Raw genomic sequence first — 59,252 nt, 5'->3', positions numbered from 1 at the left:
CGTGAGCGCTACCGAGCGCACGCCGACCACAAACAAGGCATTTATTGCTATAACAACAATAACGCCAGCTAGCAACAAAATACACTGAGGAATCGAGGATGTCCGACTCACCAGCACGTTTACGAGCGAATGATCGCCCACGGTAGGGCAGCGGGAATATCTCCGAGGCCGGACGGGACGAGCTGAGGGGAACATGTTTCCACACGAGGTCGCCGCCGGCGGTATACATTTCGATCACTAAATGTACGGTATGCTTATATATACGGGAACGTAGACGCAGTTCCACCGCAGAACATAGTAACTTGAAGTTAGCAATGAACGCAGCACCGGAGGTCTTGGGGTTAGCAAGTAGAGCAGATGGGAACCTCCGTTAAAAATCTCCGTAGAACTTCTCTGCAGAATCTCCGCATGTGTTGAACAGGCAATTTGTTTCCGTTGGCAACCGTAAGTATTCCGCATTCTGAGTTGAAAATCTACACCAGGGCTTGGGGGCCACTTTGACTGTCTGAAGCGCGACCCCTACGAGGAGGTCGTGGTCTGCAGTGCGTAGAGGCGAAAGCGTTTTCCGCACCACTTTGACTGCCTCTGTGGCACTGGTGATGTCACCGCTGGATGACGTCACATATAATTAATGACCAGTTATCGAGTAATTACCAATTAATTACTAATTACTGATCAATGATTAACTGCTAATTAACTGCTAATTAATGACGCTCAAGCTTCGCCTTTAGGAGTGGAACGCGACAGCGTGTTGTAGCGCTGCCAGGGAGTCCACGGAACGCCACCACCCGTTCGGCGCGAAGCCTTGCCCTTTGAACGCATGCTTTTTGAGGAAAGGAAATGGCGCAGTACATATCTCGGTGGACACCTGAACCGCACCGTACAGGAAGGGTGGAAGCGGGAGTGAAATAAGATAGAGGGGCCGTAACGAAGAAAGTGAAAATTGTATTTGAGGAAAGGAAATTACGCAGTAACTGTCTCACATATCTCGGTGGACACCCGTCAAAAGCTAGACACCTCTGCTGACAGCCTTCTGTCGACAACGATGAGGGATTAAAGGCTTTCGCCTTAATATACCCTGCGCTTAAAAGAGCGCGCACTAGAGGACAGCTCACTCCCTTTGTGCCCCCATATAGGCTGATTTGTGTTTAAAGTAGGGGTGTGCGAATATCAAATTTTTCGAATACGAATCGAATACGAATACTTAGTTCCGAATATCGAATCGAATAGTGAAGGAAAGACGCATTTAACCACTTCAAAACATTTATTTGAGCATCCAAGAACATCACAGCTCAACTATCAATAAGTAAATGGACGCAAAAGTTGTGTGTGGCTGCACAGAAAGTATCGAAGTCTAGAACATTATTCTTAGAAGAGTGGAATTTTCAGAGAAAATGGCTAGTACACAGCACTGATTGAATCTAGCATGCCATCAGCGCAAAAGTGCGTTGCTGGGATGAACATTAAAGGTTGTTGTGAAGGAAAACCAGCTGCTCCACAAGGTCAGGCAGGAGTCGTTCCCTTCTAGCTGAAACGACTTCTCCAGAGACAGGTAATTCCCTCTCACTTGGCACTGAAGTGGCAGATATTGCGAGGTACTTCGTGCACAGCTTTGACTATATCAGCTTCGCAGGTATAGCCACAAAGAAGCTCACAAGCACAGTCAGCTACGGCATGTCCCAACATTACACATGGCTCTGGACATCGCCATGTTGTTATGTCTATGTCGATTGGACTTGCGCACCGAAATGTACGCCGGTGCTCGCAATAAAATATTCGCCTAAATACGAATATTCGCACGGGATCGAATAATCGAAACAACACGAATACTTAGATTTCGAATCGAATACGAATAGCAAAAATCTAATATTCGAATTATATTCGAAAATTTCGAATATTCGCACACCACTAGTTTAAAGTGTACTTTCCTCATCGTCTTTCCTCTTTCCGCCACCCTTTATGCGTCACGTCTTCATTGACGGAACGCGAAGGCGGTGTCAACGTCGGCTCAAAAAGCAGGCTCTGCATGGAGCACAACGTGCGACGCATTTTGTTTTGGTGCGGAAGCACTACCTCACTGTCAAAGCTGGAAAACCCGAGGTATGTGTGAAGCCTGAACCTTTGACCCTTGTCCTTGACCTTTGACCTTTGAGGCGGTGTTGAATCAAGGGCTGCCGTATACGTCCTACTCGGTTTAACTACGTTAAAACTCTACCATATTTTGGGGGGGGGGGGGGGGGCCTGGTATCGAAGTTCTGCCATTCTGCTCAACAGCTGATAGACTTGGATACAATGACAGTGCGGGAAGAACGAGTTCAGAGTTCGATGTCTAAAGTGCGAACGCTGTGTACGCGAGCTAGGGACCCCGGAACGTTTTTTTTTTGAGTGCGGTAAGGGGGAGGAGGTCAAGACTTCGTTTTTTTTTCAATGTTATGTTGTAATTCAATTTTTAAACATATATTTCCTTATTCTGTACCGTTCAAAAGGTATATGTATATAAGACATATTGACATGGGCAGCTTTATAAACGTGGATACGCTAAAAGTGCTCGACTGCATTAAAAAGGTTATCGCGTAGCACGTTTCAATTCTGGTAATCATGCTCATGAACAAGGGTCAGTCAATCAATGACTTCTCTTGGTCATTGATTGGTCTAGGTTACTGAAACGAGAGATTCCAAGACTGGCTAGGCCAACTAGCTCAACCACACTATTCTGTATACATTAATTCGTACTTATTCGTACAGTAATAACGTGCTGAATGGAAGAGTTTGCCAGAAATCTGAAATCTGAGTGCAAGCATTTGGAGACTGGGAGGGAGCACTGCCCCCTCTGGAGAAATCTGGAGTGAGGAGGGACGCGCACCCCCCGCCCTTTCCCCTCCCCCCCCCCCCACCTAACGGCCCCCACCCTGTTCCGGACTCCCTGGAACGAGCCATATGGCAGCCAAAAAATTCAGGGGGCGCTTTGGCTCTCAAGTGCTGCAAGACGAAAGCCTTTCCTGGCGCACTGTTTGGCATTGACTGCGAGACTGTGCTGTACTAGTGCTTTGACTACACACTTTGACTACACATTGCAACTACACACTTTGAGTGCCGACTTTGACTGCTCCTTTAGCACGCCTCCCTCTCTGCTTCGATGAGTTCGGTTGTATCCAAGGTTCTGTTAGCAGTAATAAGGTATGTAATGTGGTCACCCACGGACGCCTTACACCCCCTGTCGGAGCGGACGACTACTATTTTTTATTGCAGTCTTTATTGGCATCCGTGGGTGGCCTCATTACCTAGAATCCCCGCACTCTGACGTCTGTCGACAACGATGAGGCATTAAAGGCTTTCACCTTAATACTCATGGCGTTGTATACGTCGCAGTTTGGGCGAGTTAGCAACGCTGTAGCAGGTTACAGCTTAAGAAAACAGCAGTTGCTAACACAGTGCCACCGTCCGCGGCGTCGTTTACTCCGTTAGCTAGCCACAACATTAAACAAAGTAACTTTTTAACGTTTGAATTTATTAGACGAAGCCGGTATCAGAATTGTAGACCTTACTAATGTGAAGGCTTTTCTAGGCTGTGTTGGTGGTGCAGACGTGTCACCAAAACCTGTCCGCAGCAGTTGTGACGTTCTCAGAAGAGGTAGAATCAAAAGAGTGGATGTAATCGAAAGAGAATGATGTGAGGATCTGCGCAAATAAAAAAATTATCGATATGATGATTAGAGAAAAAAAATGTCGAAAAACCGTCGAAATAGCGCGGACGTCGATAAAGTGAGTGGGCGGGGAGTAAACGTGAATTTCAGTTGGCAACATCCATTTGTATTAAACATATACTGAAGACAGAAACAATTGTTTTCTCCGAGGTTGTTTTTTTTTTCCCCCAAATAATGGTAAGTCGACATTGTAATTTCTGTCCAGTTTCTCGCAAGTTGTTCTCAATTCGTGAGATATGCGAAAACTTGATCGTCACGAAAATTAATTCATTTACGTGATTACAATCTCAAAACAGTAACAAAGCTGTCAAACAATCCCGCTCCTATTGGTCGGCGCGGACTGGTGGACATATCGACCAATTGGAGCAGTGCTAATTGATCCGTTTGTGATAGGTTTACGATTTCATCGTTCCGTAGCCTGGATAGGAAGTTTTCCAGTGCGCTTCATTATTTCCTGCGTCTTCTTTGTGTGCAAAAGAACGGTGGGACAGTTGCGATAGCAGCAGTCGATTATTTTATGCTCGTACGTGTCCAGCCCTCCTATATTCACCGCCGAGCCGTGACTTGGCCAAGCCGTAGGCAATCTTGACACGGCTGTAGGGTTTTTTTGGATTCTGGCAGTCCCAGTACACGTCGAGCTCCACGTTGTATAGTGCCCAGCCGTCCGAGGCTTGTTCCATGTACTTGTTCATCTGCAGGCAAGGAAACGGGCGAAAATATCGTTACATCACGTTATGGGTCAAGGCGTATGGCACCTCAGGAGAGGCAAGTTCAGGTCAAGCCTCATCATCGCCATCAGCCCGACTACGCGCACCGCAGGACTAAGGCATATCGCTAGCTGCGCCCCACATTCTTAATCACATCCATCCATCTAACTTGGCACCGCGCTCCTGCCACGCTTGCCTTCTCTTGTAATCCACTCCGATTCTTTTAAGGACAAGCGGTTATCTTGCCTTCGCATTGCATGCGCCCTGCCCAAGCCCATTTCTTCCTCTTGATTTCGACTATAGGATGTCATTAAGCTGTGCTTGATCTCTGACCCACTCTGCCTTCTTCCGGTCTCTTAACGGTCTCTTAAGCCTAGTCTGTTAATTTTGATTTAAGATAAAGTGAGGCGTGAGGCGACGTGTGCGTGCGTGCGTGTGTGTGTGTGTGCGTGTTAGTGTGTGTGTGCACGTGCGTGTGTGTGTGCTAGTGTGTGTGTATGTGTGTTAGTGTGTGTGTGTGCGTGTGTTAGTGTGTGTGTGCGTGTGTTTGTGTGTGTGTGTGTGCGCTTGCGCGGAGCCATCGTTCTTGAGATAATTTTTCATTCACCCTAACAATTCCTTCATAGAAATGCAACCTCACTTCAATTAGTGTAACATAACTTTCAGGCCTTTAACCACCTTACCTGCCTTTCCGCCATTAGTCCTAAAAGCGCTTTCTCTCTAGGACTTCAGGGACCTGACGGCGTCTGGATGGATACTGAAACATTGTAGCGAAGTGCACTTAAGAGGAAATGTTAGTGCCAAAGATACTTCTCCGTGCCAAAGATACTTCATACTACAGCTCTGCAAAATATGCAGGCTCAAAACGATCCCAAATTAGGAAGAAAAAAATGGATCTTTATGGAGTCGCGTGGCAGAAAAACGAAGCGGGAAGCTTCGAAATGACGTTCCACTTCACGCGGTCGAAATAATTTCGAAACCGCTCTCTGATCGCTGCCATTTTAACATGTGAAAACTTGTTTCGCGCAACCAAAACTACAAGCGTTTTCACGCGACTCGATTTCCAGCGCCTCAATACGTACGCACAGACATAATGCCGTTTCATCTGTGTTCGTGGTTTCAAAAATAGTCTCTTCCTTGAGGGCTTTTTCCTTGGTTTTCTTTGGGCAACTGCAATAAGCTTCGTATATATCTATTCTATAGAATAGATATATACGAAGCTTATTGCAGTTGCCCAAAGAACAGTATATACAGCTGCACGGCGATGCTATATTTACTGGCTTTTGCATTATGGATTAAATTTAATTAGTTGATTTACTAATCATTACTAGCCAACTCGTTTTGTACGTCATATTCGAGAGCAAACTGGACTGTACAAATTCCACCGCTGGGAGCAACTGCCATCGCAGGGCGGTGGCGCATTGCGTAACCGCTGCGCCACTGCATAAGGAGTGGTATGAGGACTCCCAGGGATATTTGAGTGTAAAGTAGAGAAAGACCAATTCTGCATATATTTGTACGCCGTGTTTTAAAGATTGGTTGTTGAGGGAAGGAAATGGCGCAGTAACTGTCTCACATATCTCGGTGGACACCCGAACCGCGCCGTAAGGGAAGGGAGGAAGGTGGGAGAGAATCGCACTGTAGACGAAAGCTGCAAACATTGTCTCATTTTTTACCAATGCATTTTTCACTGAGGCCTGAGCATCGCCGCGCAAAGGGTCCCTTGAGTGATTCAGCTGTGTATATATTTAAATTAACTTATAAATATTTATTGGGCAATGGCTTGTAGCGAAGGGCCGAATTAAAATGCCAAAATTGCTAATAACTCGAACTCTAATTAGGGTAATCAAACTAACTGCATATAACTGTATGCGTATGAAAACAAATTTTAATACGAATTTTACCACAAATAAAAAAATAATTTACGTCCTGCTTCCACTCTTACTTGCCTCTTCACATTTAGCACACGCCCCGCCGCGGTGGCTCAGTGGTTACGGCGCTCGGCTGCTGACCCGAAAGACGCGGGTTCGATCCCGGCCGCGGCGGCTGAATTTCGATGGAGGCGAAATTCTAGAGGCCCGTGTGCTGTGCGATGTCAGTGCACGTTAAAGAACCCCAGATGGTCGAAATTTCCGGAGCCCTTCACTACGGCGTCCCTCATAGCCTGAGTTGCTTTGGGACGTTAAACCCCAATAAACCAATAAACATTTAGCACAAGTTGTACAGGCCATATTTTTGTCCTCTTCACGGCTGCAGTCCCTTTGAATGTGATGTAATATCACAACAAAAGAGAAGTGTCTGAGCTGAATAAGAGCTGTATTTCAGGACCAATTGCAACGGCTTCCGACGCATCGTATCGCGTGGCAAAACAGGTCGTTGCTAGAACTTCCTTAAAAACTTATTTTATTGGGAGAGATAAAAAGCTAGCTGTGCAGCTAATTTCTGCTTGTCTTAAAGGAGCAGGGTTGTTCGGAAAGAATTCCCCCGGATCACGTATGACAACGAAGTGTAACGTGGCATTTATGTGCTTTTTGCACGCGTTATTAGAAATCGGAATTTATAATTCCGTGCATTATCAAACCCACAGCTCCACTGATATCTTGATAAACATTGAGAAGGCACTGGCAGCAGTTATTTTTTGTCTCATTTGGAGACCAACCGGCGCTTGCATGCCGGTCGCGTAGGAGGGCTTAGAGAGTCTCGTTAAATCTCGTTAAGTCTCGTACGGTGCCCGGATGTTCTCGTTTCAGAGCCCGGATGAGTGGAATTCAGTGCCCGGATGACTGGAATTCAGTGCCCGGATGAGTAGATTTCAGTGCCCGGATGACTGGAATTCAGTGCCCGGATGAGTGGATTTCAGTGCCCGGATGATGGCTCTCGGTCTCGGCGTGACGTCACCACACTGCCGACAACGGGAGCTAAAAGCATTTCATGCTTAAAAATAAGCAGTATCGGTTCAGTCATGTCGAACCTCGTAATTTTGTGTATGGCGAAGTAAGAGATATGAAGTATGAATAGCGATTAGCCTTGGGAGCTTCCGTTGACTTACAAGGGTAGATGTGTGGGCTTGAAGATTGTCTGTCCGTGCTTCTTAAAACAGCTCCAAAAGATACCAACGCAGACGTCTGACCACGAGGGAAATAATTTAAGCTCAAAATTGCTTAGCTTTGGGTGACCTTTGCGTCAGCCCCACTTCTCTTGCTTTATCAGGAAAAGAACGGGCGCATATGGCAAAGCCCGCGATGCGCAATTAGCATTTTCCTTTTTTAAGGCGAAAGCCTTTAATGCCTCATCGTTGCCGACAGAAGGCAGTCAGCAGAAGCTTGTCAGCAGAGGTGTGCGTCAACGCAAGAATCAAGACACCATCAATATCCGCGTAGACAACTCACCCATCAAGGAAGTTCAGACCCTGAAGATACTGGGTCTGTACATAAATAGCGACGGCAACAACCTTCTTGCCCTCCAGAAACTACGGCTCGTGAGCGAGCAAGTCGCCAGGATGATCGCCAGGATAACGACGCGCAAATCAGGGATGCGAGAAGACGATACTCCGCGACTGGTGCAGGCTTTCGTTGTAAGCCGCGTCGTCTACGTAGCGCCCTACCTCCGCCTTAAGAAGCGTGACATAAAAAACCTCGACATCATAATCAGAACTGCCTACAAGAAGGCCCTGGGACTCCCTCTTGCGACATCGACGGACAGGCTCTTGCGACTGGGTGTGCACAACACGATCGATGAGCTGATAGAGGCACACCTTACGGCGCAGGTGGTACGGCTCTCCACAACTCGAACTGGCCGACAAGTCCTGAGTGATTTAAACATCAATTGCCCCCGACAGCTAGACACCAAAACCGACATCCCAGCCTCATGGAGAGGACAACTCAAGGCAGCTCCACTACCCAGGAATATGCACCCTGATTTTCACCAGTCAAGACGACAAGCACGAGCCGAAGCCATGAAAAGACACTACGGCGAGCGCGAGGGCGTGTTCTATGTCGATGCTGCGGGTCCCGAGCAGGGAATGACGGCCGTCGCGGTAGTGCACCAAAATACAACAGTCGACGGACTAGTACTGGCTAGCCAGGACATACTGGCTGCGGAAGAAGTGGCGATTGCTCTAGCTGCAACACACACTAGCTCAATATACATTCTCACAGATTCACAGACAGCGTATCGCAATTACCTCAGGGGCAGGGTCGCACCGCTAGCAGCTAAAATCCTGCAAGATAGCTACATCCGTGGCTACCAACCCACACACAAACACTTAATATGGGTACCAGCTCACCAGGGCATCCCAGGGAACGAGAGCGCACATGCCTCAGCCCGAGCATTTCTCCCCCGGGCACCCAGTGCGGATGCCGTGGAACCTCCTACCCCACTACTAACTTACAATGACATACTTCAGCACTTAAGATTATCCCGTCGGGTCTACCCTCCGCCGGCTAAGACACTAGATAAAGGGGAGGAACAACACCTCCGAAAGCTACAGACCAACACTTACAACAACCCACGAAGACTACACGCCATAGACCCGGAGTCATTTGACTCACAATGCAAATTCTGCGGGGAGAAGGCGGACCTGTACCATATGGTATGGGCCTGCCAACGAAATCAGGCGATCACTGTTAATAACCAGCCAACGCAGGAGGGGTGGGAGGCAGCTCTGTCCAGCTCGGACGGAAAGAGTCAAAAGCAACTCATCGAAAGAGCCCGGACAGCAGCCTACGCCAATGGGGTTCCGGACTGAGAGCTCCAACCACGGCTACAACCTCCTAAACCATTTCATTAAAATATTTTCACCACCAGCAGAGGTGTGACACTTTTGACCGGATGGATGGATGGAAACAACTTTATTACACCAAAAAAATCTTCCAGGGTGGTCCCCTACTGGTCCAGGAGTCCACGGGCTTGCGCTTCACGTAAAGCCCGATCCACTAGCCATTTCTGGCCACTGGGCTGAGCGGTCCGTAAAGCAGCCTCCCAGGAAGAATGAGTGGGATTGGGGATGGGGGGTACTGCCTTTGGGGAAGGACATTCCCAAAGGTAGTGGAAAAGTGTGGATCTGGGCACGCCACAGGTGGTACAATCAGGATGAAAGGTGGGGTGAAAGCATGAGAGACGGTGGGGGAAAATAAAACAGCCTGTGTGTAATTGTCGCCATGTGGCGCTGGATGAGGGCGACAAGGTACTGTGGGGTGGTGGCAGTGTCATGCGGCTGAGTTTGTAGAATGTTGTAATTTGATGATATGTATACAGGACCGATGTAGCCTTTTTCGCAGGGTTGGGTGCCTGATCATCCGGGGTCCGGGAGGAGAGTTCTCGGGCCAGCGCATGAACGCGCTCATTACCGGGGATCGAGGCATGCCCAGGGACCCACGAGAGAGTAACCGTTCGGTCGAGAGAGGTGACTGTGGCAAGAATACGATGTGTTGCCGGCGTCGCCACGCCCTATAAGTAGTGGCGGTACGCGGCCTGGGAATCTGTTGACCGGTGCCCATCGAGATATGTGAGACAGAGACAGTTACTGCGCAATTTCCCTTCCTCAAATACAATTTTCACTTTCTTCACTACGGCCCCTCTTTCTCTTTCTTCTTTCACTCCCACTTCCTTCCTGTACGGTGCGGTTCAGGTGTCCACCGAGATGACAGAGAATTACTGCGTCATTTCCTTTCCTCAAAAAAAAAAGCATGCGTTCAAAGGGCAACGCATCGCGCCGAACGGGTGGTGGCGTTCCGTGGACTCCCTGGCAGCGCTACAACACGCTGTCGCGTTCCACTCCTAAAGGCGAAGCTTAAGCGTCATTAATTAGCAGTTAATTATTATATAGTCATCAATCTGCAATTAGCTATTAATTAGTGATTTGGCATTTCCTAGTAATTAGTCATTAATAATATGTAAGGTCATCCAGTGGTGACGTCACCAGTGCCACACAGGTGGTGCGGAAACGCTTTCGCCTCTACGCACTTTACACAGTCATAAGTGCCCCCTGAATTTTTTCATTGCGCATTATATCAGTTTGCGACCTCTTGCGCATCAAGCCATGCGCATTTCAACATGCGTATTTATTTATTTATTTATTCAACATACCCCTAAAGGACATCCTTCGAGGGCATTACATAGTGGTTGGGGGGGGGGGGGGGGGGTATCAGTATAAAAAGCACGTATAAAGAACATCATTACCAAGCAAAGCAACAATTAACAGGCTAGGTATAACACGGGAAAATAACGTAGCCCCAGAGAGTATAAATAAAGAAGCAGGTGATAGATAGGTTTAAAGTAAACGATAATGCATAACGGAAATGAAAAGTACTACAGTGTACGCATTGGGCACGGAAAGAGCGGAAGTAATCAGATAAGTACAGCAGCTAGAAAAAAAAATGTAAATTTCAATAATAACCGTAGTTGCAAGTCAGCGCTGTGTGTGTTCCTTCCGTCTGCGTGCGTGTCCTTTGCGCTGTTTTAAGAAGCTCCCATTGACGACCATGTATTCTATACATCTCGTTTTTACGAGGTAAAATTTTCCTGCGACGGGATATAACGAACCTTAAGTGAACGTCAGGGGTCATTTCACTTCACTTTATCTCCTTAAAGACCCCACTTTGGGGGTATTACATAAGGGGTGGGAGTACAAATATAGATTGAATATGATTGCCTACATGATATTCATGAAGTGCATATTTAAATTGTTAACAAAACTTGATTTCACACCGAGTATGTCGATTTGTAACGGTGCAAAACAAGTGTCATACCCGTTTTACGCAGGGAATTGACTCTGTGTATAAAGAATCACGCGAAACATGCGCAAAATTTATCCCGCCTCGAGCGTTTCTCGAGCTGCTCATACCTCATACAGGATTCGTTATACATATCTCAAACAATTTGCATGATATTGTATGAAACCCTGCTTTCAATCAAGAGAAAGGAATGAGCTTGAACAGGGCATGTAATACGGAAGCAAAATACGAAATATATGAAATACGAAAGCAAAGCAAAACCTTCTCCCTCCCCGCTCTTCCCCCGTTTTTTTTTTTTTTCCAGTTTTGACTTCTTACAGACGCTAGCCCGCCCTTATGAAAATTTCTATAGACAGTCCATAGACTGTCTATAGACTTTAGTCTATGAAGTCTATAGACTGTCTATAGACAAATCCTTTAGACTGGTCTATAGACAGTCTATAGATTTATGGCCATACACTTTTAGTAGACTTTTGTCTATAGACAGTCTATAGACAAATGTCTACTGAAAGTCTATAGGTCTATAGGTAGTCTATAGACACAGGTCTATAGACAGTCTATAGACGATCTATAGACTTATGGTCATACATTTCCTATAGAGCTCTCTATAGACCGTCTATAGACACTTGTCTATAGACGGACTATAGACGACCTATAGACTTATGGCCATCGACTTCCTGTAGATTACTTTCTATAGACAGTCTACAGACAAAAGTCTACTGGTCCAGTAGACATATGTCTATAGACTGTCTATAGACATTCCATAGGTGTGTGGCCTGGCAGTGCTATAGACCTTTGTCTATAGACAGTCTATAGACCTCTGTCTACTAAACTATTAGTAGACCATTATCTATAGACTGCCTATAGACAGACAGTCTACAACCGTTGAAAAAGGTCACCAGACAAAGTTCACACATGAAACAATCAATATACTTACAAATTTACTTTATTTCCAAGCTATCCAGGCTGAGAATATGCAATACATGCACCATAAGAATGCACCACAGTAACATAAAAGTTGAAAGTAACAGTCCGGCTAGTTTCCTCAGAAGCATTCTTGTGGCCTGTTGTCTGCAGTAAATCATCCAGGCATGTTCACCTGTACAGCACAAAGGAAAAAAAATAATATAAGAGGAACTGAAAAAAAAATTCCCATTCCATCTCTACACATGTGCTTTATAAATGCAAGGCATATCCTGGCTATGCATTCTAGAAAGGCAATCTTGATCTTTTGGTTTGGTTTTATGGGGTTCAATGACCCAAGGCGACACAGGCTACGAGACGCTAAAGTGAAAGGCTGGGGAATAATTTCGGTCACCTGTGCAGAGTACACAGGCCTTTAGCATGTTGCCTCTATTAAAATGCGACCGCCTAGGCCGGAATCGAACCTGCATCTTTCAGGTCACCATACGAACATGATAGCCACTGAGCTATCACGCCGGCTCAATCATTTCAATAAATACACGACAGATTATAAGTGTCAGAAAACATTGTAACAAAGACCCCTAATCCCTGGAGCACTCTACTCTGAATCCAGTACTGATATTGATTTCTGTATGGCAATAATGTTAGAGCCAATACTGATCTCTTTATGGCAATCCTTTTACACTATTTGTAACAGAAGACTTCGAACAATTGTGCCACATATCTGCATTGACTCGCAAGGAGCTGTTAAGAATGCCACCTCCATAAAATACAGATTCAGTGCATCTTACAGAGGGATCCAAAAAGGAGAATATTGCAGCATTTATTCTTATCACCGCTATAGAAGAAGCGCTTCAGAATACCCTGCGTGAATTAAGCCTGGTACACCCGGCCAAATTTTTAACTGGCTCGGGTGTTGCATCGCTAAATGCACCTTGTAAAAAAGGTGCCTTTCGGCTACACTGCTGGCATATTCATGCTGTAATTTAACGAGTGAAATGTCATTTCGTGGTTCCTTTTTGTTCATATAATGTTTGAGTGCAGTACTTGCGTGTTTAGATCAACGTTATCAGAAACATTCGTCTGCCACTACGAACAGCTGAAAGAAGCGGCCTACGCAGCAATGGATATTGTCCATATGGCCTCATCCTATGGGTAAAGTACCACTCCTTTCATGGCGGACAAGCCGTTTACCCAGATTAGTGCAAATGCGCCACCATAACCATTGCTGCGTATTCCGCTTGTTTCGGCTCTTCGAAGCGGCAGACGATGAATATTTGATAACATTGATCTAAACATGCAAGTACTCCACTCAAACATTATATTAACAAAAAGAAACTATGAAATGCCATCTCACGCATCAAATTACAACATGAATATGCCAGCAGTGTAGCCAACAGGCACCGGTGAATTTAGCGATCCAACACCAAAGCCAGTTAAAGATTTGGCCGAGTGTATACGTAAGCCGATACTCAAACGAGCACAAGCATACAAAACCAGCAGGCAGAAGCAACCAGTTCACCACAGATTTGCGCCTATAACTTGAAGCACAGAGATGGAACAGCATACTCGTACATGTGCGCGCGCTCTTAGAAACAAGCGGGTTGCAGCGCTTCCATGCCGCGCTCATTATTCAGAAAACTAATACAGCACACAGAGGCTGCAGCTGCGCCGTTTCAAAAGCAGTCGCGAGGTTGAGACAGCAAATTACTGTCACGATAAAATACCGCTTGAAATTCACTTAGTTTTTCCTTCAAGTGCAGCTCCAACAGCGCAGTAAAGAGGTGTGTTTCTTGCATGGAGGCAGCCTAGCCCAACGCTGCTAGAAAAATCAGCGAAAGCATTGAACGTGCTCAAAGTAGGAAGTATTTCAATGAAACAATTAACGCCTTCAACAGGCGCAGCTATAATAACACGAGAGCTTAATTTAATTTTAGGCGCAAATAAGCGGCGAGTCACATCGGCGCTTTCGTAACGTAGCAGTCTGAAATCAGAAACACATACTTTGCCTCTCGCGCAAATGGTATTCTAGAAATCTGTGCACGCGTGAGCGGGATTCATGAACGAACCACTCGGAACGAAATGTAAGCCACCTCTTGTCGAGCCGACCTTTACCCAGCTTTCAAAATGAAGTGCCCGCAAGCCAGCGGCGGCGGCCAACGGCTCTGATGACAGACACGGACGAATCCATACGTGTGCAACGAAGGGGAGATGGGATGGCGCTCGTGGGTTCTTCGCGGTGTTTGAGCACGACGGCCATTCGCGCCGGCAACGAATTTTATTCACCCATCACACTATAAGCATTCCTCCAGCGCCGCTTGAATACAACTTTGACAAACGTCTCGCGCTCCAGTCTATAGCGTTACAAGACACCTTTGCTGAAACGTCGGCGTCCACGACGCGCACCGAGCGAGCGTCCATACGTAGCAAGCAATGCACACCTCAAAAAGAACAGCACTCCATGGTTCAGAGAGGCGATAACACAAAGATAAGAAAATAAATGTAATCCACCACTGAACGAGACTGTATGTAAGCACGTTTTCGGAGGTGCAAAGTGAATTGAGCTCACACGGCGCTAACTAACACACAGTTCCATTTCGGCCGTCATTCACAGGCTAAACGACATTTCTGGCCGCGCATCTACCTTGAAACACGAAAAATCTAGTAGACAGCTCGCGAGGAGCGGCTTATCATCAAGGGCATCGCACAGACTGCCTTTCCGCGCGTTAGTAAAGACAGCGGGACAGAGATAAGCGGCATTAGTCGAGAACCCGATGGCTTCCGCCTTAGAAACGAAGATAGGACGTTTGTAACTGCGCACATAATCTGTTCTGCACACACAGCTCTGCTTAGAGTGGTTTAGGAGACCAAGTTAATAAAATATAAACGTGTAGACTTACCGTAAGCGGACGATGAAGCTGGATTTTGAAGAAAACGTAATCCGCGAAAAACACACCAACGTCATTGATGCAGCCACGCACAGGGTTGTTTGCAGCCCGAATGATTTTCCGCCGTCTCGCGGTAAAATGGGTAAAACGTGAAACAGAAACCCATTTCACGGTCGTATCTTTATCGCTCGCACTCTTGCCGTGTGCAGCTTGATCTGATATCCAAGACCACAGAAGGCAATTGGTTTATAAGCTTAAATTCTTCGCTTACCCTCTAAAAATCTTATTGTTTTCGTGAAAACAGAACCGAAATCTAACTTCTTGTCGGTATACGCGCCGCATCTCCCACCGAATAGTATGTTGTACAATTCTCAAATAATAATTATAAGGTTGCATAGCATAACGTCTTTTTTGCATGTGTTCGTCTTTAGAAAACTGATATGCGCCACATCAGCGTGTCATCGGCTCCGAAGCAACAGGTGCAAGGGTAGGAACGAAAAAATACTGGCTTTGTGATTGTTGCGTCGCAGCACTTATTCACGTGAATACAAACTGCAAAGGTAGAAATGGCAGATGTTAATCGCACAGAAGACCAGGCTCTTTGAGATTAATCTAAAGTGTTTCTAAGGCATGGGCGCTTCCTTGAATTCTCACACCCGTATTTCCCCCTTTATTTTCAGTACGTTTAAAAGAGAAATGTAGAACCTTTGATGAAATGGTTCTGATTTCAGCGCGTTGGACAGTAACGATCGAAAGATGGAATGGAATTGTGTAGAGCGATTCCTTTAAGGGACAGCGTATTCGTTCGATGTAGTACAGTTTGCGGGCTTACTTCAAGAACGGCTGCCTTTCCTCGGCTTACTTGTTAGCATTAATATCTAACTGTATTGACAATATATGTGACGGTATAACGAAAAGGAGCTTGTCAATGCTCCTGAAAGCAATATACAGGAGGGTGTTGTAATGGCCTCACGCAATACTTTTTAATTCCCGTAATAGCGAAGGTGGTGGTCGACTCCCGACATAGTTGCGGTCACTAGATGCAGGTCCCCTCAACATGCAGTGCAAAAATGAATTGACATTGTTCTGGACTTAGTCGAAAGTCAGTGTATCGAACATTGTTACATAAAATTACGATTGTTATAGACTGGTCTATAGGCAGTAGACTATCTATAGTGGACAGTCTATAGACGAAAGGAAATTGAGGTAGTTGTAGACTGTAGTCTATAAAGAGTCTATAGACCGTCTATAGACAAAGGAAATTGAAGCAGCTATAGACCTTGGTCTATAGAGAGTCTATAGACCGTCTATAGACGAAAGGATATTGTGGCAGCTATAGACCTTAGTCTATAGACCGTCTATAGACGAAAGAAAATTGAAGCAGTTATAGACTTTAGTCTATAGAGAGTCTATAGACAAAAGAAAATTGAGGCAGCTATAGACCTTAGTCTATAGCGAGTCTATAGACCGTCTATAGACGAAAGGAAACTGAAGCAGTTATAGACTTTAGTCTATAGACAGTCTATAGACAAAAGGAAATTGAGGCAGCTATAGACCTTAGTCTATAGCGAGTCTATAGACCGTCTATAGACGAAAGGAAATTGAAGCAATTATAGACTTTAGTCTATAGACAGTCTATAGACAAAAGGAAATTGAGGCGGCTATAGACTTTAGGCTATAGCGAGTCTATACACCGTCTATAGACGAAAGGAAATGGAGGTAGTTATAGACTTCAGTCTATAGCGAGTCTATAGACCGTCTATAGACAAAAGGAAATTGAGCCAGCTATAGACTTTAGTCTATAAAGTGTCTATAGACAGTCTATAGACAAAAGGAAATTTGAGCCAGCTATAGACTTTAGTCTATAAAGTGTCTATAGACAGTCTATAGACAAAGGGAAATTGAGGCAGCTATAGACCTTAGTCTATAGAGAGTCTATAGACAGTCTATAGACGAAAGGAAAATGAGGCAGCTATAGACCTTAGTCTATAGAGGGTCTATAGACAGTCTATAGACGAAAGGAAATTGAGGCGGCTATAGACCTTAGTCTATAGATAGTCTATAGACCGTCTATAGACAAAAGGAAATTGAAGCAGCTATAGACTTTAGTCCATAGATTTTCTATAGACTGTCTATAGACAAAAGGAAAAGTCTATAGGATGGCTATAGAGTCTATAAAAAGTCTATAGAAAGTCTATAGACCATTTTTATAAGGGCGCGCTGCATCCTCTCCCGACGAGAACGTGTTCCAACCTCTTTTGTTGCGAAAGCAACACTACGCGAGTCGCCGAGCCATTTCGCGGAGCAGAGGCAAGGCCATACTGCGCATGCGCGAGGAGCAGTGACGTCACACGGCGCACAGCTGGCGCGCCGCCGCCGTCGCTGCGCAAGTGACTCAGAGGTGCCGCCGCCGCGCTCACCAGTTGCGCATGCGCAGTAGCGGCGCATAGCTAGCGTGCCAGGGCCGCCGCCGCTGCCGCGCGCTCTCCATCGCCTCTCTCTCTCTCCTCGTTGCTTTCGCAATCCTCCAGGTTTAACCACAGCTAAACCATTGCCAATTTTTTTACTTCATTCCTGCCCTTAGATCCGCCCCTGCTTGTCGGTCTATTATACGAAGCGCGATCCCTCATCAGCCGTGAACTGATGAGCGATTCTAGTTGAGACAAACGGCTTCTCCGACCCACCTTCCGACATCGCTAGTGAGCCGCCCCTTTAAAGGAGTCCCTGTCACAGCGCTTCCACCTTTAGGTTACCTGCCGCCGCGGTGGCTCAGTGGCTATGGTGCTCGGCTGCTGACCCAAAAGACGCGGGTTCGATCCCCGCCGCGGCGGCTGGAATTTCTTTGGAGGAGAAATTCTAGAGGCCCGTGTACTGTGCGATGTCAGTGCACGTTAAAGAACCCCAGGTGGTCGAAATTTCCGGAGCCCTCCACTACGGCGTCTCTCATAGCCTTAGTCGCTTTGGGACGTTAAACCCCATAAACCAAACCAAACCTTTAGGTTACCTTTTCACGGAGCGACTGGTCGTTTTCGTAGGCGTAAACGTGGAGGCCCGATTTTTCGGCGGCGATCGCCGACATGCCGTCTATGGTGTTCTTCACCACGACGTCTTTGGTCATGCACAACATCTGCATGTCGACCATGAAGGACTGAAGGCAGCGGTCGCGTATCTTGAGGACCTTCTCATTGGTTTCTGGCAGGAACACCATCACGCCCATCGTCGAGGCAAATAGGATGCGGAAGCGGTCGCCGAATGCCCGGATTCGCCGGGTGGCGTACTCCGCTATCGGCTGCCCTCGGCGGAATGAGGAGAGAGCGCAGTTGTAAGGATGAGTCCGCATAACAAGCGGTACACGTCTTTGCTCCGTCGCTTCAAAGGACATTGCAACCGTTAGGCAGAAGACGGCCCCAAAGAGACAAATTCAAAAAACGTTAGAGATCACTGCGCCACCCGCATTGGAGAAATTCGTAAGCATGACGTCACACCAAGATGCCCCCTTAACACTTCCACACTTTTCAGGTCAACTGAGAACTCGTGACCGGAAGTTGAGACCCTCAAACCAGAAATCGATCACTTATTTATTTGTGACGCTGAGTGTGCCGCGCGGCATAAAACGTGGTGTTAGTGACGAGCGGTAGAATACGTTACAAAAACGCACGAAGCCCGGTTGCGTGTAAAAAGTCACATAAGCTTCGGGCGTAAATGTTTTTCGTTATCCACACGTGCAAAGTAGAGTCATTGTTGGCAGAGAGGCCTGCCTCTTGAAGAACTCGAGCGCGCACCAGTGAAGTTGCTGGACGTGTCCACAGTAGGTGGTGGACATTGGTGTCGGAAGCGGGTGCTTCGCAGTGAGGGCATTTTTGCGGCGCAGGAATCTTGTCACTTTGCCACTGGTTAAAAACTGCAGGCGTAAGGGCCACTCCGACACGCAGCCGCCTCAGAGAGACCTCCTCCACCCGTGATAGGTTGAGGGGAATGGGGTAGGTACACGGGGGAATAAGAGCACGTGTACGCTGCCTGAGGGAGGCTGAAGATGTTAGATGTGTCAGGAGTGGATCACTTATCGATAGATACCCTATCGATACCACAATTAATTGTCTTACTTAATCAAGTTCCATCAGTTGCCCATCTGAGTTTGCAAACTTAGCGGCGCGCTTCGTTTTCAAATTTGGCGCCACGCGTTGGCTCCGCCCACACTTCCGGCGTTTTAAAATTTGGCGCCTTTTTAACTAATTAACCCACCTCAACCCCCCGATTTACCGCATGAGATTTTTTGTTGCTCTATCCGATGGTACCTTTCTTTTTCGCATAAACCCATTCGCTCTGAGGTAATCGTGCGGACAAACTCGTGATGACAAGAAACATAGGCATACAATGCCTCTTGCTTTCGCTCACGATAATACGTATGAAAGAACCCAACAGTCACAGTCTCTGAAACCTACGACACCACAGAGGAATGTAATTCTGAAAAATCTTACGTGACGGCTGTAATACGCCGTTTGACCGTGACCAGAAGCTCTGACATTTTAACAGCATTTTTTTTACGAATAGGGAGACGGTCGCCACCGCCATTCGACACCGGAGAGAAGGAGACACTTCTCTCTGCGCACAGAAAAGCGAAACCTCTGTCGACGCTGACGGGAACTACACGCGTGAGGTAATACAGGCGAACCCGGATATATCGAACACCAAGGGGATGGTGAAATAGTTTCGATATATGAAACTATATATCTGTAATGTGATATATAAAAATGGCAACGGATAAGCTTGTTTGCAAAGCTAGAAGTAAGAGCATACATTGCACCCACGCTAGTGATGCGCTTCTTGCAACGACATGCTGGCTGCAGCACCTACCTAAGCTGCTTCACAACGAGTCCATTGTGGGCGGTGCTTTGGAACTAGCCGCTGTCTATCATTAGATGTCTGATCCTGTTGCCATTACACCATAAGTAGAAGAATCGCTCATTAAAATTAAGGTACAGCTTGTTTCCGCAACGCCTTCGTCAACGAAGCGAGGGAAGCGCACCATGCGAGAGATGCCACTAAGCTTTAGTTAGGTTGGCTTCACCGCATGACAGAGACGCAGCGAGGGAAGCGCCCTTTCAACCGAGCAGTCTCGGCGCGAGAAGTGTGATCGAGGAACGCCGTTAGGAGAAACGCCACTACTTGCAGACGCGGTGTGCCGCTCGATGTGTCGGACGAGCGACGGAATCGCAGTTCGATATACTGCGCGACATTCCTATAGGCTATTCAAGGGCACAATCAGTGTGTTCGATGTAGGGAATAATTCGAAATATCTGAGTTTGACATATCCGGGCTCGACTGTATTAGACCGCTTAGTACGACGATAGCTGTGTAGAGTGCCGCACATGCGCCCCTATCACTCTTTCAGCAAACCAAGCAGTAAGCCAATGCGAACAAGTCAAGGAAGATTAGTTTCGTTTTATGGGGTTTTTCGTCACAAAGCGACTCAGGCTATGGGGTGCGCCGTAGTGAAGCACTGCGGAAATTCAGACCACCTGTGGTTCTTTTGCGTGCATTGACATCGCACAGTACGCAAGCCTCTAGAACTTCGCCTCCATCGAAATGCGACCGCCGCGGCCGGGATCGAACCCGCGTCTCTCGGATCAGCAGCCGAGCACCATAACCGCTGAGCTACCGCGGCGGCTAAGTCAAGGAAGAGAAGCGAAGGATGAAGAATAGAAATCGAGGAAGGAGAAGAAGAAGAAGAAAGAAAAGGGGTAGAAGAGAGAAGCGAAGCCAAGAGAGGAGAAAAAGAAAGCAACAAAGAGGTTTAAGGAAAGGGGAAGGGGGAGCGGGAGAATGGACATCACGGTTCTTGTCGAACATTTTAACTAGTTTAGCAAGTAATTCTTTCTCTTCGTAAAACGAACCGCAGTCAGCTGTCTTCTGAAGGCAGCTCTAGATGATTCGAATAAATTGTTTGCCTAAAAGGGCAAACAAAATAGTAAACAAAATTTTCATCAGAAACACTTTTCTGCCTCAGCCATGTGCATGGGAACCGTATCAGTGCAAGAAGATGTTTTCCCTTTGAGCACTACGTTTCAGAAAACAAAAACCGCTGGAGGGGGTTTGTCAAACCTCCACCACATAAAGTGTCCACCAAAGAATATTGCTTGGACGTAACGAAAACATTCCGCTTTTGAAAAATTAGGCCTGGATATGGGACTTCTAAAGGATATCTGCCGCCGCTGTAGCTAACTGGTTATGATGCTCGGCTGCTGACCCGAAAGACGCGGGTTCGACCCCGGCCGCGGTGGTCAATTTCGATGGAAGTGAAATTCTAGAGGCCACTAGCTCGAGTCGCTTTGGGAAGTTTACCTCCATGAACGAAACCAATCTAAAGGATATCTACGACCAGGGACTCCGGAACTTTCTTTTTTTGAGTGGAAGGGCAGAATATTGAGTTTGTTCAGCTATATTTATTTATTTATTGCAGGTCTGATTGAAATATTTATTGAATTTTATTAACTGTCTTTGTATTTTTAAATTCAAATGGCAACTTTGTAAAGTTTACCGACTGCACTGAAAAAGCTTGCGCATAATGTTTCAATTCTGCAAATCACGCTCAGTCGATGACTCCTTTTGAGACATGTTTGGTTTAGGTTACTCAAATTGAATGCTTTACGACTAGCTACGAAGCCAACTAGCTCAGCTGCGCCGAGCTTTGCATTAATAACGTCCTAAAACTGAAATGTTTATCAGTCAGATCTGAGTGCAAGGAGCCGGAGATTGTGGGGCGCGGCCCCCTCCTGAGAAATGTTAAAAGGGTGGGGTGCTCCCCCTGTTCCGGAGTCCCTGTCTATAATTTGCTTTTATTGCGTAAGCAATACTGCGCCAGGTTTCGAGCCGTCGCGTAGCTCCCGGCGGTGGCGAGGTCAAACAGATGGAGCGCCGTTGCCATAGCAACCGTTTCAGCCGCGCTCCACCAGGCGGCAGGATCGTCGCTGCGCCGCCGCCGCTGCCGCGCGCCTAGTTGCACGCTCTCGACGCATGTGTCGGAATGTGGAGAGAGAAAGCGGGAGGGAAACGGGGAATAAATACGTGCGTTCGCCTCGGACAAAACAGTTGCTGCTTGCTGACGCAACTAGCCCGGATTAACCAGAGTTAAACCTCAGCTAATTTTTGTGGAATTATTCTAAAATTCGACTTACGTTGTGAGAAACGATTAGCCACTCACCAGCGTCGGCTGGGTGGTGTTCTGCAATTCGTCAATACTTTCGCTGGCTATCGGGAACACGTTGCATCCTATCCTGCCGCTGTGTGCTATGAACGCCTCCATGATGACGGTGTCGACCCCTCTGCAGATAAGAGCAGAGACACGTCACTCTCACCTGGCTGCCCCGTCATGCGCCTTCTGTAAGCGAGACTTGGGCTCTCTAACCTAGGAGGCGCGATGCAGAACTAATCCTGTAATCTTGTAGCCTGAATGTAACTCCTCACCCCCTTCCTGAAGGCGCCTTTCGATTAAGCGGGACTCTGCACCAATCTAATGTTCAACAGCCTCGCAAGGGAACAACAGTTTAAAATTGGTAGCGAGGTGCTGGAAGTGGCCTACTTAGGGCAGGTAGTGGCCGCTTATCCGGATCATGAGAGGGAAATAACTAGAAGAACAAGAATGTAGTGGAGCGCATATGGCAGGTTGCCTCATGTCATGAGTGGCAGTTTACCAATATCCCTCAAGAAATAAGTATACAACAGCTTTATCCTACCGGTACTCACCTACGGGACAGAAACGTGGAGGCTAACGAAAAGGGTTCAGCTTGAGTTAAACGCAGCGAGCAATAGTAAGAGAAATGAAAGGTGTAACATCATGAGACTTGAAACGGGAAGAGTGGGTGAGGGAACAAACGCGTGTTAATGACATCTATAGTCGAACTCAGTATTAAGAAATGGGCTTGGGCAGGGCATGTAATACGAATTCAAGATAACCATTGGTCCTAAAGGGTAACGGAGTGGATTCCAAGAGAAGGCAAGCGTAGAAGGGGGAGCCAGAAAGTTAGGGGGGCAGACGAGATTAAGAGGATTCTGGTGTGGGCTAGTTGGTTCATGCTTAATAAACAGATTCACAACAGCGCTACGGAACGAGGACAGAAGGAACACGAAAAACACAGGACAGCGCCCGTCCTGTGTTTTTCGTGTTCCTTCTGTCCTCGTTCCGTAGCGCTGTTGTGAATCTGTTTATTGAGATTAAGAAGTTTGCGGGGATACAGTGGCCGCAGCTGGCAAAGGACCGGGTTAATTGTAGAGACATGGGAGAGTCATTTGCGCTGTAGTGGGCATAGTCAGGCTGATGATGACGATGAATATCTGCCTGTATAGTTCACGTACGAATGGGCCTCCAGAACAACGGTTGAACCGTATGTTCAAAGGTCCGTTGCTAAAACCCCAGACATCATCATCATCACCACCACCGTGGCAACATGGTGGTGGTGATGAGGCGCCAACGCGCTTCCGAGACAGCGGTTCCGTGCCGCCATCTCGGAGGCTGCCCCTGCCCTCTCCCGCTTGCGCTGTTTGACGCTTGGTGTCGTTGGAGTTGTCTCGACTCGCTAAAATCGAGTTCATGTAAACACGCAGTCGTCGAGCTGGGCTGACCTTGCTCAACTCGACCCCTGACTCGACCCGCCGCTGTCGGGTTTATGTACACGCCGCTACAGTGACAGGCAAAAAACAGGAAGCGACTACAGAGACGGCATCGTAAACAAAATAACACGGTGCAGCACGCATGCATTCACTGCATTTCCTATACACTTCCCCCTGTTCTCCCCTGCTGGCAGCTACCTGCAAATGAGACTGATTTGCGCGTACACCATTTTGATGACTTCTTCGATGAGCTTGTTGGCGACGACGCGAGACGCGGGAGAGACTCCGAGGAAAGTCATGGCGGCCTCCTTGTCTTTCGTGACCTCTTTCAGGACCTGGGAGCGAAGGGGAGGATTATTAAGAGGAACGCGACGATCTTGAGGCGTGCATTCGCTGATACTAGAACGACTTTCACCTTCGCAAACGTTTAGGGGAACATCTAGGGAATTTGACCAACACAGTTCCCGCTTCGAGTTATTGATCAATTCGCTCTCGCCCTACCATAAGCTTGCCGTCCCGGTTAGCTCAATTGGTAGAGCGACTGCTCCGCTGAAGCGGTGGTCCCGGGTTCGAACCTCCGACCAGGACGACTTCTTCTTTAACTGCGAAGTTTCTGAGGAAGCTGCATGGCTTTCCTTTTGCAGCCGTATGGCAGCGCTCGGGTGGATGTCAATGAGTAATTACTCCCTTATTAAGAAACGTTTCGGACTACTTTTTCGTCGTGGAGGAATTCTGCGCGCGGAGGCTGAATGTGGGCGGAGCTTCACGGCAGACTTGAGTTGTATCCGACTATAGCGACTCGGCCTGCTGCAGTGCTGTGCTGTTTTGATTGGCTCCCGTCTTGGAGGGATGTGCATCGTGTTCAATTGGCCACCGCCCTGAGGGAGGCGCTGGACCTTAGCAGTTTTAAAGGTGCAGTGAAGAGGAATCTGAACTCGTCTTTTTGTCACGGGAACTCGATCTACACGTTCCCAGCATTCTTAGAAATTTCGATTTATTGCCCTGTGTGGCCGATTTCCCTAATTAAATGGAATTAACGTCCGGCTCCCGCCTTTTTTTTTTTATTCTCCCCGTACGGTGGGCGGAGTCGACCAACGTGTGGAGTGCCTTTCACCCAGTGCCGTGGCGGCTTGCCGCTCTGCCATCGGCGGAGTAATACGTAGTAATCCGTAGTAGCAAATAGTCCGCGCGTATTTTTACTTCTGCGGGCTTATTTTGCAGCTATATTATCTGCGAATGAAACTATTTATTCACGGAAACCTAAAAAACAAAATAAAGAGAAAGCAAAGCCTCCACGGAGCTGGCTGAAAGGCACTCCACTCGTTGGTCGACTCCGCCCACTGTACGGGGAGAATTCAAAAATAAAGGCGGGAGCCGGACGTTAATGCGATTTAATTAGGGAAATCGGCCACAGAGGGAAATAAGTTGCAGTTTCTAAGAATGCTAGGAACGTGTAGATCGAGTTCCCGCGGCAAAAAGACAAGTTCAGAATCCTCTTCAGGGCACCTTTAATTGCGACAGGATTTCTGTCAGCAAATGTCAAAACAAAGTTTGAATGCAAAAGGTTAGCAGCAGACAGGAACAGATAGCACCATAGTTACAGTATGGTACAGCTTTGAAGTCCCATATAGAAAAAAAATTAGGAGGACGTGTTTGAAATATATGTGCATTTTAAAAAAGTGAATTACTTTGATTGCGTGCACAGTTAATACATGAGAGGTGGACAAAATGGCAAAGGAAAGTGAATGACTGTAAATCAGCCAGGTTAATTAAAATTAGTTTTCAAAAACCGTGTGACCAAAGGCACCACAAGCACATACTTATGCTGTGCACAGTAGTGCGAAAGGACGCTCTGGGCCCTGGGAAAGGGGCATATCCAGCCTCTCCTCGAGCCCTGCTTTTTCTCTCTTGCCTTCGTATGAATGCGACGTTTTTCTAATCCTCGACCCGTCTGTGCTTTGGTGACAACCGCCCGATGTCCGCCGAAGCAGCAGAGGTAATCGGTCCTATATTGGAAACATATTGGCAAATGCCGTTCCCACAACCCACGTGCTTAAGCCTGACGTCCGACTCGGCCCCCTGCTACCTTTGGGTCCGCTACCGGAGAAGACGCAACGCATCAGGGATCACAACGCAGACATTTCCACAGCCCTGAGTATTTTGGCTGCGCGGGTGATTATATTATCGCCGCTGTATGCTGCAACCGCTACTCATTACTCCTACAGGCTGCCAGAGCGGGCGGGATGTAGAATCTCGCGTGACAAATGTCTCGCCGAGTGACGGCCGACGTGTTTCGGAAGTTCTGATAAACTGATATGGTTACTGTACTGATGGTTATCGAAAAACTGGAGAACACACTTCCGCCTTTGACATGATAGCGGTGAAAGGATTAGTGTCCATATATGCGGAATTGGATCCATAGCGCACAAAATTGAAGGGGCACAACACAAGCGCTAAACTTCCACTGAACGATCTTTATTTGGCGCGGACAACCTTATAAAGATCACGTAAGGTGAATGGTACGGCAAAACAGCGCTGACGGACGGGACGGAAGAAGACGAGACAGACACATGCGCTGAACTAACAACCAAAATGTTTATTGCGAAAAGGGGGGGGGGGGGGCAATATAGCATAGAAGGGAAGAAAATGCGGTGCAAACAAGACAAGGCATACATTCGGGATATCATCACTGATTAAGAAAAGCGATTTCCTGTAGGAATAGAGCCACCGATGGTTGTCTTACACATGAGTTGCCTAATGCGTGAAATGTGAAAGGCCTGCGATATCAGGCGCGAGGTGTGATCTCTATACTTGGCGATGATAGTGGTTTGGTTCAGAAACGCCTCACATTCGTCGCAATCTGTGGAATGAATGACCATGTTATTTCGGCTTGACTTGTTTTCAATGTCTTTCGCGTGTTCGTGTAGCCGTTCGTTGACGCACTGTCCGGCCTCCCCGATGTAAAAACGGCCGCATGATCGTGGGACCTTGTAAACCACACCACGGCAAGAGTTGACAAATATGTTTCTGTGTTTCTTCTACGTTTCTGTTTCTTCTGTCAACGAACGGCTACGCGAACACGCGAAAGACATTGAAAACAAGTCACGCCGAAATAACATGGTCATTCATTCCGCAGATTGCGACGAATGTGAGGCGTTTCTGAACCAAACCACTATCATCGCCAAGTATAGAGATAACACCTAGCGCCTGATATCGGAGGCCTTTCACATTTACGCATTAGGCAACTCATGTTTAAGCCAACCATCGGTGGCTCTATTCCCACAGGAGATCGCTTTTCTTAATCAGTGATGATATCCCGAATGTATGCCATGTCATGTTTTCACCGCATTTTCTTCCCTTCTATGCTTTATATTGACCCCCTCTTTCGCAATAAACGTTTTGGTTGTTAGTTCAGCGCATGTGTCTGCCTCTTCTTCTTCCGTCCCGTCCGTCAGCGCTGTTTTGCCAAACCATTCAACATGGACCAAGCAGCCCGACTCAGCCCTCTCCTTGGATCACGTAAGGTGCAGGTATAGATGACTAACAATGATTATCTTGTCAAGATTATCTGTACGGCATCAGAAACCCTTTGTAAATTGCACCGATAACGTTGTATACAGGTTGCCGCTTTCATGTGGCAAGTTGTATATTTGACAGACAGGCCGGTGCCTGAATAAGCGACTCAGCGAGCACTACAGAAACGTTAGAGATGAGAGGCCAGGTAATTCGGCTTGTCACTGCCGTGCTCACAAGTGCGCGCCTAAGTTCGAGGAGTGTTCAGTGTTAGGAAAAAATAGTGATAAAAAAACGAGGGAGATAATTGTAGCTGCGGCGATGGAAAGAGGGAGTGGAAAATTGCGTAAGTGATCCTTCGGTGTCATTACCAAGGAAAGACTTGGCTTTCTTAGATTCAAGGCAGCGGGCGATAGTGTGAAACGTGCTCACTGATTGGTGGCTTGCATTGTGTTTTTTCTCACGAACTTGACAAGATAATCGTTGTTAGTCATCTATACCTGCAACTTACGTGCGGGTATAGATGATAAGATTGTCCGCGCCAAGTAAAGGCCGTTCAGTGGAAGTTTAGCGCTTTTGTTGCGTCCCTTCAATTTTGTGCGCTATGGATCCTCATGTTGACTACCTACTAGCCCGAACCCTGACCCTTCATCGGTGGGGCTTGTGGGAACTAGGTTGCTACCTCTAGTGACCAGTCATTTGACTGCCACCTGATACGGTGTGCAGTTTGCTCACAATCCGGTACGCAGGTTGTGATGACACCAAAAGTTCACCGTGGCCTTTGCGGTCCACCTCCCGCCTAGGGGGTTCACCTAAGGTTGCTTCTTTGCGGACTCTTTCGCGGAGTTTTCTCTCATGGCCAACGACACTGACGACTTAACAGCTCACCAATTACCATGAGTCATTTGTTTGGGACGTCCACCACCCCTGACATCGCTACTCCACGAAGGTTATCTTTATACTTCAAAAAGCCGGAGGATTTCAAGTGGCACAGGGTTTAGTCCTCGGGAAGTGTCTGCGTTGTCACAACTACCAATCCCTGCCACACGGCAAATTTAATGTCATTCCCATCGAATGACGTTCGTTCAAAATGACATTAGTTTGCTGCCACACGAGAAAATATAATTCCATTCGATGAAAACGACATTAGGTACCGAATGAGTTTACAGAACTCATTAGCCAGCGATCTCCGAGCTAATGTGTTCCCTCGACACCAGAGACTTGGTGAGAATATACACCGAAAAACACGATTACAAAAATGTCACAAGCACTGTAATATTTCCGCGTCTGTATGATTATGCGGTCGTTCATTTATGCATATAAAAATGCCAAATAGAATTGGAAAAAAATAAAACTCACTCTCGCTACCAGCCTTGCGTGGTTAACATTCACATGGCGACCCCCAGCTCTCCCGCTTTGGACCGAATATTGCGTCGCCGCTGCATTTTTCGACGCGATAGCTTGCTCTAAACGGTTGTATTCGCTTTTATTTTGTGCATTCTCATCCCTCCGTAACAATATAGGTTTGAAATATTAGTCGCTTTTGAGATAAATTTCAGAATTTCTTGATGCTAGGCTTAACTATGTACGGCGTACACTGTCGTCATAGCAACGACCCCGAGCGAAGTAATTCTCCAACTTTGCACTAGAATCTACATTTTCATTTCATCCAATTGATTTACATTTAAAAAAAACAAAGCCTTCGAATGCATTCATTACTGCCGTCAATAAAAGAGAAAAACGTTTCTTCGGCACTCAGTTCATTCATTGAAAGTGTACCCCTCCCCCTGTCCTTTCTACTGTCCCCTCACCACTTTTCTTTCACTTCTACACTCTGCCTGCTATCCTTTATTTCGCTGCCCCAGCTCAGGTGCTTCCTGTCGCGATAGCAGATGCCGGGGCAGCAAATATTCTTTTATCTTCCGTATCAAATGCACAACAAATAACCACTTACTACTACTACTACATTACTCAGTTCAGGAGGTTTGACTTCCTGTCATCTAGATGGCGCCACAGTATGTTATGCTTCTCGCGCGCTACGCTAGTCACTCCCAACCACCGTGCTCCCAACTAACGGGCGGCAGTGCGCGCAAGGTGCGCCCGTAGCATGCGCAAAGCTTTTGTGGACGCACAGCTAATACTGTCTAATTTCACCACAGAGAGCATTTCACAAAATGACGTCCGCCATTTGCCTGCCGGCGCTGGCTGAGGTTTGGCTTGGACTCGTGGTGGATAGCAGTGATCGACACGTTATTGAAATGAGGATGAAGATTTTAAAATCGGTTTCCATTAGCAAAGCAATACTTTTTGAAACGTATTGAAGCATACATCGAAATTTTTGTATGCTGTACTCTCTTTTCATCGCAATCGCCATCATTTGCAAATGACATTAGTTTTTGCCGTGTAGCAGCGCGCAGAAAAAATGACATTAAGTCGAACAAATGTCATTCGATGAGAAGGACATTAAATTTGTCGTGTGGCAGGGGTATAATATATGCAAAGAGATCACCAACACAGTTAGTCTCCGTGCGGACTAACCGTTCGTCACGAGCTAGTAAACTGTGCGCTGCAGTTAGCTCCATGTCACCAGGTTTAGCTCACACTCTACAGAGAATTCCGTTTTTATGTGCGGGAATTTAAAAAATTCCTGTGAGCAAACTACTGGCCTAATCGAGGGCAAACTTCGCTCACGGGGTAGCATATTATGGTCTACGTTATTTGAGATGTAATTAAACGTCGGTACTTGCCTGCATTTCCTGAAATTAAGAAGAAACTGCTGTCAACTGCGAGAAAAGCTGTCGCAGACGAGAGCTATACGCGAGCCGAACAGCTGGTTTGACAGGGCACGCAATCTGCCGCAATCTACATGCAGATGGCGCCACCTTTTAATGCTCGTTGGCGTCGTTGGCATTTGAGGCGATTTTGAGGCAGTCGAAGAGGACAAAGACCATGGAGTTTTTTCCTTCCTCCATGAAAAAGACGAATGATTGGTTTGGTTTGTCGGGGTTTAACGTCCCAAAGCAACTACAGGCCATGAGAGACGCCGTAGTTAAGGGCTCCGGAAATTTCGACCACCTGGGGGGAGCGGTGCAACCAAAAAGGCTGTATGTATCGATCACAAAAGTCCGGCTACAACAATGGTAGGAGATGACGCGAGGGTGAAAGCGGAGTTCTGGTCCTATGTCTACACCATGAAGTTCTTTCCTTCCATGGACTGCACCAACACAACCGTTGTCTCGGCGTGTTGCGGTGCACCTGTTTGCGACTTTTAGTTGTGTGTGTTTCGTTTTATTTATTTTATTGTCTATTTTACTTACTACGGCTATAATAGGACACAAATGTGCCTGCTCGCTTCAAAAGGCTATGCTGGGGCCCGATTCTCGATATTCACATTCGCCTGTCGGCGCCATATTGCCTCTCTGATTGGCTGTCAGAAGTGTCAATCGCCGTCAATGGGCGTGTCAATCAGGGTCGGTTACACGAACACTTTTCGCGGTGACGTCGATTTGACGTGGCATTGAAAATGCATTTTCGTAGCGCTATTCTTGGTGCTCGGCTGGTGATATGTGATTGTGAAGGGAAAAGAAGCTACAAGTGGTCCGCGCGAGAGCACTTTCCTAAAATCTGATTGGTTGGAACAATATCACGTAAATCACGTGATAGGCACACATGTTGGAGTGATGTCAGAACGACGTTTCATCACGTTTATGTTGTGCCGCCATTGCATGCGCCATTGCAAAAAATGGCTGAAATTCGCCGCCATCATTTACAAGCGTTTGCGGGACGGCAGGCTGGAAACGCTGATTGGTCAAAAAAATATGACGTCATACGCGTGACGTCATATGTCACGTGATATTTAATGACGTCATGTCCGGTTGGGGACAGGCATGTTTTCCCTAGATTTTCCCCCGCCACCGCTCGTCAGCGGACGGGGCTGCTCGCGAGGAGCCGAGAGGCGAGGAGGCAGCGTGCACTGCAGCGTTGCCTCCTCGGCGTGTCCCCGTCATGTCTTTCGACCCGCCGCGGTGGCTCAGTGGCTATGGCGCTCGGCCGCTGATCCGAAAGACGCGGGTTCGATCCCGGTCGGGGTGGTCGAATTTCGATGGAGGCTAAATTCTAGAGGCCCGTGTACTGTGCGATGTCAGTGCACGTTAAAGAACCCCAGGTGGTCGAAATTTCCGAACCCCTTTCACTACGGCGTCCCTCATAGCCTGACTCGTTTTGCGACGTTAAAACCCCAATAAACCATAAACCCATGTTCTTCAGTGCGCGCGCGAGATTAAAAAGCGCACCTGTCGCGCTGCGCTGTCACACTGCATGCCTGCTTCCGTGCATTTCTTGCGGACTCCTTTCAGTCATACTTAGCTATACTTTGACCAAAAGGCTTCTTAAACAGTTATTTCAAGTTTTATTGCTATGTATAAAGAATATGTTTGTAGCAGGTGCGTGAGCCCGAACAAAAGAAAACTGTTTTCATTCCCCTTCAGTATTCCTGCTTATCGAGACTTGAGTATTTATATGTTGCAGTACATCTTTTTTCAGGCATCACAACTGATGTTTCGATGTGTTTGGTAATTGACTTCATTGTAGCTTCATACTTGCACCATTTAAACTCTGCACATAGCTCTTTTTTCACAAAAGGAAATGTGATTAGGTTTCTGAATAGAGCTGTGCACGGGCCGCAATTTCGAACCCGCGCCCGGCCCGGGACTTAACCTACCGACAGGAAGCCCGGCCCGACACTGAAGGACCCTGAGCACGCTCGTGCTCGGCCCGACCTGCAAAGCGGCGACGACACAAAAAGAGAATTTCAGGAAAATGAGTTTATTTCAATGACATTCAAATTTTGACCTCGCATTCCAGATCACAGTTTGGGATTATACACAAGACACAACGCATAAAGGTATAGATTTATCACTCTAAATATGCAAGTTGTTCATTGATGATGGCTTGATCGAAACAAGAGCGGCGCTCTTTCATTACGAATCCTGCGGCGCTGAAATTTTTCTCGCTGCTTGAATTGGTGGCCGCAACGGCTAATACTTCCATAGCAAGAGAAACGCTTGAAGTATGAAGGGGAATGACAGACGTGGTGTCGTAAGCCATGGATGGCGTGCCACAACAGGAAGACTTTTTGACTTGTTAGAGGATAAGCGAGCAAATAAGCGACAGGGCGGCGCTATACTGCGAATGCCGATGTGGTCGCGACGTCCCTGCTTGTACTATTCACGGGAAGGCACGGTGCTGTGTTCACTTTGCTGACAAGCGATTACGGCGAAACGCAGCACTGCGCCAGAATAGTACAAGCTGAGCCGTAGTGGAGGCGCCAGTGACATTCTTCTAATGCTTTTCATGTGGTGCCCCCCCCCCCCCCCCCCCTCCTTCGCTCTCGCCCGCGACTATTGTCCGTCTCCCCGGCCGGAACCTGCCGGGTAGGCGGACAAGAGAGAAGGCTGCCGGCTCTGCGGTGCGCTGCGAGTGGCGAGTGGAAGAATTTAACCTTTTCCCGATGTGCTGCTGCAGCGCTACTCCGTGACCCCGCGACCTCGCGTGCGCCGTACGCAGCCCTGCCTCCGCTTCCCAGAACCATCCTTTCTTCTTACAAGGCGCCCAAAACTGGTTGCTTTGCCCCAACGTTGGTACTTGCTAGAACGAAAAATGCGTTTCTAGCCCCAGCTAGCTTTTTTTTTTTTTTTTAGCGTTTGTACTATCTTCCCGTCCTTGTACATGCCCTCCTGGATGGTCTAGACACAAATCACTTCCTGCTGTGCATGCAAGACGCCCAGCGCACCACAGCCATATTCGCACTTCCACATATATGATACATGCTTTGCCCAACTTAGAGCCTTGGGCGTTTGGTTGTGAGTAACACCGTATGGCGCGTAATGCATTCCCATCAGGCAGAATTAAAATATGAGAAAATTCATCGCAAGATATATTTCCTTGTATTCTCCAAGTAAATTACTTCTATACTAACTCCTCCCTTCTGAAGTGACCAAAAGATAAAACAACTCAGCGTGTAAAAAAGGTGAATGCAAAAATACACTACTTTTGTGCAAAATTCACAGGAAGTGCACTTAAATTGCCACAAGTGCATGGCCAATTAAGGAAAAAAAAAACAAGGGCAAAGGACGGAGACGCACAACAGGAACACAGGACGACGCTGTGTTCTGTGTTCCTGTATTCTGTGTTCCGAGTTCTGTGTCCCCGTCTTTTGCGCTGGTTTTCTTTCTACAATCGTGAACCAATTAACTCGCCCAGCTCTCCACTCTACTGGACCAATAAGGCATCAAGCTTCACAGTGCATTAGTGTTATTTCTTACGCTACATATTTTCGAATTGTTTTTGCTCGGCATACACGTCTTTCATTTGCTTAGGAAGAAAGCAGCGCAGTCAAGAAAGTTACTCCCTCCTGCCAGCAAAAATTAAAAAAATGCGGTTTTTTTCAGCGCCAGTATAAAATCTTTGCATGCTGACGGCATGTTGAAATTTTCGTTAATGCACCGTAATAATTATCTCATGAAGCCCCAGCTCTTGTGGCCCAGGACGAAGAGTACGATGATTTATGGCAATATTTGAGGTGCATTTATGAGCCAAGTTCTTAATGCTCTAACGTTCTCCTAAGCAAATAAAACTGAAAATTGTGATAATTTTGATAATGCTTTATGGAGCTAACACTACCAGGACGTGGTAAATAAACAAAAAATAAATTCTTTGATAAAGGCCTGTAAGCTGCACTTGTGCTGCTCATTTATTTCATGCTGTCCATTTTCTCAGTGCAGTGTCTTCTTTGATATGCATATTTCTGGCTCATTACATACTTTGCTTCGGTTCACAATTCTTCTTTTAGCTATATTTCATCCACTTTCCTGCCATAATCTCTATTCAAACGTAATTTGTGTAATTTTGCTTTGTCCGGGCTCCTGCAATGTTCTTTTTATTTTTATTTTATTTAGAACATACTGCAGGCCTACAGTAGGCCCAAGCAGGAGGGGCGAATACATAATATATGCAAAAAAGAACAGGTTTAGCAAAATTGCAAAATGTTAAATACAAGTTGTAACACAAAATACAGCAATAAATACAAGGCTCAGATGCAAAAGTATATATGAATGATGTGAAGACCTGTTTCAAGCTGTTGCACTATAATTCAGTCTAACCTCCTCGATCACGATCACCTAAGCCTTTCCTTATCTGTTGCCATACTTTTTTATGGAAACACTTAAAAACAAAGCACCATGATCTATTTCAGTATTGTTTTATTTGCCGATCTAATTTTTTCGAAGATAACATGGGATACCAACTCCCCTTTAATGTCCCCGTTCTCGTCTCGAAGTCGCGAATTTTTAGATGTGCGCTCAGTATTCTCGTTAGTGCATTTGTGCTCACAAGGGACTATAACAGCCAACGCGGCTAATACGCTAGATTTAATCCTGACAAATCGATCTGACATAGTCTCACCTATTACATACCTGCCAGGCATCAGCGACCACTTGCTAATGCACTATGACATTAATCTAGCCACTCCGAACACTAACAAAAAGAAAAAAAATAATAATACGAGACTACAATGGAGCAAATTTTCAGGCGATAAATAATGAACTATTTTTTTTTATCGATGCTTTCCCATAGCTTTGGTGTCCGCAGCATTCAAACCAACTGGAGCATGTTCACAGCTATAATCACCCAACTCACAGAACAATACACTCCTGAACGCACTGCTACCACCCACTCAATAGCTCCCTAGTGTAATAATCACATTAAACGTTTATCTAACAAAAAGAAAGCCTCTACCGCATCGCAAAGTTCTCGCCAACTAGTGAGCGATCGGACTTCGTATTCAGCGGCTTCCAACATGTATGTTCAGGCGCTCAAAAGCGCTAAAAGCACTTCCACTCACATGTAACCACCAATGTCAAAAATTCTGGCGGGTCATTAATCCTTCCACCGACGATAGTTTTGCATTATCTGACCCGTTAGGCGACCTCATCCCTTCCGACGTTCGCGTCACGATTCTTAACCGCGTAATCACTGACAACTTTACACCCATATCTGATGTATACATATGCCTACAACTCACCACTTCAACTATGTTTTCATGCCACCTATAACTGTTGCTCCTACTGGTGTGAATAAGCTTATTGATGGACTCAGTGTTCATTCCGCTCCGGGTTATGACTGCGTTACTTAAAAAGCACTGCAGCTTATTCGCCCATTATACTAACCAAACTTTTCCAGCATTGACCAGTCAACGCTGCTACTGAGTGGAAGATCGGAAAGGTGGCTACAGTCTACAAATCCGGCAGCAAAGCATCCCCTATTAATTATCGTCCCATATCCCTTACCAATACTTGACCCAAAATGTTCAAACATATAATATTCACCAACCTTGTTAACTTCCTTTCATTGAACAACTTTTTATGTCAGCGCAACATTGTTTTCGAAAACTTTACTCTTGCGAAACACAGTTAATATAGTTTACACATGCATTGCACTGTATTCTAGACCTATCATCACTAACTGGCTGTATATTTCTGAAATTTTCAAAGGCTTTCGACGATGTATGTCACAACCTTTTGGCTCACAAACTAAAACATCTTAATATTGACTGTAACTTATTGAAATGGATTGAATGTCTACTTAATCGCTCACAATTAGTTATTGCTTACGGTTATATCACCTGTTTTACAGAGGTGTCTTCCGGAGTTCCACAAGGTTCAGTTCTTGGACCCTAGCTACTGTTCCTGATCTAACATTAATGATCCCCGCTCTCTTATGGATTCTCATATTCACCTATTCGCTGATGTTTGCGTCATTTTTAGAGAAATAACCAACACTAACAACGTTACATTACTTCAGTCAGTGGCGGTCACAGAGAGTGGTTTTAGGGGGAGCGGACAGACTGCTGTATATAAAAAAAGAAAAAATAGAAACAACGATTTTTCATTTTATTTGCACAAAAATTTTTTTGCGCTTTGTTATTGAAAAATAAATGGCGAAAGGTATAGACGTTATACCATTACTCAATCTTTGAATGTTAACGCTTACGCGAGCAATATTCATTTCGATACCAGGCGAAACGAGTCGACGTCTGAGATAATTGCCACGACATGTCCACTAAGGTCAAAGCAGCTGCCCGGACATTTCACCAGTGGGGTTAGCGGCCTTCATTTATCAGTTCTGGGAAGTGGCTTAATTTGTTCTGCCCTCAGTCCCCAAGGCGGCTGGTCGGCGCTCCTTGTCAAGCCAGAAAGGGATGGTCCCCTCGCTTGCGTCGCTGTGTCCCTGGTGGGATAAAGACATGAATGGGTGGCTCCCCCCCCCCCCCTCCCGCCGACGAGGTTGTTGGCCACCGCAACCGCAGGTAAATGGCACCGCCGTCGCCGCCGCGCCGGCGGCATGGCAAGACAACGGTGGCGGGAACTTGATTACTTTTGTATTTTGTAAATAGTGTACAAAGCTCTCCCCTGTCCTTTCTTGCTGTCGCTCCCCTCTATACTTCTCCTTACTATCCTCTCCCTTTCCCTGTCGTTTCCGCCGGCTGCAGCTCGGGTGCTTAAGATATTAGATAGCAATTGCCGCAGCCGGCAACACTCTTTTGCTTCCTTTTTTTTTTTTAAATAAACCACTACCACCAAGGCAGGAACACGATACCTATCAACGTGTAGAACGTGGAATTGTGTGAAATAAGACAGCCGCTAACAAGGTGAACGTACAAAGCAGGGGACTACTTGACGAGACCGCCACTGACTTCAGTGCGAAGAATGGTGAATGCAGCTATATATGAACAAATGCAAAGTCATGCGTGTATCTAGAAAAACTTCCGTCCCACCTCACTACTACATCGATAACATTTCGTTGGAATCAGCCTCATCATATAAGTGCATCGGCGTCCACATTACTTATTATCTTAACTGGTCTCTTCATACCGAGAACATAATTGAAAATGCTAATCGCATGCTTTGCTACTTACGTCGCAACTTCTTTAACGTTCCTTCCAATTTGAAACTACTGCTTTATCAAACACTAATACGATAAAAACTCGAGCATGCAACACGTGTATGGCACCCTGCTCATGACTTCATTAATGATCTTGAGCTGGTGCAAAATAACTCTGTGCGTTTAATCCTTGTTAACTACAACCGCACAGCTATGAAGTCTAATATCTGCCTCCCATAACTGACATCGCGTAGAAAAGTGTTTCGTATCACCCTGTTCCACAAGCTGTACCATCATCCCGCTCTTCGTGATCACCTCATCCCCCGTACAATTTCTGTATCCCGCCGCATCGATCATGATCACAAAGTTGGAAGTATGTCATGCAACAGAAAATGCTGCTCGCAGTCATTCCTGCCGCGAACCTCATGCGACTGGAACCACCTTACCGCAGAAGTTGCCGGCACTGAAAATTACGAGCAGTTCCGCGTAGCACTAGCTAACATTGTATATTCAGGCGCTGTTTAATGTTCATGTAATCAACTGTATTTTTCTCTCAGTTTTAGTATATTTACCATTCCCCCTGTGTAATGCCACTAGCCCGTTGTGCTCTAAGCGGTGCGGGCCGGGCTCTATTATTTTACTTTCCTTTTAGACAAGCCCACCCTAACATCTGTGTAATGCCACTGGCCTTGAGGGGTAAATAAATAAATAAACAGAGTAATATGCAAGCCTCTCACACAACATTCACTAATATTTCTTTCTTTCTGTAATAACAATTTGTAGACAGCCTAAAGGCTCATATTTCACTGACGTGAAGGTTCATTTTTCAGTCACAGTTCCATACTGTAGAGCGCAGGATAGCGCTTGTGCTGCATAGTTATTCTTCTGTGTGTGTCATTGTAGGCGCTATTGTTTGTTTTCTCAAGTACTATGCACCGTGTATCCCAAACTGAAGTTCTTCTAAATCTTCTTTGATATTAGCAGTTGCAAATTCAAGCCTTCTGCAGGATTTGAAGGAGGCCCAAGGAGACGAGGGCTAATTTTATGCATATGCAAATGTAAACAGCTAATCTATCTGTACTATTGTAACTTGCATTCTTTTTTGCTTTATGTGCTGTTCTTATATTTCGTGCCATAATGCTGAATGTCGTGATTTTTGTATGTATTATAGTGTAAATTGATACTGTATGTCTGCTGTCAAAGTGTTTTCTTTTTCTTTACTGTAATGCGCGATTGTAATGTTTATCTCTTATATTGTTTGGTGTACTTTCCATGTTCTTTTAAAGTACCAACTTGTTTTTCCTACGTTCAAAACTGTCATCTAATGGTCCCCTGGGCCTTGTCAAGCTGTGTGCACAGCTTTTAGCCCAGGGTGACCAGCGAGATTTTTCTGGTAAATAAAGTGCATTGACTGATTTATTAATTCATTGATATGCAACTTACAAATGATTGGAAATGAGGGGAACATGTGCACAGGGCGGAAAGCGCGTGGTCTGCCAGGAAACACTGAGGTGGCCCCGAGAAGGGCCTTTAGTAAGGACGACATCCGTTTTGTGCCTCTTCACTAAGCAGCGACGACACGGCGTGCGCAGTCCTCGTTTTGCACGAGCTGTCGAAGCAATCCTTGGTAAAAAAAAAACACGAGGGAACAAAGTCGTGCTGTGTATGCAGATGCGATCGCCTCGTGGTTCCATTCACGGCGAACAACCATCCGGCAAGCCTGGCTCTTTCGACGGATTCAGGAAACGACTGAAAAGAACAAAAGTAAGGAGCGAAGAAAGGTGCACTGCTTACAGGTTAGAACACAAAAACAAAGCTAGGCGCTGCACTCGGTTAACCCATTCAACGAGGCGTGGCGTGAGCTTTAAATCCGATTTCGACAAGGCGTGAGAAGTCGCTAAAGAAGCAAAGGCACACTGCACTGAATGAATGATATAGATAGACTAAGCGCAAGTCATAACTTCTCTAAAGCCACACTGCACTCGTTTAACCCTGCAACGAGGCCTAGCGCGGGTTCTGATGTCTGGCGCCGATTTCGACAAAGAGAGGGAACACGGCCGCGAGATTGATGCCCGCAATCTTCCAGGAAGCAATGAAGCGGCCCTGAAAAGGGCCGTTTGGAGCAGCTCTTCAACGTCAACCTACAGCGGCGTGGCGGCGAGCAGTAGGCCCAGCGTCCGCGGCGAACAATGACATCGGCTTCCGAGAAGCATATATAGGGAACGACGCTGCAAAAAAAAAAAAAGTTTCGTTACAAGCACCGCAATTTGGTGAGTCCTCAATGCACGAGAAAACTTGCGACAATGTAGTTCAGTCCTTACCTCAGGGTTGAGAATGCGCACCCCCGACAAGCGCGTCAGCGTAGCTGTCAAACGGCGGTCCTCAAAGCGCGCCTGATGCGGATCCTTGTAGTGCCGCGGCAAAAACTTTAAATACGAGCACGACACTAGCCACGTGCTCCTGGGGAAACGGCGAAAGCCGCAAGCAAAAACTGCACAGAAATTTCAGCTGGCTGTCGCCGCCGAGCGCACCACGCACGAACGCCATAGCTGCACACGCCTCGAAACGAGCGCGCCGAGGATCACGAAACGAATGCGTCAAAACTCAAAAGAAAACATTCGACAGAAGTCTGTCTGGTTGGGAAATTTAATGTTAGGAGAAGGTAAGTGACGCCAACCAAGTAAAATACAGGAAAAACACGACGTTTCGGGACCGGCTCGGCCCCTTCTTCACGGTGTGAATGCGGCATGCCCGCTCACCACGCACGCGCGGCGCGGCGGGTGCACCTAGCGATTCCCCAGGAGCTCTAGGGAGAGGTCGAGAAAGGCGCGCTGACGCCACGTCCGGTTGAGAACGAGGGCGAAGTCAAAAAACGTCACGGAGAAGCGCATCCCATCGACCAATCAGCGTTTCCAGCCTGCCGTCCCGCAAACGCTTCTCATTTCGCCCGGCGAAAGGTACCCGAATCATGCAAATGAGTTAGTGAAATGTTGATTTATACGGCGTTAGGTAGCCGCACTTTAACGGGTATTTATTTCAAGACAAAACTAAGCTTACAAAAGTCTTGTTTTGATTGCACAATGTAATGGTATGGCGTTATAAGAGCACATCTAAAATAAGCAACCCTTGAGAGCGTTAAAGTGAAGGCTTAAGCGTGCAGCCGCATGGGGACGCTAATTGCTCTCCCGTTGCAAACCCTTCGCTCGCAGTGAGAAATCATCCCTCCGTGCGGTTAGTGAAGCGCGAAAATTGCTCGAATGGCGGTGCCGGCGCTGCGATTTGCTGCTCCTTGCATTCATTCGTCGTTTGTTAAACCCTAGAAGTGGGAAAGGTGAGCGACTTTCGAGGTCACCGCGATGCTTTCGAGTTGTCTCTGACTAGACAGCTCGTCTGTGCAATCACCTGACGGGGCATATGGTGTGGTGGCTATGCAAGGATGCATTGCGGCGAGAAGTAGTGCCGAACTGTCGAGCTCTGAGGGGCGATCGCCAGCTGTGAAACGTCGCAGAACGGATGGGCTTTGCGCGCGTGATGAGCGGATGACACGACAGGTGTTCGCGCGGCCGAGCAACAAACTCCAGGAATGTGTCGGGCTTCTCGACGAGACATCCGTGTGTGTGTAGCGTCATTCTCATTCCTTTTGCATGCATGCTGCCAATCCGAAATTTTTATTCGGCATTTCGCGTTGCTTTTTTCATCATACTGTTTTCAGTTTTTGCACACGGCTCAAGTTGAGAAAACAAATTCTAGCATGCTAGTACGTTGGTCGATTTCTTTGTTTTTTGGTGTTGATGAATGTGAAAGGCAGCATAGGTGAAATCAGCTGGAAGGCGTCGTTTCCTTAAGTGTGCAAAAAAAAATGCGTGAAACTCTAAAAGAATACTATACCCTGGCTTAAGCATTATTAGTGAAGCACACAAAAGTGATTTTGCTATTCAAGGTAAAATTTTCATAACAGTGTTACATCATCAGTTACACAGCAGTCACGTGGAAATGACCGTAGGAGGGTGAAAAAAAAATCCTCTCTCTTAGGGCGCGCGAAAAACAAACATGTATGACTCTTGTACATTTTATTTACAGGTGTGTTGTTCCTGCTGGTGAAGGTTCCAGCTCACACGAAGTCTGTGCGGGATCCATCCATGACCCGTTTGTGTGCAATCTCTCTTCATGTGCTGCCCGCATGGAAATCGTCAAACTGGTGAGCACGCGCTTAGTGTGCGTGTAGTGGCAAGCATTAAGGAATAACATGTTTGCCTTTAGTAAGATTGCGTACGGCTAATGATATCTGATTGCATTTATATATAGTTTATTCAGCAAGCAAGAACAGTGTAAATAGAACCACGTATGAAAATAATGTAAATTAATCATGTCTGTACTTTTCAGGTGACAGCGGAGATAGGTGTGCGTGACACGCAGTGTTGTTCTGTGGTTTTCAATTTCTCTCAGTGACCACAATGTCAAGGTAGCCCCATTTCGATTGGTGCAAAATGCGAAAGCATGCATATACTAAAAAACTCAAGGTAGTCATAAACAGTTAAACTTGTGCCCTTCCTTGCAGTACATTCTGTAGCGGTTTTCTTGAGTATAAAGAGACTGTAGTAATTATTTCTGTGCATCAGTTTGGGAAATCTGCCATCAAGAACCTTTAGCTATATAGAAACAGTTTGTTTTGATACTAATGATTCGTTTTGCAGTGAGCGTATTTTACATTTGTACGTAAAACTAGACTATATTTTAACACGATGTCTAGCTTGGGAGATTTCAGTGCACAGCATTGATTAGTGTGCAGGTGATGGTGTGCATCTTATGCAGATGTGGCAGACCACCCTCACCATGGGGTCTCATGTGCTCTGGAGCCAGGATACCAGATTCATGTTTGGTCACCTCCCAGCTGGTCTGGTTACCCAGCTGGGTGGCCATACCGAGCTCCTGAGGTGTCTGCAAAGGCCATGGTACAGCATGATGAAGAGTTCTCTGCGAAGGTCACCACAGCTTGCATTGTGCAACCCAACATATTCATCCACACTCAGCTGCAGGACCATGACACCACTGGCAAGTGGTGGTAATAGCAGGAGCACCAACATCTACAACAAGGAGGAGGACACAGCACCATTTGGATTCTGCCTGACAGACCGGAAGTGCATGATCAGCAGCTGCGTGCGGGAATTGCACTCACTGCCACGGTTTTCACGTGTAGCTATGCCACAAGTAATCAGTGTACATTTGCTCTGCTTCAAGTTTGATGGCATACTGCTAGGAAGGCGGTGAAGTCTTCATCATTTTGGTGTTCTTCATTAAACTGCACCATATTGGTGGTATGCATGACAGTAGAAATCAGTTTTGTCTGGTGCTGCAGTTTTTTGTGTCAGGAAGTGCCCCAAGTGTTTTCAGCCTACCGTCTGCCAACTTGCTGAGTGCGTGCTTCAACACATGCTTTGGTGATTGTGAAGAAGTGCTTTCCTTCATGTGGTGCCTCCCTATGTGTTCTGCTTGTACACAACGCACATTTTATTTGGAGCTTAAGTTCAGTGAAAGACAGGAAGCCACCAAAATGTGTTCCTTCTAGCACCAGGGTGTTCACTGCACATGCGTTCACCAGTGCTTTTCTGTTTGCTTTGGTGTTTGTTGAGAGCTAGCAGTCCACAACATCCTCAACATACAGCATGGTCGCTGTGTCTCTAGTCATTTACAACATCTGTTCTTCAGTGTGCAACATGCCTTGTGTGGTACTGTTTGTGTGATAAGATCGCAACATGCTTTGTCTCATGGCATCTGGTTGCCTCTGTGTGCTGGCTTTCGACTGCCTCTTTCACATGCTGCTTGTAGTTATACAGCAGTGAACTATTTTTCCTGAAGGAAAAGTCACGTAATTGTTTCATGATCATTTTCCCAGATGAAAATGCAAGGCCTGGCCAGCGTCTTCACACGTGTACCCATTCCCATCTTCTAGCTCAAATTTGTACCCGTGACGAAAACCTAGAAATTGTACATTAATTCAGTTGAAGGTAAATGGAGGCATAAATTATGCAGCTGCACGTAATTTGTGTTTCAATAATAAAGCTCCAAATGGCATTTTGTAGCTGGAAGGGCATGATCTGGTTCAATAATTCAACTGGAAATGGATCATAATAGTCGTAGTAGTAGTAGTAAACTTTGTTGATATTTCTGGGTTACTCAGGCGGTCTTCCCAGGTTTGGGATCTTTTTCTCTTTCCAGGATTTGCGGTCTGTGTTCTTTTTCTGTGCTGGGCCATCAACCTTGAATGCATGCATTGGAAGATCACTGCCCACCTGTCCTCCCAGTGAAACTTCGTTAGATCCCATTTTCATTGACATGTTCCCTTGCGTTTTGCTTCATGCAAATTGGGGATGCTGTTTGGTCATTTATGAAAAATCCTAGACAACCTGCTCACCCCCTGAACCCTTAGTGTGACTGGACCATATCAGTGTACGTGCTGCCATTTTTCTGTTTAGCAAAGGCGACTGCTGGCTACTTAAGTTTGCAAACTAGGCAACACTAATGTGCATGTACACCACTGTCAAACGGTTATGAAAGACGAGTCTGTCCCAAAAAAATTCTTATCTTTATAGACGAGACATATTCGTCAATGTGTATTGTTGCACTAGGCAATGATTCGCAGTTAGGCTGCATAATGAATTCTAGGATGTATGAAGTTCAGTGATGGAAATAAATTAATTTGCCAATAATGGCTTCCACAAACTTTTCACTCTGCATGTAAAAGACACCTCACCTTTTTTAAGCAAATTGCAACACCTAAGAGGCAATGCAACTTGTCTCGCTCCCCAAAAATGTAGGGGCACAATTAAGCTCAGCATTCATGGGTATCACACAACAGTGTTTATGGCTCCCTGCAGCGGTTTCTCTTCACATACACAGTCACTGTTCTTCATTCGTGTTCACACATTTATCAGAGTTGCCTCAACACAGGTTCCCAATTCTTGTCTTTGAACTCTTCCACACTGCAGTTCACCTACGTAATGTTACTGTAATTACTTTCTCACTAATTGGCACATCTCTAGTTCACTGCAGTAATTACATTGCTAGGCTTCAAATTAAGCCAACAGCACCCACACATCACTCCCCCCCCCCCCTCCCCCCTTTGTACCTCAGCAAAGTCAATGTGCCTACACGGTCTAGTTGGTAGCGTGCCTGGCTGGCGATCCAGGGGTCAAGGCAGACAGAAATTTATTTTCTGTACGTAAAATCTATTATTTTATAAAGTGAAGTAGTTTCAGACGTGTGCTGACGTTTGATTCAGATTACAAATCCTCTTTTCAATGACTTTCACTGCAGACATCCACGCGTGAAGCTTGTTTTTTGACGCAATGCCGGCTGGATAACACTGGGTTTTCTGCTGAATGGCGGCCTCTCTCCTTGACAGTGGTGTGTGCAGGCTTTCCGTACCTCTCTTTTCTGGTTGCACATGGCACCCAATAACTTCTTAGCACTAATTGCGATGCCATCATATACAATACAGCACTAATGATATTACTTGGTGGTAGTGAGAAAAAAAAATTATTCTTATAGTGTGAAAAAAGAATAGCAGCCTGTTTCCACCTGACTTGGTTTGGTTTCATACTTCTGCTAGAACTTTAAGAGAAATTAGCCAGCAAAGCTGTACAAGATGGTAATTTTTCAGGGAGCTTAAATTTTATGCACAGGCACTTGCAATGATTCCAATTTCATCAACATTTTGCAACCTGTTCTATCATTATATTGGTGGTGAATTGCTTCTGTTCATTAATTTAACACTCTCCGGGTGGAAACTCTGAGTCAGACTTGCTTACCATTTTTCAAGCTATCTTAATCATGCTCAAAAAAACAATTTACCCTCCATGTTCACACACCACTAGGCATTTTAAGTGTTCTGTTTTTTTTTCATGCAGTGGAGTGTAATACATACATAGAGGGGAGAAATCTCCAACCTGTCACTTATGCTCGAGCACCAGAGCCGATTTTAAACGCACATATCAGGCTTGCCCAAACAAACCGAAACCTCCTTTCCAAGGGGTGGAATCACAGGAGCGATGGGAGGCTGCTCTGCGCATTGCATCATGGTCTAGGCCTTGAAGGTCGCCGCAGCCAAACAGTGCCTGGTCACCTAGAGTGGCCTGAGGGCCGTCGCCAACCTGTTCAACACCCCTTCAACCACCCTCACCTGATCCACTGAAGTGGGACTAATAAAGTTATTACCAACCAATGGCTCCTTCCTGCCAACGCGCTTCACCACAGTAATTTTGAACGGCTTCATTGAACAAATAATCTCTGAGCTGTACACAAGCTTTGTTCTCAGTACAGGTAGGCCCTTTGTTACTGGAATGTGGTAATCTACTGTTGCAGAGCAACTTTGATTGGTCCTCAGTGTCCTTTCAGACATTTGCCGACATTTCAGCACCTACATCTGGTATGGTGTCCTTCACTGAAGTGTAGATGTCATATTTTGAGTGTACATAGAGGGTTGTCTATGTTAGTTCACAGTAAAGGAAGGTACTTTGAGAGTGAACGCATTTCAATGAGCATTACTCTCCTGCAGTGCGCAATAGTGGCATCACAGGGTCTTTATTGCATTAGTGTATGGTGTAAATGTTGCCCAACGGCATTGTGATCCACCCCTCAAAGAAAACCAACAATGGCCCTGATATGTATGCGGTCAGGAGTGTGCACAGAGGGAAGGACATGCACTTGCACATCAGGCTAGAAACATGACTGAGGCCTCTTGTAGATTGCTCGTGGAGTGCACAGGGTTTGCCAAAACCAATCCACATCATCCAGTGTTATCATGCTGCATTGATAGACCTTTTGCTAGAATACCACTGCTTGTCTGTGATGCTGCCTCCCTCAAATACTGTGGGTCATGTTAGCCTTGCATTTCTTGCCCCATTTGTGTGTTATCTTGCTGCTGTGCATGCTTGTGCTTTTCTTGTTGTGTTGCTGTTCTTCCTTCTTAACTCACCGTTGTTTTTATTATCCTTCAGCTCCTTGACCTGACCCCGAGCCATGTTCAGGCTTAATATGACATGTGCACTAGATAATACGCCTGTATGTGCATGATATGATAATAACTTGCATGCACGTTAAAGAACCCCAGGTGGTCGAAATTTCCGGAGCCCTTCACAACGGCGTCCCTCATAGCCTGAGTCGCTTTGGGGCGTTAAACCCCAATAAACCAAACCGATAACTTGCATGAAGCAAATAAAGCAAGTGTCTTGCACACTGCATTAGCTGTTTGTGATGTGGCATCACCCTCCACCTTCATTATCCCCCTCTATATTCGTCCCATTCCCCAATGTTGAGTAGCATATGTGAAGATATCTTTTTCCAGCCGACTTCACCTCTCTTGACATCACACATTGCCCTCTTACAAGGAATCTTGCTGCATTGAAAGGAGCTGCCTGGTGCTGCTGTGGATGCATTACTGTTGTCCTACAGCAAAGGGATGGGCGTGACAAATTTTGTTTCACCTCTCACATTTTGGTGCGTACTTGCATCACACGAGTGGTGTACCTGTATATATGGTGTATATGCCCTTGGTAAGTGCTGTGTGCTCATTGTTAGACAGAATTAACGAGATTGAGGGCCCTTTCAAACATTGAAATTAAATAGCATTATTGGGAGCCTTTTTTTATTTGAATAAAATAATGTACCTGCAACTCTACGCCATGCATTCGTGAGGTGCTTTTACATAAAGTCCGTGAAGTCTGCTTGCAGGCAGGCTTAGTTAATGTTCACAAAACAAAAGATGAGTGCCATGTCCTATTGAGATTAAGCGAAACGCCAACACTGTGAAATACATGCTTCTGTTGACAGTGGACTTTTAGCTGTGTCTGTTTTTCTTTAAGTACTGGCGGGAAACAATATCTCCCTATTTTGCTTTCGCATTTGACGCTTTTGATAATAAGACGTACGCGCTCATAGCGTTGCACTTGACGCGATTCGCAGTCGCGTTTCGTGCGCGGCCGCTTGCAAACGTAACCAAGGGTAGTGTTAAGTTCTATGCACCTGAAGAAGTGACACGGTGAGGTAAAGCTTTCCAACGCCACTGACGCGTTGAGGTTACGATCGAGAGCCAGCCTTTTCTCCGCCAATTCCTCTCCCCGTGACGCTGATCGCATCTCACAAGTACGGAGACGCGACACGCTACGCGATGGCTTCGGGCAATGAGCGTTCGCTTCATGCAGCACAATTACCGCTAAACAATTACCGCTAATTTCAGTGACGACCGGCCACAGGGTCTTTAGCGTCACATTCAGCACCATCACTGTGCGGCGAGTACGCCTAGACCGCCGCCGCAACGCATTTCACCGTCCATCTCTACGGCGCTACTTTGCTAACTCACCTTCGCGCCGCAACTCGGCGGTGTTTTTTGTACTTGGCGCCAAGTAGCAGACGACACTGTTTATTTTTTGTCATACTTTTTTTTTATTCTTCAATGTCGTCATTCTATTCTGCTGTTACGCATTTTCGCACCGCCCCGATTCACACGTCACGGGTACGCCCCGCTCATGGCGGATTGGCGAATATCGAGAATCGGGCCCCTGGTTATGCCACAATATCATCATCATCACTATCGGCAGAGAGGTGGGACGGCGGGCTCTGGGTGCCTACCGTACGTCCCCAAACGAGGCCGTGCCGGGAGACGTGGGGTGGTCCACCTTCGAGGCACGGGAGGCGACGGCGAAGCTCAATTTCGAGATGCGCTCGTGGACGCTTGGGGAAGAACGCTGGGCCCATAAAGTACAGCGGTGTCTGCTGTACTCTGGTATGTGCACGCGCTGGAAGAGGAGGGTACGAGCGTTGGGGAGCAAATACGGTGTGCCACTACCTACGATCACCGACACCGAGGGCACCTGCTGGAGAAAAGGGAAGGTGCGGCAGCGTGTAGTGGCGACGGAGACAGCGCTGTGGCAGACTAATGCAGAAGCCAAGCCAGCTCTCGGATTGTATTCTGCGCACAAACGAGAGATTGCGCAGGAGCGCTTCTACGACAACTCCCTTGGCAGTGCCCTACTCTTCGAGGCTCGGGCGGGAGTGCTGCGCACGAAGAAGTGGCAAGCCCGGATTGCCGGCCAGGACAATGCGGTCTGCTTGTGCACGATGTGTGGACAGGAGGAGGAGACGATCGAGCATGTGGTGCTGTCATGTCGATCGCTCTGCCCCTGCCAACCGAGTGGATGTACCCTTCCGCAGGCGCTAGGTTTTGACACAGGGCAACCGGCAGAGGGCGGTGCGGGCGACAGTGGAATGAACAACCAGGAAGCCATTACCAAGGCCAGGGCGGTCGAAACAACAAAGCGCCGCCTTGAAAATTGGAGTGGACTGAAGCGTTAGGTGGTGGTGACAACACGGCGGGACAGTCTTCGCCGTAGCGTCACAAAGTTGGCTAGGACGTTCGTGTAATGTCCGCCCGTTACAAAGGGTTAAGCCCCAAGTCCAATTCAATCCAATCCAATCCACCTCTGTACAAAAAGGAGGTTGATTATCTATCTGTTGTAACTAGATGTGACATAAGTAGAAGTGACATGAGGTTAGATTATAGGATTCAAAATGTATTTAAAAAATATGGCGAATTTATAGGCCAATTTATTACACCTCTAAATAAATATAAAAAAAAAACGCCAAGCATGGTGGCAACCTGTTTCGAAAGGGACACCTCTATCATCCATCCATCCATCCATCCATCTGTTAGCCCTCGCTACTGTTCGCTACTCTCGCTGGCCTTGGTGGATGCAAAATGAGCTCCAGCACGTGTATCCAGCAACAACAACTCGTGAACAAACTCGAAGACTTCGAGTTTCCGTACTGCGACGATGTCGCCAAATACGAGAAGATCGCCAAGATCGGCCAGGGAACGTTCGGAGAAGTGTTCAAGGCCGGACACAAGCAGACAAAGAAGCTGGTTGCCCTCAAGAAAGTGCTCATGGAAAACGAAAAAGAAGGGTTTCCCATCACAGCCCTGCGTGAGCTTAAGATCCTGCAACTTCTCAAGCACGAAAACGTGGTCAACCTAATTGAGATCTGTCGCACCAAAGCAACATCCTTCAACCGATCCAAGGCTACCTTTTACCTTGTTTTTGACTTCTGTGAGCACGACTTGGCGGGCCTGCTGAGCAACATCAATGTCAAGTTTTCACTTGGCGAGATCAAGAAAGTCATGCAGCAGCTACTGAATGGCCTCTACTTCATTCACAGCAACAAGATTCTGCACCGTGACATGAAGGCGGCGAACATTCTCATCACCAAGGCGGGCGTGCTCAAGCTAGCAGACTTTGGCCTGGCGCGGGCCATTTCCCTCAGCAAAACGGGGCAGCCCAACCGGTACACCAACCGTGTGGTAACCCTCTGGTACCGGCCACCTGAACTCTTGCTGGGCGAGCGCAACTACGGACCCCCGGTGGATATGTGGGGTGCTGGCTGCATCATGGCTGAGATGTGGACCCGCTCACCCATCATGCAGGGCAACACCGAGCAGCACCAAATCAGCCTCATCAGCCAGCTATGTGGCTCGCTCACGCCTGATGTCTGGCCTGGGGTGGAGAAACTCGAGCTGTACGCCAAGCTCAATCTGCCCAAGGGCCAGAAGCGCAGGGTAAAGGAGCGGCTCAAGGCGTATGTGAAGGACCCATATGCACTGGACCTGCTGGACAAGTTGCTGCACCTGGATCCAAGTAAGCGGTTTGACAGTGACAACGCGCTCAACCATGACTTCTTCTGGACGGACCCCATGCCGTGTGACCTGGCCAAGATGCTGTCACAACATACACAGTCCATGTTTGAGTACCTGGCACCCCCGAGACGCCGAGTGATGCAGCAGCAGCCACCGCAGGGACCACACCACCCGGCCAAGGCCCCCACTGATGGGCAGTACCACGACCGTGTCTTCTGACCCGAGCCCAGCTGCTGTGCTTGAGTGTGTCAATTGCAGTGACGTGCTAGAGCGCTGGTACTGCTGAGCATCCATCTGGTGTCTGCTGGTGTACTCGCAGTGCGCATGTATCTGTGCTGACTGTGATATTTGAAACTTGCAGACATCCACCATTGTTGGCTGCCCGTCAGCCTGAAATGTGACTGCCACATGCGCAGTTGCGATTCTCTCTGGACAAGGCACTGGGAGCACATGCCTTGCAATTTCAGCTGCCTCCAGGCTTTGGTACAATGTTTTTATCATTATTTATTTTTATCATTATCATCTTAACATTTTATCAAAGCCTAGAGGCAGCTGACAAGATTGCAAGGCATGCACTCATAGTGCTTTCAGGCTTCCCACATGTAGTGCCTTGTCCAGAGAAAAGCATGACTACACATGTGGCTGTGTGCCATGTTCCTAATGATAAAAGTAAATAAAATAAAGGCTTTGATGAAATAAGTCTCAGGAAGCTGGGAAGAAGATAGGATGAGCCTGATATACAAAGGCAAAGGTGAAATAGATCACATTAAGTTCTATAAGCCTCTAACGGTGACATAAGTGTTGTATAGAATAGCACAAGCCATCAGAGATCAACTGCAAGGTTAGACTAAGGAGGTGGAGGTTTTGGAAGATCTGCAGTGTGGATTCAGACAAGGGCGTTGATTAGACTCCTACTTGTTTGCAGTCACCCAATGCATTGAAATTGCTGAAGTGAAGGATGGCCACTCTGGATGGCATAATTAGACATCAAACGGGCTTACGACAATGTACACCACGTCCTGTTATGGCAAAGTTTGGAAAAAGAAGTTGTGGGCTGTGAAACAGTATGTTCATTAAAAGAAGTTTACAAGGAGAACAGTGTAGCTGTGAATTGGCACGAAATGGAACGTGTAGAAAGAATTTCTGTGAATTAAAAAGGGACTTTGGCACGGATGCCCTCTACCGCCTCCTATTTATGCTCTACATCAGGGAGAAGATAGAAACGAGAGGATTAGGGTTTACTGTGTCATGGCAGCGTAGGGGCCAAATGGAGACAAGTCACATACTGATTGATATATGCCGATGACATCGTTCTTCTAGCAGATGGCGCGAGATGCCTTCTAGACTTGGCAGACATTTGTGGATAAGAGGCGGAAGCTCTAGGACTGACACTTCACGCTGAAAAATCTGGATTCATGGTTTATAATGATGAGCCTGGTCAAATCATGATGCAAAACTTGCAATGGATGGCAGATGTTAAGGTGTACAAGTATCTGGATAAATGATGGCAGAGATTACATGCGAGATCAAAGGGAGGAAATCATAAAGCAGAAAGCAATGCAGCTGTCATGATGAATCGTGTGCACTGCGGATGTAATGAATATGAAGTTATTTGGGGAATCTGGAGAAAAGCGCAATGGTACCAGGCTTGACATTTGCAAACGCTGTGGTGTACTTGGGGTCTGCTACAAATTCAACACTTGAAATAGAGCAGGGAACAGTGGTAGGCTTGCATTGGGGGCACATGAAAACACTACTAATGAAGCATTTCAATGTGATGTGGGGTGGTCAATATTCGACGCTAGTGAGGCAAAAAGTAACGTGCAGTATGAAGAACGGTTGAGTCATGTGAATGAGAAACGAAGCGTGGCAGAAATTCTCAAGTACGTATACCGATGTAGTATCGATACTACAAGGAGACGATGAACTAGATGGCTTGCTTATAATTGCAAATCTCAAAGGGAAGAAACTGATACTAAGACAACCCTGAAACAGAAAGTACACGTGAAAGACGTGAGAGCGCAAAACGGGGACACGGACGAGGAAGGGAACAGGACGAGCGCTGCACTTTCAACAGGATTTATTCAGGGAAGAACGTTTAAATAGCCTTTGCTCTTATCCATGCTCTTGATCGCAGACAATCGCCTCTCACAGATCTGTGAGAGGCGATTGTCTGCGATCAAGAGCATGGATAAGAGCAAAGGCTATTTAAACGTTCTTCCCTGAATAAATCCTGTTGAAAGTGCAGCGCTCGTCCTGTTCCCTTCCTCGTCCGTGTCCCCGTTTTGCGCTCTCATGTCTTTCACGAATATGCACCAACAAGCCCAGTTTCAAGTACTTCTTAGTCACAGAAAGTAAAGTCCTCAGAAAATACTCACTGGCAAAAGAAAATTCTGGACAAGCTGGACAAGATTAAAAAGGACAGTTCCAAAGGGAGTGGTTTACTTTTCTGAAGCTAGGGCTGGTGCTTGAGGACAAAATGATACCAACAAAAATTTGACACCATGGGCGGTGTTTTGCTGTTGCTGCATGCGAGGTAGGTAAACAACTTTATTGATTCATGAGAGAAACAAGTGAGGGGTGTGGGGAGAGGAAGCAGGACGACGAGGAGCTGCTGTAGATGGCCGGGTACTTCTCTGCTCCTGCGACCCCTTGGGCTGAGCCCACTGACCAAAGCTCTATCTCCAGCTGTGAGCTGCGCAGAGCAGCCTCCCATCACTCCTGGTGTTCTGACCCTTGCCACAGGGGCTTGGGTTCGTTAGGGCAATTCAGAAAGATAATGGCAGCTGTGGTGCTAGGACAGAAGTGGAAGTGAGGAGATGTTCACCGCTGGTTATGATGGTGACAAGGAAAAGGGCTCTGACTGTGGCCGTTTGAAGTCAGTGCCACAAAATCGGGTCACTTTTGGGAAGAGATTTATGCGGTGAAGGCTACATTAGGCGAGAATTAGTATGAAACAGGGCGAGGCCGTAGTAATTGAGAACCCTTGCACTGCGAGACGTCTGGTTGACTAGTGCTTGGGCTTGGGTTTGAGCGGCCCTGCTGCCTGAGTGTTGTTTGCTTTGTGCAGAGGCCCAGAAGTAGGTTATGAGGCAATTAGGAGGGGTGATGATTCTAGGGCTTTAGCTGCCATGGAGTGGATTTTGCGATTGACATGATTACTAATTGATGTTGTGGAATCTGAGAAAATATACTTAGAAGAAGAGCATGCGATCCCTACGGCATTTGTTGCCTCTTCTGCTTCCAGAAAATCTGTCCAGAAAATCTGAAAATTTGTGCAGAGGCCCAGAAGTAGGTGATGAGGCGATTAGGAGGGGTGGTGATTCTATGACTTTAGCAGCCAAGGAGTGGATTTTACGATTGACATGATTACTAATTGATGTTGTGGAATCTGAGAAAATATACTTAGAAGAAGAGCATGGGATCCCTACGGCATTTGTTGCCTCTTCTGCTTCCAGAAAATCTGTCAAATTTGGAATAGACACACCAACGATTCGGTTTTGGAATCTGTCTATGGCGACTAATGTGAAAGCTGGTCGGTTTGAATATTTGGATGAATCTACATAAACTGCCGGAGTATGAGGAGGATTGTTCTTGTGGCTCTAGCTTTCAGCCTCTCTCGATCAAGCTCCTGGCGGGTGCTTTTGGGATGTCGTGGGATGTAGATATTATTTCTGATAGCAGTGGGAGGAGTGGGCGTGGCCATTGTATGGTTGGGGAGGTTTATTCAGAGTCTTTGATGGAGTATTTGGCCTTTTTCGGTATGTGAGAGCCTATACGGTATTAAAAGATATAACTGAATTGCACTGACAGACAGGATGGGAGAGAAGAGTCCATGTGCATGTGTTTGTGTTCCTCTCTTCTGTCCTGTCTGTTAGCACTGTTCAGTCATTTCCATCAACATGCAACAACCAGCCCTGTTTTTGAATGGTATTGACCTACGAGGTGAACGTCAACCAGCTCTCCCAGGGTGTTGTGCACCCCTAGTTGAAGGAGTTTCTCCGTGGGCATTCATTTAGAGAAAAAGCAGTCTTGTAGGCTGTGTGGATGAGCCTATTGAGTTTTTCAGTCTCCGGGGGTGTGAGGTACAGTTAAAGGATTGAGTAGGTGATTCTGCATAGGCACAATGCCTGAATGAGGCGACGTGTATCTGCTTCCCTCATTCTGCGATGGCGATTGAAGATAGACTTAGTGAAAGTGAAGCAGTGTTGCGAATCACAGCATGGATTAGTTTTAATGTCTCAGCATTGGAGCCGTTGTCAGAAATATTGAGACGTAGAATTTTTTTTTCTATATTGAACACATAAATGATACATAAAAATTGATGGGCCCATAGTCGGGCATGCGTGGCAGTGCAGTTGCAGACTTGAAAGCCAAACAGTGCAAATGCGTGCCAGTCATACCACGAACAAAGCAAATAAGAAACACTGCTTGTAGCTACTACATATTACAAAGAACAGCGTGCACTGCAAAAACATGTTCCTCTGAGATTCTCACCCTGAGACGTGGCTTCATCACTGCTACATGCACATCGTGCGCACAGGAGACTCTGCCGACTCAGCGGACGGCATTGTTATGAATGGCAAGCAGACCTCCACAGTGCTGAGTTCGTGCCGACTTTCTCTCCTGTTTTAACCGGTCAACGAAATGCTTGCTTTACTTTCAAAAGACCGTCCTAAACTACCTTTTCAATTACTGCAATAGCTGCTTAAAAAAGTCACAACACTGCTGAAATATTTGAGGGCCTATTTCTTGTCATCATTGGCCCTGACTGGACGAGAGAACTCTACCTTTCACAGTGCTGCAAACGACTTGTGAGATGAAGTATAGTATTCTGCCTCCCTAGTGTAATATCTTCCAGTTCTGCAATTTGCGTTTCAATTCTCCTGTTCGCGTTTCAGTTGATGCTTATAGTACAGCTTTGGTCAAAAGTTCCCAGGCCACAGGGTCTGCTTTTCAGCAACATATCCTGCCACTTATGATAGCTATAAAGCTGTCAAGGTTTTCGGAGGTGGGAGCGATATTTGTCTTTTCCTGTGTAGAGACTTTGGGCTTTGGGGTGTGTCATAACAGAACTTTTGACTGCCCCTGTACGTGCGAGATGACAACACGAAAGTAGAAAATGTAGAAAGTAGAAAAAAAAACAAACAAATTAAACAGTTCTTTTGTGCCAAATGGAGCAGCAAACTTTCGCACACAGTAAAGTGAGTTCCTTCGCAGTATTTTGGAATTTTGGAGCAAGTAATGCAGGCCTTCCAGTCGCTTTACGGGCTTTGTTATATCCAATACTAGCGAAACGCTTCCTAAGCCATATCATATACCTGTAAAATGCGATTGGAGCGACTTTTTTATAACTGCACCAGAACTCTGACTTCTTTTCAAGGCACGCACTATGGCATCAGCATTACCGCTTTGGCGTAGGCACTGTTATAGTGAACTAGATCTAGTTCACTATAATACTGCTATGCATTAGCTATGTCACGGCCAGAACAATGCGGCAACAGTGCCTTGAATTCGCATCATTTCTAGTCCACGCCAGTTCCTCGGCGTCCAGTTTGAGCTTTTCTTCTGGAAGGGGAGGGGACGAAAAAGTTCACGAAAAAGTTCACAGGGACATTACGAGTTTCTGTGTGCTGTGGCATTAGAAGCTGCTGACACCTTTTCATCAAGTTTTGTGCCATTCTTTCATGGCACAAAACTTCTTTCAGACATCTCTTCGGGTCATCTAGCTGGTGTTCAGATCATGATTTTCTGAAGGTATCCAGATTCCAGATGTGGTGACATGGACGTAATGAAGATACATTGAAACATATATTTGCCACTTCCGGCCTCGTGATGTCACTTCTATACCTGGAAATTATGTTACCGATGACATATATTTTCCCAATGAAGCTTCTAATGTCATTGCATTGAAAAGATAAATTACCGCGCCAAACAAAAACAAGGTACCAACCTGAACGTTGGCTTGCGCATTACTTCCAATATATTGCAAAACGCACGCATCACACGGAGCAGTCATTAAGTGATTGTCGACGTTATTTTGCGAGCAGGGGGGTGGGGGGGTTATTCCTTTGGTACACCCCTGGCAACTCCGCCTGGTTCTCTACGTGGCAGAAAGAGCAGCAAAGTCGCACAGGGAGAGGAGGCCAGGAGAACAGTGTGAGGACAGACCCCGCAGTGAGCGGAATTCATGCGAGGCGAGGTGCTTACTTATCATGGTGATCCAGAAGCCCAACAAGCAGAACAGCATCACCACTGCCACGATGAACAGCACCGCTTGTAAAACAAAACCTTTCATCCACCTGGGCACCAAGGAGAAAACAGCGCAGCGTGTTAACACGACGTTTCTTGTGGAGAACCTGTGCGCCAGACCAAAGGGTTTGATGGTGGCCGCGTTGTAGTCGATGGAAACTGTTTTGTGCTTTGCTTTCACCCCTGCTAGGCCTTGTGAAACCAACGGGGCTGCGGTACCGTTGAACACACCCAGCGCACTGCCAAACTGCTTTAACCATGCTTTGAAAACAGAAAAGAAACTGCACATCGGACGAGGGAAGCAGCGATCGAGGAGGTTGGAGAAGGGGGAACTGCAGTTTGCCCCATCGAAACGTTACGAACTCACATAGTCAACGCGAAATAGCCAGTGGGGGTTCATTGTAGGTTCATTTTATCCCGCTGTAGGAGAATTTTTGCAGAGCAAAAGCGAGATTCAAAATATATGGGTTTCAATGGGAGCCTGTAGGAGAAATGGTCAATTCTTTCGTTATACAAACTATTCATTTTAAGCCTTTTCGTTATAGCGAGGTTCGACTGTATATGGACAAGCGGAGCATGGCGCTTGTCTATGCGTGCACCCCCCTCCCCCCTGACACACAGTCATGAACAAACATGGAAACTAGAAAATAAGAAAGGGAAGATGGAAAAGAAAACTTACGGTTCTCTCTTCATTTGAACTGAAAAATAAAATGACGTTTTCTATAGGCAGCACGGTATCGCTGCAGCATATTTTCACATTGCTAGACTTTGGACGCTTTCATATCTGTAAGCATGGAAGCACGTGCGCAATAATTATTCGAAATAGTATGAAAAGAGGGTACAAATTCGTCACGGCAGAGCGGAGGGTGGGAGGCCCAAAGCTATTGCTTTGCCTTTTAATGCGATCGCAATAGGGTTCACCCTGATTGGCTAAGAGGCCACGTGGCCTTGTGACGACATCACAACCTGCCCCCCCCCCCCCCCGTGGCAGTTGGAAATTGATGATTAGCCGAGTCATGTCACGTGACCTCGTGACGTCACAGCAACCTGCCCACTTGTTTATACAGGTTGTTTCAGCGAACACTTAAAAAAAATTTTCGAAGACAGGCTTTTTGGAGTATATGGCTTTTGGCTTTTACGGCATAGTATTTTATGGGTTTTGCGGCATAGTATTACCAGTGTTGGCGGACACCGGAAAACCAGTGATTCGTCTTAAGTAGTAATCTGGTCAACTAATTTTTAATAATTAACTTTTTAACTAGTAGAGTTAAGCGCCTAGTTGCAATTTGAGATTTGTAGCCAGTGCTTAGTAAAAGCTATATCAGTTTTTAGAATTTTGAAAACGCGATTACCCTTGGCACCCTGGCTCGACAAAATTTGGCTTTTTAGTCTAGTTACGTGCACTGGAGGGGTTGCTTTGCCTGCATGCTTTCGAAAGCACATGCATTTTCGCACGATGCAGCCAGATTTTGTCGAGCCACAGCGGCGAGAGTAATCTCGTTTTCGAAAGTTTTTAATTTGGTTATTACTAACGACCGGCTACAAATCTCTAATTGCAACCAGTTGCCTATATCTGATAGTTAAAAAGAAATGAGTTAATTCAGAAATTAGTTAACCAGCTTACTAAAGAACGCTGGCAATAATATGCCGCAAAAGCCATATTTTTACCCCAAAAAGCCTACATTTAAAAAAAATTTTGAAAGTCTTCCCTGAAACACCTTGTATAATATGCAAATGTCAGCATCGTCGCAGCATAGCGGATCCGTGCTACTGCAGCTAGCAATCCGAATATGGCGGGTGGTTGATGGATCAACAATAGCAGAGGAACTAATACGAACGCACTCACAAGTTGCAACAGAAGCTGCGACAAATATGAATATTAATGCTATCACATTCCACCCGTGAGGTAACTTAGCATCCCCGTAGTTTGTGTAGACACACTATAGCTTCTTCACATTACACAGGAGGCCCGTGTAGAGGGAAGTTCAGAGGACCGCCGCCTGAGCAAAAATATCTCGCACCAACCTTCAATATATTTCAGTGCATACCGCTAAATTTCTCATCAGTTATAAGGCATTACAATGCGATTACTGTTCAGTTTTTTTTTTGTCATTCTCAAAAAGCCTCAGATGGTTCTAGCGCTTTATATACTTACTCTCAAGAAGCTGTGGCACTACTTGTGCTGCGGCAAGACGAGATAAAATTTATCATTGAAGCAAATAAAACGTTAGAGATCACTGCGGCACACGCAGTGGAGAAATGCGTGAGCATGACGTCACACTATATGACGTCACACAAAGACGTCGACGTAACACTTCCACACGTTTCACGTCAACTGAGACCCGTGACCGGAAGTTCACACCCCCAAACCGGTTGATTGTAAAACATTTTATTCGCCGGGAAGAGCTTGGCAAGAGGTCGCGTTAAGTGGTCGAGAGTACATAGCCCTCGACGACTTTGTCAGCCCACTCCACCGCCAAAACTTGCGTTCTGGGGTCAGAGCTAGCCAGCACGGTCTCCCACCGCTCGAGAGAAGGAGCTGTAACTAGATCACCCGGAGGTGGCTCTATTTTGCAGTCCCACAGGATGTGATCGTAGGTAGCACGTTGGCCACAGTGTTTGCAGTTTGGGTTGTAAAGATCTGGATAAATGTGCGCGAGGAGTGATGGGGTGCGTATCGATCTCGTCTGTAGACGACGCCACGTAACCTCTTGTTCTTTAGTAAGTCTTTTGTCTGGAGGGGGGAAAATTCTCCTCTCTAGTTTAAAATGATTGGTGAGATCATGATATGTGATCATGGAGTCCTTCGTGAAATTCAGGGAGCCAGACTCATCCACTGCCCGGTCGACGAAACCTCGGGCTTTATTGTGGGCTGCCTCGTTCCCCGGATTCCCCGAATGGGCTGGGACCCATATCAATTCGGAATAATTTGGTGAGAATTTGGTTGCGTTAAGGATTCTAAGGGAGGTGTTTGTAATTCGCCCTTTAGCGAAATTATTGATACCCATTTTGGAATCGCTGAAGATGATGCTCCCTTGGGTATGCGCTAGGGCGAGGGCTATAGCCGCCTCTTCTGCCGTTTCAGAGGATTTCGTTTTGATTGTCGCCGAGACGATGTGGTCACCATTCTCGTTCACAACCACAATTGCAAAGGCATTGGTATTTTTGTATTCTGCCGCATCTACATAAAGTGTTCCAGCGCACTGTCTGTATTTGTTATGTAAGGCTTTGGCTCTTGCTTGTCTTCTACCCTCATGGTGTAAGGGGTGCATGTTTTTGGGGAGTGGTTTGATTAGTAG

General features: G+C 46.5%; 1 protein-coding gene, 1 long non-coding RNA gene and 1 pseudogene across 4 annotated transcripts; 2 read left to right on the top strand and 1 right to left on the bottom strand.

Moving 5' to 3' along the window:
* Positions 1–2,910: 2,910 nt before the first annotated feature.
* On the bottom strand, positions 2,911–58,219 carry LOC149332360 (uncharacterized). 2 transcript variants are annotated; one of them, XR_016284890.1, is made up of 4 exons: positions 58,109–58,219; positions 56,633–56,651; positions 55,912–56,003; positions 2,911–4,396 (listed from the first exon to the last, which is right to left on the bottom strand). It is a non-coding gene; the product is annotated as an uncharacterized LOC149332360 (long non-coding RNA). The 2 variants fall into 2 exon arrangements; XR_016284889.1 differs by lacking the exon at positions 58,109–58,219 and having other exon boundaries at positions 56,633–56,737.
* LOC149332362 (uncharacterized) lies at positions 40,237–44,024 on the top strand. Of its 2 annotated transcripts, XM_089557268.1 has the most exons (3): positions 40,237–40,347; positions 41,097–41,214; positions 41,829–44,024. In XM_089557268.1, exons 2-3 carry the CDS (start codon positions 41,184–41,186, stop codon positions 42,080–42,082), a joined length of 285 nt encoding a protein of 94 aa, XP_089413394.1. In that variant the 5' UTR covers positions 40,237–40,347; positions 41,097–41,183; the 3' UTR covers positions 42,083–44,024. The 2 variants fall into 2 exon arrangements, with proteins under 2 accessions (XP_089413394.1, XP_089413393.1); XM_089557267.1 differs by lacking the exon at positions 40,237–40,347 and having other exon boundaries at positions 40,884–41,214.
* On the top strand, positions 48,683–50,874 carry LOC149332361 (cyclin-dependent kinase 9 pseudogene; annotated as a pseudogene).
* Positions 58,220–59,252: the final 1,033 nt, after the last annotated feature.

Source organism: Amblyomma mixtum, chromosome 8 (assembly GCF_055824585.1).
Source record: "Amblyomma mixtum isolate Tamu chromosome 8, ASM5582458v1, whole genome shotgun sequence".
Taxonomy (NCBI): Eukaryota; Metazoa; Arthropoda; class Arachnida; order Ixodida; family Ixodidae; genus Amblyomma; species Amblyomma mixtum.
The sequence above is the reverse complement of the archived record's forward strand: the minus strand, read 5'-3'. Positions and strand labels throughout refer to the sequence as shown.

Excerpts from the sequence above, each read along its gene's own strand:
- LOC149332362 (XM_089557267.1), top strand. The coding sequence starts at position 41,071 with ATGACTCTTGTACATTTTATTTACAGGTGTGTTGTTCCTGCTGGTGAA. Across the intron at positions 41,215-41,828 it reads GCATGGAAATCGTCAAACTG|ATGTGGCAGACCACCCTCAC; the intron begins GTGAGCACGCGC and ends CATCTTATGCAG.